The sequence below is a fragment of the Rhea americana genome, unplaced genomic scaffold (genome assembly GCF_003343005.1).
Source record: "Rhea americana isolate MKP2758 unplaced genomic scaffold, rheAme1 scaffold_100, whole genome shotgun sequence".
NCBI lineage: Eukaryota > Metazoa > Chordata > Aves > Rheiformes > Rheidae > Rhea > Rhea americana.
In genome coordinates, this window is record NW_028185040.1 from 1,751,570 (window position 1) to 1,811,855 (window position 60,286).

Genomic DNA, 60,286 nt, shown 5'->3' on the forward strand with positions numbered 1-60,286 from the left:
AGTATTTCCCACATGTGGAATGTGGGAAATTACACTGTGAGTGCAGTAACCTTGCTGGCTAGTTTAACGTTATACTTAAAATATAAACTTCTTGCACATCTTTCAATGAAGTCATGATTTAATTTACCTAAGGTAACAGTATCGTAACTAGTCCTCCAGCAAAACCTGGTCGTCCTGTCCTCCCTCCCCTAAAATAGATGGGACCTCTTATTAGTGTATGGTCGGGAAATTTCACATGGGTTCTTCATGCCTTTTGGAATTAGCAAGGTGGTGTTTGGGTTGCAGGTCTTTTGCTGTATTGAGGGAAGAAAYGGTGCTTTTTAGTGCTGGTTGCAGGTGGCATCACAGGATGTTTATTTACCTAAATAAATAAAACGTATCTGATGGGTCTTGCCTGGTGCCTCGGGTGTGCTACTTAGTATAGACGTTGTCCTGTYGACCGAGTCAATTTTTGCCCTTCAATAAGGGAGACAAAGCGGGATCTGTTCGTGATGTGCTTGCTGGGTCAAGAGAAGTCCTGCAAAGTATGTCAGTAACGTCCTGTTTTGTGTGTGCCTTCATCTGTTTAAAAACACCTGAGCGCATCATTTTCTCTGATGTGAAGCCGTTTGAGTGGTTGTTTTAGTAGTCGTGGTCTTGCAGGTCGTGTCACTCTTTGTTCCAGGCCTGCTGATAACTTGGGTAGTAGGAAACCCGCACATCCCCTTTTGGGGAATCGCTCTTGCTGGCTAGCACTAACATTTGTGAGATAAATGCAGCCTTCYGCGTTGTGAGGAGCAATTCTAACTGAGGCTTTAGAATTTGACTCTTCGCTGGTCTGTGACTTTGATCTGCTGTCTCTGAACATGCATGTAATTTTTTTCCCCTTTCCAGCTACCTGATTATCTGATTAGCTTTGTGTGAGGAACCAGATTTTGCTGGTTTAATTGTGACTTTTAATCAGCTGCAGTTGATGCCTGTTCCAACTCTTATTTTCTCCAGGTGCTTGCCATGTTCATTTTTATACCTATTTCGGAGTCAGTTTAATCTTTTTCTGCTATATTAATATACTTTTGTTTCAGGATTTTTCTGATGGTAGTCATTTTTAATGCAGTTTTGTATACATTGCATTGTTAAACGTATAACCCAAAAGACTAGAGAAAAAGAAAAGCCATAAAGATTAAAAAAAAAAAAAAAAGTGAATAAATGTTGTGTTTAACTAATTGTATATATTCATGTATTAAGTATATGGACTTTTATCTCAGCTATTTCCTCCTGGATTTAGTATGTATGCACATATTTAAATAATTTACAGTCTTAATTTTAAACATGTCATTTAAGACCCGAGAAAAAAAAAATTGAAAAAATATGTTCAAGTGGTAGATCAGCTTGGCTAAGGTTGATTAAAAAATAGAAGGAAAGCTGAGATATCAACAGCAAAGATGAGATTAGCATCTGAGCTCTATTTGACTATTTCAGATGCAGCAAACAAAACTTTTTTTTTTGTCCTCCTTTTCAAATGTGCCAAACCTGTGATGAAATTTTCAGTGGATTTGGGGGAAAGAAGAACTTTATAACATAGTACTTTGCTTTTGCTTTCATTTAGCATGGATGCCATGGAGCATGCACAGTTTATGAAACAAGCTGGGAATCAGGATTTTAAAAACGGAAATTACTCTTTGGCCATCAGAAAGTACGATCAAGCTTTACATACGCTCATTTGTTTGAGGCAATGGATCCCGTAAGTATTCTCTAATTACCAGGTATAAACCATTATGCAGTCTGAAATTTGTGCAGCGCTGCAGTTAACTCAGAACTGTATTTCCTGCTTTGACACCTGACTTTCCTGTATCTGTTGTCATCCTCTTTAGTGTACCAGGAATAGTAATTCCTGACATGTATGTGGGAGGTTAGGTACTATAATCTGGAAGTTTTTCTATAAGCATTAATTAAAAAAGTGTAATGAAAGCTTGAGAATCTGATCCCACTGCTGATTTGTTAAATGTGTTTCTGTCCTTAGCTGACATACTGTAGATTAATATTTCTGTGTTTCTGCCAGATACTAGTCCTATCTATGGCCTGTTTTGTATTGGCCATCAGATTGTTTTTAAAATGGTTCATACAAATTGCTTTGTTATGGTTATTTGGACATTCTTATTATTCTAAGATTTGGTCAAAAGTAATTTTTCAGAGGAAGAGTTCTCTGAGTACTACTTTTTCAAGTGTTAAATGCTTTTCATCCTCAACATCGGTTGCTAATGTTATTAATTGTTAAATAATTAAGTAGTAAATATTCATTGCTACTACATATTAGCACTGTTAACCTTATTTAATACTAAACATTCATTCATTTTGACTGTTTCTCTTTAGTATTTGCCATTTAGGCAAAGAATGGTAAAATGCTGTCTGGAGAGTATTTGGGAAGTGAAAGGAGGCAAGTGCAGTGACCAGCAGTCCGTTTTGGTCGGCTCTTCCATGTCTCCATTTGCCTTCCTGTAGGCAACGGCAGGATGCACGCACATAGAAAACACTACTCTGAACGCATTTAATGTAGCTGAAACAACTTTCTTGAGGGTAGGCTAGTAGGTAGGAGTATGATGGAGGATGCAATGCCATGCCATGTATAACTTGTCTGAGTGCAGGCAGAACAGGCTTTTCTGTTTCCTCAGTCCTCTGTGGACTGCAGCCCTGTAAGTTCTGTGCAGCTGTTTCCGAAAACTCTTTTGGATCCAGATGGCTCTACATTACCATATTTTGTTCTCTCAAATGCATATTTCTTCAGCTTGTGTAAATGTGGATAATTGTTGGCCTCATCAGCTGGTGATATAGTAAAATGTTTTCAGATTACCAAAATATTTCCACCTAGCTGCTTTCACTCATGTGTCTGTTTTTCCCTCCACCCATTGAATGTTTGTAGTGTTTCTAGMTGGTCTCTTAACCTCCTCTTAAATCCTCATACCATGATATTCTGGTAGGTTGACTTTAAGCTTTGGAAGTGTCCAGTAGATGTAGGGACAGGCAGGTCGTTTTGCGTTTTGACTGGCATAGCAGATATTCAGTATTATCCAGAGATTATGAAATGGACTATTTTCATAGTTTTTTTTTCAGTGTTAGTGTCTCAAACTTGTGTGAGAAGGGATGGGGTACAATCAGGTTTGCTTGATGAATCTTCATACTGATTTTTCATGAGTCATCTGTGTAACTTTACTATTCTTTTAGAGTAATCTTGCCTCAGTGTTTTCTGTAGCTATAACATCTCTTATTAACATACTGAGATTCCAGTTATCTTTACTTTCTGAAACTTATTTTCTTTTTTTTCCCCCCCTTCTAATTTTGTTAAATAGAATGATGGTATTTTTAACTAGTTATAAAGCACAATGTGTCTTTTCTTTTTTTTTTTCCCCACTAAATGGTTCTACTGTTAACTTTCATAGGTGTTCCAGAGACATAGCTGTGTTACACTGCAACAAATCAACTGCCTTATACAGTCTTGGTAAATGGAGAGAAGCAGCTTTTTCAGCCTATGAGAGCTTACGGTGGGATCCAGAGTATGTTAAGGTATTGAAAAGTTGAAGCTGACGATTTTTGCCTACTTCAAATTTTCAAACAAATGTCAATATTTGTTTCTTGTTGCTTTTATTTTTTTTTAAGATGTAATAAACAAATACAGAATAAAATGCCAGAATCTGTCTCTGAGTATGTAGGAATTACTTCTGTAATACACTAATAAAGTGGAACAGATCCCAGATACTCTAGTAGGAGGTACATGATTTTAAATCTGGTAGAGTTGCATGCAAACCTCAATTTAACTTACGCTGAATCATGGCATGCTGATTAGGTGTTTTGAACAAATTGATTCCACTGTAGCTCTGAGACATTAGTTCGGTGGTGAATTTGAATATATTCAAGAACCATTGATTCCACTGTAGCTCTGAGACATTAGTTCGGTGGTGAATTTGAATATATTCAAGAACCATTGATTCCACTGTAGCTCTGAGACATTAGTTCGGTGGTGAATTTGAATATATTCAAGAACCATTGACTGAATAATACAAGCATTATAATAAATACTGAAAAGTGCTGCAGAACAGTGAAATAAACTTGTATTCTGGACATTGTGATGAAGACCCTATCCTGTCCAGAGGAGTCAAAATATGGTTATTAGCATTATATGTTTGCATTCTTTGGATGTTTTCCAAATTTTGTATTCCAGGATTTATTGCTCTTTCACAGTATAATGACCTCAGTAACATATAATATACTAGAGTATCAATTTTGGGGGATATTGATTGCATGTTTTTTTTTTTTTTTTTTGAATGTGTGTGAGAAGCAATGAAAATAGTACTACTGGTCATGTTTTAGCATAATTAGTGAATTTAGGAGAAAATGCTATTTTGCTGTGTAGTATAGATCTCTGAATGTTTTCCCAATAAAAACATTGAATGTACCAGACCAGTGATTCTTTAGGGGGATAACAGATTCTTATCTTCTCACACCATCACCTGTTTTTGCTGTTAGGTTGGTACTTAAGAATTTCTCTCAGCTATTTCAGTGCTGATAACTTTAATGCAAAATCCCTGTGCGGACAGTTGCAGGGGGATTTCTCCAATGGGTCTTTTTATCTCCTAAATTGTTGGCAGCTCATGGTGGTTTTTGTTCTTTTTTTTCCCAGGCTTATTATAGAGCTGGCCACTCACTGATCATGTTGTCAAACTCTTTTGAGGCAGTTTCTGCATTTTATAAGGGTTTGAGTCTTCTGAATGCTTCTGCAGATCCATCTCAAGTTGCTGATTTTGTAGCGGGAATCTTCATAAGTGTCAATGGTAAACTCAAACTTTTTTTTCTAAAAGCCTTTCAGCCATGGGGACAACACATGTCCTTGGTAGGACATTACTACCACAAGTATATCTTGAATATATTTAGTGGTGCTTTTCTGCACCGTTGCATGCTTCTTTTTGATGAATCTCTACCTTCAGTCTGCCTGTTCTCTTAAACACTTCATGCTCTCCTCCCTGTCTTGCTTTTGGGTCTGAATTGCAAGCCTTGTGTAATGGGCTTGCAGGTGCTATGCACAGTTTCTGGCAGTTGCTTGCTTGCTACAAGCTTGTAGCCTTGTGCTAAGGACTTTCATTAATTTCATACCATCTATATGTGGATTCACCTACAGTAAGTGGAAAAAACAGMATAAAGTTCCAAATGTCATAGTCTAGAAGTTTTTTCTTTTTTTTTTTCCCCCCCGTTGGCAAGGATTAATGTTTTCGTATTTAATGAAGACAAACTACTGATAATAGGGCAGCTTTTCAGTTTAGTGGCCAGAAATACTTAGTATTAAGTCAGGTATATGCCCACATTTGATGTTCTCTTGGGTATTAATCAGTACTAAAGTTGCCACTRTACAATGAGGTAATTTATTTGGGAACCACAACTTCAAAAATGCTGCATGTGCTAAGTAATTCTCATAACTGCTTATTTTGGTAGATGAAAGAATCCTTCCACCGACTTATTTCCAGGCTCTTACTTATATTTTCAGTGCGAAGTTCGATGCACTGATTTGGCAAACGGTGATAGAAAAGTTGGCCCAGAAAGGAAAGTGGCGGGTAAGTTTGTTACTACATAAAGAAAACAAGTGTCCTATATTTCTGTGCAGAGCGGTGTATTTTTCTCTGTTCAGRGTAGGCTATCATTACCTTTAAAATCTGAAACAATGAATACTTACTGTTTTCCTTGTTGAAATATCCTGATTTTAGACTTTGAAAAATACTGAGTGGTAAATCTCTGAGATTCGGTTTACTTTCTCGGAGGAGTAAAAYTGACTAAAAATTCCATTTGTCTCATTATTTTCCTGTGATAATTACACTGCTATCTAGAATGATTATTGTTGAAAGATATGAGAGGAAAAAAAGTTTGTAGTCTCTTGCTCTTCCTTCTGTATGAGCAATTGGATTTTTGAAGTTGTCTGTGAAAGACCCACACGTAAGAGACATCTCAGTGGGAGTATGTAACCATTAACCAAAACCAAATTAGTTAATAAACTCAGAAGGTGTATCACCTGAAATTTTTAATTCTCTTTTTATAGTGACTGTATGGAAAATAGATCATCCTTATGATTATACCCTGCAAACTTTTTAAAGTAACATCTAGATGGATCAATACCTGTTCAGAAATACTCCCCCCTGCTCTTCCCTCCCTCAAAAATTAATTTTGTTTTTGGAACTTGGAGCTAAACAGACATTGCACAAAAACATTTCCAAGTACCTTAGTATAATAAACAATCTCCAGTTCCCTCAAGGAGCTGCTCCAGCTGATTTCTGTGAAGATAGGTAGGTTTTTCAAGGAGCAAGGCACAGTTTTTAGGGAAATAGACAAAACAGAAAAACAAACAGTTGATTCCTGCTAAGGATTTTAGCATAACTGGGGAGCCTCATGTTCCTGAATGTGAAGGTCCACCTCAAAGCAGAGGGTCCATTCCAAAGTGGATTTGAGACTTCTAGGACCTGACCTTTCCATATATGTGTTGTTTTGAAGAATTTTTCATCTGTCATAGTTTTTCAGTCTGCTGCAATCAAGTAAAAGTGTTTTTGCCATTTTTGTAATTCATTGYTTGGTAATTTAAGACCATCCTTCAGTAATTCCTTTCCTTGCTGGGCTGCAGTGCTGTCTGCTTTAGCCAGTGTGGTTAAATCAGTGGTTAATAAATAAATGGAAAGATGAGCTCTTGACACTAGCTGTGCTGTTCCAGGTGCATGATAGCACATGCCGTGGGACAGGGCAGCTTGTTTGCAAGGTAAAGGACACAGTGAGGGAACATGTTTAAGTTATTAATGGAAGGGAAGGTTCAGCTGATAGTGTTTGAAGACCTGTCAAGATCCTAAGAATCAGAAATGTTGTTAATACTCGCTTAGTTTTCCCAAAACATCTGCTGAGGTGGTGAAAGACAGACAAAAGTTCCTAAGTATGCTTACATGATCTCAAACACTTTCCTTTTCTTTAGTCTTGTCTGCTTCTGTTCTCTGAGAAGAGAGAATTGCCCACAAATCTCAGAGTCAAGCAGTTATCACTGAAGAATCTCTTTGAGGTAGTGTCCATTTCTTTATTTTATGCATATTTCTTCATGTCGTTTACTGAAAGATTTTCAATCTTGTGTACAATGCTGTAATAGATCAAAGAAAAATAAAATGGAAAATAACTTATACTTTATGTGGTTGTATTGAATCATCTATTTTGTTCTTTTTTATTTAGTCATTATAGAACAATTTATACAAATTAGAGTCCTAATTTAATACCTCTAATTTGATTAAAAGAAGATATTTTCTGTGCTTAAGAGGAACAAAATACATGTCAGACTTGGAAGYTGACATTTATATTAATGTAGAGAAATGTTTGACATCTGTTAAGTTGGRTATTTTCCAACCAGAATAATTTATGGTCTTCCTGGGATAGTGTATTGTTAAGCTTTGCCAACCAGTCTCCACACTGTTACTCCATGCTGAGCATGATTCAAGGGAGATGAGCTTGGATGATAACTTTTCCTTCCCTCTACACCCCAAAGTTTTGGTAGGCTGCTTTATACCTAGGCAGCAATTGCTAAACTTTCTCCCTGGAGGCTCCAGATATGTAGAGGATTTCATCAAGATGTAAACACAGAGCCACAGGCTGAGTAGCCGCAATGCCTAGTGCCTTTTACTGAGATGGTGGCATCTGCAACTAGTAGAATTTAATCTTTTTATTGCCTTTCTGAAGCTTGCTGTGTTTTTTTTTTTCTTGCAATTCCTCGTGTTCTGCAACACTTGGATGTCCAAAGCTATCTATACGGAGGAGGGGGGAAGCATTTTCCAGCTGTCAAATTTCCAGCTGTCAAATTGCCACAGTTATCCTGCATGGTTTGACAGCTACCAGCCCCATGCACATTGATATKTCCTGGGAGTCTGGTCACGTAATTGGGTGAACTGGGTGGCCTCGTGGGGCTCACTGTTGCTTCCTCCCTGCCCGCATGTGCAGGAATCCTGCCAGACTACCTAGGGCATGTGGAGGGTTGTGCAACCAGTGCTCCTGACCCATGAGGAGCTGGGATGTGCCTGGGGGGCTGGCTGTGCGGCAGGAGCTGCCCGGGGTTCACCAGCTCTGCAGCTTAGGAGCAGCCACTGTCTGCAGCAGGAACACGCGTGGCTTTTAAAGGCATCAGATAGTATGTCGGTCTGCTCTCATGCAACTGATGCCCAGCCTGTTTTAATTGCAGTTGAGGTAAAGCGTTCCTTTTGGCCGATTTAAACCAAAAAAAAAAAAAAAAAAAAAACTATGCTTTTTTCTTCTGTTTTTCCATCTGTATAACTCAGTTACAGTTCTGCTGTATGCAATGTGTTTTTAAAATATATGATTAAACCTTCATGGAGAAATTCTATTTGACTTTAACCTGAATTGTACTGTATTTCTTACACCACTGATTTTCCTAATGGAAGCTTTAGAAAATGTTAACTGCAGGCTACACAGTACCATTCCTTGGCATTTACTGGGTAGCAAATTAACAGTTTAGGGCATATTAATGGAATATATTGTAATTTGCCATTTAGCTGCTACAATGCCAGTGGTATTTCTGTCATAACAATTTCAAATTGGGCTTTTTCCATAAGTACGTTTCACTTAAGTGACTGACAGAGCGAACAGGAATAATTCTGAAAAAGAAGGGGAGGCAGCAAAGGAAATATATCAGCAGCTTATTAGTCAGCTTGCATGTAATGATAGCAGAAGAATTATCAGATGGGGGTGCACAGACATGCTTTAGCTGCTGTCCRGGGTGTATGCTGTGTTTGTGCCAGTTGAGTAGCCCCTGTGGGGCTTAACGCTACCCTTGGTCACCCTTTGCACGTTGGCTCCCCTTCTTTGGAGTGCACTCAAGGCCCTGAGAGCAGAGCTTGTCAATGCCATCAAGGACCTGTAAGGCATCTTAGCAAAAATCTTCCTTCCTAGGTAGGCAATCAAGGCACTTCAGTGAGAGAGCAGGATGACCATGAGTTGCCCTTGCAAAATAGGATGTCATTTCTTGTTTAATGGCTCTTCCAGTCTTTGCTCTTGAAATTTTTTCTAGCAGGTRTTTTGTATGTGCAGAAGATTGAAAGATTAGAGATGAAAAATCCCTAAGCACTGCTTTTCTTTTGTAAGAGTTAGAGGAAAATACGGCTTTCTGACAACTGGAACTTCCCCTGCTGCCACTACATGTTCACTGTGTGTGGTATTTTGAATTTGTAACTGCACAAACAGTAATTTTTGCCAGTCAAAATCTGGCAAGAGGCATTAGAGAGAGACTTAATTGTGGATGTTGGAAGCATGTTTGAAGGCTGATCCTTTAAAAAAGTGACAGACACAAATGGAAAAAGTATGGTTGGATATTGTTCCCAAGCACCCCCCCCYGCCATGGCCTGATCCTTTTGGCATATTGTCCCAACTTCCATCTCTGTTTCCTCTGTCCCCCTCCAGAGTTCCTCATATCGCTGTGCCCCTCTCTGGTAAGCTGTGCTTCATATTCATAAGTCATTACTAAAACATCCRTTTTTGGTTCAGCCTCCTTATGATCAGCTGTACACTTCCAGTCTTGGACTGTAAACTTTCCTGTAAAATTCATACTGTTACCACATCACCTTTTTTTGAAGCAATCTGRCCTAAAATCTGCCTTAACACCTTTTCTTTATGTGAGCAGGCGTATAATTATTGCTGTCCTAATAACTCCAAATGTTTGCTGAGCTGGCAGAGAGAGTGTAAGGCTTTGATCTGCTATCTGTCTGTGGGGTTTCAGAGCTATAAAAGGACYAGTTGACTGCACTCCCTTTATCTCTTTCCCCAAGTCACTAACTCCCTTTAACCARTTTCAAGTATTTTTTCCCCCTCTTTGCCATGGAGTAATTGGCTTGAAATAACTACCTCATTGAGTTTAAAGGTACAATATACAAAATGACGCATTTGTTATATATGTAATTGATATGGCTTGATTTGTTATTGTCCTACTGATTCTTGTCATTAAAATGTCTTTTTGCATATATTAAATAATGTTTCGCAACTACTTTCTTTTTATCAGACTTACGAGTTTTGTGGGCTTGATAACAGGATGCAGCAAGTCACAGAATTAGTCAAATGGCTAATTTCCATTGGGGCAAAAGTTGAAACCATTGGAACATGTCCACTTCATGCAGTTATCAGACTGTGTATCAAAGCAAGTGAGTTGACATCCCATGCTAAAATTAAATAAGGTGGCCTTTTCAGATRACTGATAGGTGGAGCTTTTTCTTTAATTAAAAGCAAAAACAAACAAAATCCTCAAGATCAGATCAAGCAGCTATGACCTTGCATATGTCAGTACAGTGCTATTWAAAGGAATGTTTTAAGTTCCCTTTTTTGATCATCTGTATCATTACTAATGATAYGAAGCTAGTATTTGGATTGTGTGTATGGGATGGGATACCTGTAATATGGTTTGAAGCCAAAGTGTGGTTGATGAGGGTCTATCAGAGCCTGAATGCATTGGCTTTGAGGAAAATAGAGGATTTCTTCCTGCCACCTCAGTTAGAGCAACAATTTCTGTATGTGCCACGGGTTTCTGGGTCAGTCTCAGAGCTGAGCATGCTGAGAACGAGGTGCCACRTCTCGCGTGGTGCAGCTGGCTCTTACCACGATTTAGTTTACGTTTTTCTTCCCCTCTCTTAGTCTCCTTGTTCAAGAAAAGATTTCTTAAGAGTGCATCTTTCTGCTCATTAGGCAAAAAATAACGTCTGTTTATGCCATACCTCTGTTTACCATTTCATGACGAGCRAATGTCTTTAATCATTTCAGAAAGGAACCATCTTTTCAGCTGGTTACTAGCGCAGAAGCCACACTTGAAAGATAAGATTAACCAGCAAGACAGAGATGGATGCACTGTCCTACATGTTGTGGCATCTAGTGAATATTCCCGGAAATGTAGTAAATACACATCTATCTTTATTTTTTTCTTCTTTTTTTTTCTGTTGCTGTGCGGTTTTATTTTCTCATGGGAGGGGAAAAAAGARTGGAAGAAGATTTCAGACACCACTGTTAATTATTTCCTGCTAAGRAAGAAAACTGAGACCTCCGGAATGTCTGGAGTTTTCTTCCTTGCTTTTAAAGTAGGTGAAGGCTTAAAACCTAACCATAAGTAGTAATGTACCTTGGTCATCCCCTGGTCTTCTGAGGGATTTCTCTTACATTAACTTAGCCTGCCTTTTTTTTTCCTTGTATTTTTTTACTATGTCCACTGGGTGGCAACAGGAAATAAGCATCAATTCCAAGGCGACAGTAGGATTTAGGTCATTAGATGTAATGACATTTTGGTCATTCTTTTTAATAATATGAATGAGATGCCCATAGCCTTTATGTAACTAAATCTGTTTTCTGTAGAGGAGTTGCACTTCTCAGAGCAGTTCCATCTGTTGCTAAATGGTTTCTGCATTTCCCAAACTGATTGTGTATGCACATATGTGTATATATATATATATATACACATATACAATGTATATGTATACATTTTATATGTGTAAAATATACAGGTATACATGCATGCATATAGATATATATATACTCATATTTTTATATATCTAAATAAAACACACACACACGCCAACCCCTCAGAACCAGCTGCAAACAAAAATAATCCCTGCAATAGCATGAATGGTAGGCAGACAAAGCAAGGAATCCRTGTAGCCATCTAGCACTGCTTTGCTAACCATGACTTGTTTTTCTCTTGTGTGGCGGATGGCGCCGCTCTCCTGTGCTCCTCTGGCTGTTTTTTGGGCATGGCATATTGCAAGCGTGCAGCTCTTGGAGGCYAGAGGAGTAGACAGCTGCTTGCAAGGCTATAGAAAGGCCTTGATAGGGGAAGGTGACTAATTAAGAAGGGAGCACATTTTTCACCCTGGATATTGCATAATGTGTGAAGGCTTTAAATCACTATTGTTTATTGTGTTTGTTTGATCTGTAGCACTTATTCTGAAATGCTACAGAGGACAGTAACTTCTGTGGAAAGAAGCAGTACCTACCATTAGTCAAATTAGAAATTTGAATAATCTTTGTTACAAGACTGCTTACCAAAAAAGTCATGTGTGTTATGCTCCTGGCTTAGGAAAGAAACTCGGTGTCTAGCTGCATGTATTCATTCCAGAATATGTGAAATACTCTCTTTTGTTGAGTCACCTTTTAAACAATAGTGAAAAGCCCATTTTTTTTTCCTTTTGTTCAGAGCAATTGGTTTAGAGAACAGAGAGTGGTGCTGGAGCGTCAGGGAAGAGGGCTCCACACTCTGCCTCTGGCCTCTTGGATGCTCCTGAGGCACCCAGACACTTTACAGATGAGAAAATGGGAGCACAGAAAGCAATAAAGAAGATTTCAGTTTTTCTGAATAGGYTTTCTTTTCAACAGGTTTCTGTTGAGAAGTAATACCTACCAGTATCTCATTCTTATAACACTGATAGAATTCAGATTATGTTGTTTTGAGCAAAATTACRTTAGAAATTGTGCSAGGAGCTTAAATCTGAAAAATGGGAATTTTGCTTCCTCTAACACTTACTCTTTTAATGCTTTAGATCAAACAGAAGATGTTGTCATGCTTCTGAATTTTGGGGTTGATCCCACCATTCCAGATGCACGGTCAAGATATGTCATAGATATCTTGAAAAAGAATAAAAACTTCAATGCTGTCAAAGCAGTCAGCATTCACATTGAGAAACATACTTCATCTGAGGAATTGTCAGGTATTGTATGGACTGTGTGGTTCCCCTGTTTTGAGATTTTAATTCTTTGGATATAAAATTGTTTTGTTTGTCATTAATAATAGTGTTTTTTTGTGAAAGTTTTCATACAAGTCATCACTCTGATTTCCCATCAGTCAATTTTAAACATTTTATTYGTGCCTGAAGGTGTCTGCTGTCTAATTACTGTTCTTAATATATCATGCAGTAAGTAACTCTAGGTTGCTCTAAATTACTGTAAAACATTATTTTTTCCTTAATGGAAAATGTGGTTCCTCCAATAAACTGCTGCTTCTTTTGATGCTTTTCCAGTTTTGACCTTTTACCTGAACCTTAGTTTTCAGAAAATGAAGCCTCTCGTAGAAGTATGGCTGGCRTATTTTAAAATACTAGTAAAATGCTTTTAATAAAGAAAAATGCTGGCAAGAAAAAGAAACTCTGAAATGATGAATGTATATGTGTGAAAAGAAGCTGACTGTTTATAAGAATAAATAATATTTTAATGAGAGCTTTATTCACAAAGTTTYAGCCGTCTGATCTGTGTGGATGATGTATATGTAGAACTTCTGTGTTTGTTTGAAAATCTTAACCTCTGCACATTGGAAGGGAAAAGAGCAGCGAAGCATGCTATTAGTCTAAAGCTAAGAGTCTCTTACAACCAAAACTGGGGAGCTAAAATTTACACTCTTGGGAAATCTTCAAGTGTGTTGTAAAGGCTTTGCATTGTTGATATTTCTAGGCAGTTTGCAAAAGACCCGTTGTCTTATAGAAAAACAACAACGTTAATTGTCCGGRGCTAACATGAAATTTCATAAGCTGAGGTGATGAATTGCTTTCTGGTCTGCTTCTTCATGATAACTTGTCAGATCCAGGGAGGATTCTGATTCATCTGTTGCTTGTAATTTTATGTGCTATAATGTAATTTTATCARGTGTGATAGTCCAAATAACTGGCATTTCTTCTTGCATACCAAAAAATGAGGATGAGAAAGCATACGAATTTTCTGATACTCCCCCAGGGTGGAAGTATCAAGATCAGCTATGCCTTATATGGTTCCTTTYTTATCTTGACGAATGGGATGACTTTGAGCTGCCTAGACTGTGGTATAGGTCAGAAATCCAGCTAGTCAGAAGATTGAAGCTGACTACCTGCAGGGCTGGAGGCTCTCTGTGGTATGTACTTTTCCAGGAGCATGGCACTGCAGCTTGGTTGCTACTTATATCCTATCTCTAAAAAATTCTATAGTGTGGCTACATATCTAGCAGGWCCAGTTCTAAGATGCCATTTGGACAAGCTTTTGTGAACCCACATGAGAACTGGCTGATCAGCTAATTAGGCAAGATGTTCCTGCRGGACTTTGAGATCCAGAAGCTGAGGAGGCAGATCCTACAGCTGGTCTTTTCAAGCCATGGCTTAGACCACCATTTAAAGTTAGAAGATGAGTAAGTCCTAGGCATACACTTTTTTTGTCTTTAACCCGTTTTTTTTCAGTACAGTCTTTCTGAGGTGATGTGTTGCCTGATTTGTCTGTTTTTCCAGGCACTAACCTACTCCAGCTTTAAGGTAACATATGTATTAGCAGTATTACCATATTAGCCCAAAGCATACCCTTTTCAAACCAGAGCTTGCTCATCTTGTGCAGATCTCAGAGCACAGATGGAGCAAAAGAGGCAGGTCAAACTCTGCAAAAAAACAAAGCTTTTAGGACTACATTTCTGATATCATGTGTACGTGGCATATGAAATTACTGGAARGCACTGGGTTCCGTTGCACTTGTGTCTTCTGGCTCCTGGCAAGCAGATTCCCACAGTGCTCCTTMTTTAGCATAGAGGTCTCCTGATATGTTCTAGAGAAGGCCTTAGCCCAGTGGCTTCTCAGTTAGGAAGTTAAAAACCAATCCCCTGTGGTGGTAGTTGCTTTGTTCGGTGTTCCAGGTAGYTTGGGATGCCTTTTGTGTTCAATTTTTCTCTGCAGTGCACGGCCTCCAAGTGTTTTCTAGGCTTGGTGCAAATAGGGAGGCTGGAGAACACGTTCTTGCATTACAGATAAGAATCTGGCATTAATCCTGAGTGCTAAAAAGACGACCAACCTCTTCTGTCTCTTTGATGTCCTAAAGGATAAAGTTGCTGTTTTATTTTGTTATAAAGTCAGGCTAAGTCTTTGAGTTTTCGTTTAAGGGTATTTGTTAGGACAGTATTTAATCTGCCATTGTTTGTTGTATAAGTATCTTAACTTGTAGGTATCACTTTGGTGTGTAGTTTGTTTTGGATTTTTTTTAGAGGAAAACTTTATGGCCATATTTCATAAATCCCAGTGAAGATTTAGACCAGCTCAGGGCATCTAATTAAAATTGTATGCTGAAAACGTTGTATTCTTAATTGTCTAGCCTAAAAATCCTGAGCAGCATTATCACTGCAAGGCAGGGGTGTCCTGTCTGCTGCCAGATCAGTTTGTGAACTACTACAATTTTCAGCCTAGTGTGTTAAGGTGAAGAGCATGTTTCATGAGTGTGTGAAATACCCTCTGTGATGTAAAGTCCATCCTGGGAATTGCTAAGGCAGTAAGAGTTTCAGCTGTCTGATTTTAATCTGCCACCACACATTTCTCAGAGCCCTGAGATATTATGTGTTACAGTCCTGCCCTGAAAACAGGCCAAAAAGGAACTGATTTATCAACTTCTGTGATGTTTTGCAGGGGGAGGTGAAAGCAGAGCTGTATCTGATGCAGAGTCTCTCCTGGATGCTCTTCAACAGTTCCTCCAATTCTGCAGGCCTGAAAATGGAGCACATCATAAAAATTTATTGAAGGAAGGCATGGTTCAGGGATTTCTGAAACGGCTCTCTACTGTGAAAGGTACAGCGAGTTCCTATTTCTCTTCTCTCCTTCACAGAACTTAATCAGTGTGAAAAATATTTGATGCTGACATACAGTTTCCACTCTCTTTCCCTTTCCTCACTTACCTCTTTCTGCAACTGAAATTACTGATGTAGTTTTACTTATTTTTACTGTTGTGTTTTTCCTTTTTTWWAAAAAAAAAMAAAATTCAGTATGATAAATCAAAGTGTTTAAACTTACTTGGCAGTTGGCATCAAGATAAAAGAATATAAGAGGAAAATGTTACTGTTCTTTCTTTTAATTTAATTTCTTCGGTTCATTATTCTGAAATTAGTTTACAGAGAGATGAATTTCATTATCTGTTTTGAAWGAATTATTTTTTCTTGGCTGTCTTGCAGAAATTCCTGAAGGGATGGTTTGTGACATCTCCCATGCCTGTGCTAACAACTTTATAAAACAGTTATTAGAGAAGCAAATGTGGCATGAAGTTTTGCTGTTGCTAACAGGGAAAACCACTGGGGAAAAGGCGTCAGGTGGAGGACTCTTCAAAGACTGCAGTCTTTCAGATGTTGACATTGGCAGCGTTATTCATCAGTGTGACAGACTGGATGAACCTGTGCACCTCATAAGATGCTTGATAGAAAGAGGAGGTGAAAAACTGAGCAATACTGATAWGTTATAAAGAACTTGATGTTTTGTGTTGCATGTTTAGAGCAGCATAGATTCAGAAGCACCAAAGYATGACTATTGCGGCTCTGTATAAGTGCAGCGGCTTATTGGGCTTTGAGTTCCTCAGCTGCATCCACAATGTGCAGCATGGGGAAGGAAGCTAATAGAGCTGCTTGGGAAGCACAGTGTTTTACAAATGAAATTGGGCTGGTAGAGTTGGGTTTTGAGGGAAATGGCCAAGGATTATTGCTGCTCTTTTTTTTGTGGGTTTTAGTTTCTCTATCTTCAGCCACAGTRTTATCTTGATAGATACTGTAAGCCCCAGATTTTGGGTCAGTATGTTGTTGTCTCACAAGTAATYGATTACTTGAGTGACTCACGTTTTTCAAAGGCATGACCAAATGTCTTTCAGTTAGAGTGGGCATCATAATTTTGGTTTTTTTTGCGTGAGGTTTGTTCCTGCACGTTTTCTTTTCATCTTATGATTTGATGTTTTTACATAAATTAGGGGTACACAGTAGCATTTTGAGCACTTGAGGTGTGAGGAAGCTTCTTTCTTTTTGGTCAGTGCTTGACTTTCTTGAAGAAAGTAAGTTCTGATTTTCCTATCTTCCTGTCTCAACAGCAGGACTGGTCGCTCAGTTTTGTGGGACACCAGAGGAAGCTCTGAAGATTTTCTTAGACTCTTGTTACAAGCTGACTGGAGGGGGAAAAAAAAAACTAAACCAAAGCCACCAAAGAATCCAGTCACCTGCTTAGCAGTCAAAATGTTCATCTTCCTCTTTAGCACTTTCTGTGTTTTGTCAACCTGGTGTATGAAATTTAACCCCTGATATTTTCATGTACTTCACACTAGCTTTGCCAGATGGGATTAGAACTGACTCTGAAATACCATTGCAAATATGCCTGAAAAAGAACCATTTTGAACTGGTGCATTTGCTGCTGAGCAAAGGTGCAGATCCTCGAAATGTCTCCATGGCACAAGGAGATACTCCCTTACATGCTGCAGTTTCCATCTGTTTAGATAAAAGAGGTAAGGCTTCTGCTGGTGCACYTGGGCCTAAGGGACACAACGGGCTGCAGCAGATGTGCACGTTCAGTTTTTGCAGCAACTGCTTAAAACATCACCATCTCTTATATGTCTGGCTCACTATACCTTTAGCTGATGTTTACCGGTGAGGTAGCAGAGGCCAGGATGTGGGGCCATGTCTTGGTTGCCGAAGTTTGCAGCCTAGAGGAGGCATGCAAATCTTCGAGGTGATAGGTTCTGTTTACAACTTAAAGAACTGAATCTTAATTTTTAAAGCAGACACATTTCATTTAAAAGCTTCAGAGAGATTAAAAGCATGGAAACTGCTAAAGGTAAACTTAAAATCAAAAGATTCAGAAATCAAATGACAGTATCTTCTTTTAAGTATTTTTTACTGTGAAAAATACAAGATGGAATTTTTTATAGTGACTTATGTAACAGTCTTTTACAATTAAGAAAGAAATGTTTCACGTAAATTATCCAGACTAAATTCAGAAAGAGTAGCTTCCCTCCCAGAAAGTATTAGATTTATTTTTTATTTTGTAGGAAGTTATTCTAGAGACTTCAGGTCTGGAAAAATAGGAGGATTCACCACAGATTATTTTAGTAACCAGAAGTTATCTGCACTAGATTCCATCTGGGTGGCCTATTAAAATGAACCAAATGACCCCAAAGCAATACGTAAAGCTGCAGTCTGTCCACATCACCAGAGTCACCAGACTATCTTTGTTAGTCATGGCTGATTTTGGAGGATTAACAAATCTGCCTGCACCCAGCAGTTAAAAAAGAATGAAAATGAAATACTGTAATTGAAATGCATTGAAGAATTAAATGCTACAGGAGCAGTTGCAGCACAAGGGATTTTAACGCTCTGCTGCCATTGTACTGATTTTTGGAATCCTAGAGAAGCTCAGTTTTGAGGCATCTCAAAACAGCCTACAAACACGAAATGTAAAATTTCTCTTTTGAAAGCCCATTGATTTTTATTTAATAGCTGTAAGGGGGAAAAAAAGTATAAAAATTGTTGACCTTCAAAGCAGCATTTTAAAGCAAGTGATTTTGTTGTTCTCTTCCTTTCAGACAGCACTGGTTTAGACATCCTGAACTATCTGCTTGATCTATTTGCTTCAAGACCCTCAGACTTTCCATATCTTAATCCAAACGTCCAAGATGAGAATGGAAATACAGTGATGCATATTATTTTTCAGAGAGGATTGTCAAAGCTGGCTAGGAGAATAATGGATTCATTAGCAAAATTTGATATTAACTTTAATATAAAAAACAAATTAGGAAGAGATGTGAGGCACAGAATTAAAAAAAGTGACCCACTACTACTTGCCTGGAATAATGCTGTATTGGAAAAGAAGAAGTATCGGCATGATACAGTAGGGCAGTCGGTTAAAACACCTAAGCCTGTTCCAGCTTGTAACACTTCACAGCCAAAGAACACAGGGCGTTCTTCAYCCGGGGCTTCATTAAAGGCACCATCTGGCAACTCAGCATGTAATGATGTAAAAATCCTGTGTTCTGTACAGACAGAAAATGATCAGTTGGCAGAGCAAGAAACAGAAAGAATAAATAGCCCGTTAACTCTGCATGAAAGTCTAGTGCAGGCAATCACAGCTTTAATTCAGCAACTGAAGTTGGGCGACACCCTGAGAAAAGATGATTCTCTAGTAAAAAAGCCTTCTTCAGCCCAGACTAACTTGGAAGGGGAAAAAAGTGAGTCCACACAACCTTGTGGAAGTGTAGCTTGTGCTGAAGGAAAAGAGGATGATCTTGAGAAAAAGAAGGGAGCAGGAGAGGGGCATGCTGAATTTAAAATGGATCTGCCTCATGGAGAGAAGGAAGAAACAGTGGAAGAGTATGAGAAGATTCAGGACATTGAGACATATGTGCAGGAGTTTGATAACATGACGTGGGAAATAGAGTGCACTCCGGAAACACTGAAGACTTTGCGCAGCAAAGCAGTACCTCATTATCTGAAAACTAAAACTATAATGACAATTAAGCATCTTGGCAATGGGGAATGGACCAGGGCCCTTCAAAARCCACTCAAACATTTGAAATCCGATATCCAACTGTATGAAGCGAAGTTGGGCAAAGGTGAAAGAATGCTGTGGGAACTTGCAATAGACTTTTCTCCTCGTTGCAGTGAGAGTGCAGAAAAGATCATGGAGACAGAACAGTCGAAAAGTCGTCCAGAAAAGTCTGGAAGAGTTTACACCGAAATAATCAGAATTTGGGCCATTGTTCTGGACCACTGCAAGCTGGACCGTGTCTTAGATAATATATGTATTTCCTACAACCGTGGTTTGTCCTGTGTCCTGAGGAAAAAGCTCAAGGGCATAAATGAAGGACATCAGACCTATAATGTGAAAACACAGAAGCGCGTTCCACGTTGTTATATTGAAGACWCAGAGGCAGAAAAAACAAAAGAACATACCATACCTGAGTATTTCCCACCAGCCAGTGCAGTGGAAATGGAATATAATATAATGAAGTTTCACAGCTTCAGTACTAACATGGCATATAACATTATAAATGATATACATTCTGCTGTTGAATACCCCTTCCGAGTTGGGGAGTTAGAATATGCAGTAATTGACCTCAATCCAAAGCCCATTGAACCAATCATTTTAATTGGGCGAAGTGGGACAGGGAAGACAACTTGCTGCTTGTACAGGCTGTGGAAGAAATTCCATTCATACTGGGAAAAATCCACCTTGGCAAAAGGTCCTCTACTGGAAAGGCAAACATGGCAGCAAAGGCAGTGCAGTGAAGTTGAAAAAGCTAAATTGGAGAAGGAAGAGAATGATGAAAAAGAAGAGAGTGATGATGCTAGTGAGGAGCAGGTCAGTGACGAGCAAGAACCGGACAGTGGAGATGAAGAGGTTCCTGCAGGCACAACTGGTGGAGAAACAAATCCTTCTGAGGACYGTGAAGAAGAGAAAGTGCAAAGCACAGAAGCATCAGACAGACTGGAACACTTGCACCAGATCTTTGTSACAAAAAATCCTGTCTTGTGTCAAGAAGTTCAGAAAAATTTCATTGAACTTAGCAAATCTTCTAGGGTAACCAGTCACTTCAAGCCTCTGGAGCCAAATATTCACARACTACAAGATGTTAAAGATGAAAATTTCCCACTGTTCATCACCTCCAAGCAGTTGTTGCTGTTACTGGATGCATCCATGCCTGACCCGTTTTTTCTGAGGAATGAGGATGGAACCCTTAAAAGAACCGTTGTTGGTTGGAGTCCCCAGGAAGACTTGGTTATACCAAATTGGCAAGAAGAGGATGAAGAAGGTAATGCTGAAGGAGAACATGGTGATGATGAAGGAGCTGCAGGTGTATACTCTAGGGAAAGAGATCCTCGGACTTTTGTTACTTATGATGTGTTTGCTAATGAAATATGGCCAAGAATGATAAAAGGTAAAAGCTTGTACAATCCTGCACTCGTGTGGAAAGAAATAAAATCATTTTTGAAAGGCTCTTTTGAGGCACTGAGCTGCCCTGGGGGTAAACTTACTGAGGAACAGTACAAAAAATTAGGCCGGAAAAGATCGCCAAACTTCACAGAAGACAGGAGTGAAATCTATCACCTCTTCTGTCTTTATCAGCAGATAAGATCACAGAGAGGTTACTTCGATGAAGAAGATCTACTGTATAATTTATCTCAAAGACTGTCAAAGTTCAAGGAGCTGCCGTGGTCCATTCATGAGTTTTATGGTGATGAGATTCAGGATTTCACTCAGGCTGAGCTAGCACTGTTAATGAAATGCGTCAATGACCCTAATGCCATGTTTCTGACTGGTGACACCGCCCAGAGCATAATGAAAGGCGTTGCTTTTCGTTTTAGTGATCTGCGGTCACTGTTTCATTTTGCGAGCAAGAGCTCTGTGGACAAGAAGCAGCGTATTAGAAAACCAAAAAGGATATATCAGCTCTACCAGAATTACAGATCTCATTCAGGTAGAGTGCCAAGTTTATCGTATGTGCTTCTGCTCTTTAAGTGTCTCAAGAGCTTTAAGTTTTCTAGTGACCCTCTCAAAACAACTTTAAAGAGCCTGATTTTTATTTTAAGAGCTCAGATGGTCAGCTCTTCCTGACATCTAGACTCTATATTTTGATGCCTCAACTAGAAAGCCAAGAATGAAGGCTTTTAAAATTGTCATTTTTGCAACACCTGTGCTTGCTGAATGTTTTGTTTGTATTTGACTGGAAGGAAAATTTAAATATATGTTTTCTTCCCTCACAATCCTCAATTACTAGGCTTTGCAAGATTGCTGATGTACTTAAGCTTTTCTTCTTACTTGTTTCTCATTTGTGACCTTCATTTTGTCATGGTTAAGTCTTTGTAATGTGCTTTCTGATCTATGCAGGTCCATTAGTCATATCTGGTCGAAGTAGCAGAAATATAAAATGGAGCTTACAGCTGCTTTTTTCTTTAAATAGGGTTTTTTGTTCTGATATTTCTTCAGTTCAAATTTTAACAAAATCCTTTAAAAGCATGTTTATGAGAAAGTATTAGACAGACTGAAAGTCTGTCTTTTGCTTATTAAAGGTATTCTCCGTCTTGCCTCTGGAGTGGTTGATTTGCTGCAGTACTATTTCCCAGAATCTTTTGATCGGCTTCCTAAGGACTGTGGTCTCTTCGACGGACCAAAGCCTACAGTCTTGGAGTCCTGCAGTGTTAGTGACCTGGCAATTCTACTGAGGGGCAACAAAAGGAAAACACAACCGATAGAATTTGGAGCACATCAGGTTTGCTTTTCTTAGGTATATGGCTTTTTGCGAATACTTCTGGGTTTGTTGCTAATTAAATCATCATTTTATATGAAATCTCTCTGCAACTTCTTTCTTTTTAGCCCCTGCAGCTCATTCATAAAGTGTACCTTTCAGACTCAGAAACCTTCTAATGCRTGTTTCAGTTTTTCTTTTCAATGTATTTCTGGCTTGCTTTTTCTACATTTTTGCATCAGATGTCTTCTATTTCTGTCTTGTTTCAAACTTTCTTTCATCAGTTCTATGACTTTCTTCTCGTAACATGTATTTGTCAGTGTTCTAGCAGCAGCTTAGCAGACTTCTTTGTGGAGTGTATGGAAGTATGTCCTGGTTGAATTTTGTCTGTTTTTGTGAGAGCTTTTGAAATATCATGACACATCTGTAAGCTTTCCCTATGTGACTATCACCTTTTTTGCTCCCTAATATGTTCTTTTTATTCATGTATTTTATGGTAGGTGGTATTAGTTGCAAATGAGATGGCCAAGGAGAAGATACCTGAGGAACTCAGTTTAGCACTTGTGCTGACAGTTTATGAAGCAAAAGGCTTGGAATTTGATGATGTCCTCCTCTACAATTTCTTCACAGACTCTGAGGTATTAAAGTCTTCCTTATTTTCTCTTTCAAGGCATTTTTTCTTAATATCTTGATTTTATATACAGTTTAGTTGGCTTTGCAGCTAAGGAAGTGTTCACAATTTCCTCTGAAAACAAGTGGTTTCATCAGAGAGTAGAAAACAGGGTTCATAGGTGTATGAAATGAGCCTGTGTTTCCATTAGAGAGTTTTGATTTCCTTTAAGCTGTGTGTTGCTATTTGAGAAAGAGCCTTGAGATTCATGTGCACACATACACGCACACATGCATGCCCACACATGCACACACATACACTCCTGCKGCGTTCCCGGAGTACTCTGGTAGCTGACAGTGTGTTCCTCTGGGCTACACCCTCTCCAGGTCAAAGCAGTTGGTGGACAGGTGCTTCACAACCCCCTAGTATAGCTTTATCTTGAACTGTGATGCTGGGCCCCAAGAAAGTGCCTTAGTCCATCTTAGGATCATCACTCTTTTGACAGATTATTTTGATTTGTCAGTCATGGACTTGAAATCATTGATTTTATTTTGTACAAAGTTGACAAAATGATTCAGTTGTATTAAAAAAATAAAAGCTTAATAGAACAACTATGATCAGAAGTAGATAGTGTCTGKGGATGGGGGGGGGAAGCATACCCTATAGCTATCCACAGTTTGGCTCCAGAAAACTCGCTGTGATCTAGATCAGGAGTTGGCAGGAAACTTGGGAAGTCCTTATGTTATACAGCCGAGACCGTCATCCCCAGAATGGCCTGCATTGAAGGTGTTTTTCTTTCCTGGTAATGTTGTTGTTTTTATGTACTCCCTTCATGGTTCTTCTGGAGCTTGGACCCTCCTCCTCAAAAGCTTTCTGCAAGTCCAGACCTGGTGAGGACTCAGCTCTTAATGCTCCTYGCAAATGGCTGTTGACTGCCACAGCCTTGCTGCTGTCATCAAGTCATTACACTACCAAGCCATCACCTGGCCAGGCAGTAGACAGTAACCTTACTGAATGTGGATGCAGATACTAATTAATGGCCTAGTGCTTAGTTTCTCTCCAGCGGATGTCCTCTGCTTTTGACCCTCAAAACAGTGTCTGAGATGTGGTTTTCAGCTGTTGAAAACTACAGATGTGTAAAGGAAAACTAACGGCAGSTTGCTGTTAGCCCTTCATAGAGTAAGACATTGTGGTGAGGGTGGAGGTAAACCRCCTTTAACCTGGCTTACTGAGATTGGGGAATGATGATGATACTGGCTACTACTACAAATTTCTCTTAGTTGATGTTTTCAGTGATRTGAGTTGTGCTCAGAAAAATAATGAACTAATAGCAGAATATAGAGATGAGTGTGTTGAAGATTTTAACTTGGCTCTACTAATGTATGTCAGGCCTGGAGAATTATTTACATACAATTCTTCCATTTTCTTTTGAATCAAGAGTAATTGAGTTGAATAAATAAGCAGGCAAGCTGGAAACTCACACTGCAGTTTTTAGTTTTGAGAAAATCAATCTCTGGACTGCTGCAAACATAGTAAATTGGCTGTGTGCTGTTTGTAAATTGTTGGGTTTGMTTTTTATAGAGATTTAAAATGAGATTTGAGATGTGTCTTGCTTTCATGAAGCAACGTTGAACGAAGAAGTTGAAAGGGGAGGGGACCAACTGCTCCTCCTCCTGAACCCATAGAATAAATTTATACTGCTATCTGGTTGTTACTTTTTAATACATAAAAGATTTAGGAATTTATTGATCATGATTTATTGCATTCAGAACTTCAAAGTACATTTGACAAGAGTTCTGCATTTTTTTCCATTAAGAAGACAGTTAATCTGTGTTAGTTTGTTCAAGGTTCTGACCTATAGAAACAAGAGTTCATGGTTGTTTATCAGCCTTAATATCAGCATTTTTCAGTTTGTGCCACAGACTTGGCATTATATAAAACATTTTTACTTAAATACCCCCAAAAAACTCCAAATCAACATAACAATTTACCTATGATTTTATGGATTAGTTTTGTGGAGAGAGGGAGGGGATCAGGAACCTGCAGAAAAATATGATTTGTTATATGTCATAAGTGCAGAGCGCAAATCCGCAGCAACACTTCACATATGTTTAAGCATGTTTGTACATACTTACAGARAGTTTTTACATGTACATATGACCATATGTTTTGTATATGTGGGCACTAGTGCTGCATGCAACTAACCTCACGCTGCTGACGTCTTAGGCTTACAAAGAATGGAAGATCATTTCTTCTTTTGCACCCAGTTCGGATGTGAAAGTAGAAAGCAAACTGCTAATTGAAACACCTTTAGAGGATGTTACTGCTACACCAAAGAGACCTGCTCCTTTTAATGTAGAAATGTACAAGGTGAGTTTTTCATAACACTGGGAATAGGAAGGCATACGCTTAAATCTGAAAAGATGGGACATTTCTTCAAGTAGCACTTTCATCCTATAGTTCACGTTTATTATTGTTGTTTTGTCTCTTTATTACTTGTTATTACCTGTATAATATAGACTATGTGAGAAGATAATTTTTGGTGAATATAATTTTGTGAGAGAGTAAAACTGTATTAAATAGATTTTTAGGTATATTTACAGAACAGTTGTGATTAAAACAAATAGCAAATTAGTCAGTATTTGTTATTACTTTAGGCTGGTTTCAAACCAATGTCATTTCCTTAAAATTAAGGAAGCTTTTTAGAGTCAAGCAAGGCAGATATTTTCAGAATGCTCCTGAAAAAAAACAAAGTCATTGGATGTGCAAGTGATTAGAAACAAAAGACAGTCCTATCTGCAGTTGCTATGTTTGCTCTAGTGGTATTTGTGTGCACATTGGCTGGACAGTTGCATATGGAATGGAAAATCACATCTTTAATATTTAGACTTACTTAAAGATACTTACTTCTGCATGTTTCACTCTGTGTTCATTGTTTTCCTCTTATTGCAAAGTGTGTCACTTTGTGACACTTTGGTTCATCCTGTATTTTATTTATTTTACTTTATTTTATTCTGCTTCAGATGCTGAATGGAGAACTRAAGCAACTGTATACTGCCATTACCAGAGCCAGGGTTAATCTTTGGATCTTCGATGAAAACAGAGATAAGCGGGCTCCAGCTTTTAAATATTTCATCAAAAGAGAATTTGTTCAGGTTGTCAAAACAGATGAAAATAAAGGTATTATTATACTAAAGCTCCTGTGAAACAGGACACTAAATGCTTTCTTGCTTTCAGGCTGCAAAGTATTTAATGATAAAATTCTTTGGTCCACAAACTGTGCACTGATAGTGCCTTTGCAAATTGCGTTAGATTTCAATGCATCTTATTTCTTTAGGCTCTAAAGATTAGCTGTATCTGTTGATACATAATCTCATTGATAATGCATTGATACAATTTTTTTTCTACACAGTAATGAAGGTGGTTCACAAAAAAATCACATGAAACAGATTTATCAAATGAGAAAACTTGGTTTCTGTGAGGACAGTGGATTTACTCAAGATCTTATCTGAAAAACAAGTGTGATTTTTAGAGGCCTTACAAAAACCAGACCCAACCTATTGATTTTCCATACAGTTCAAGAAGTGTAAAATGTATTTAACTCCTAGTTACCATTACTGATACGAGCACAAATCATAGGGAGCTTGGAGTACGGTGAGATGTCAATGCTTAGTGTTTCTATGTGGGTAATGGCTGTTTATTCATTCTAACATAAAATTATTACCCCTGTCCTTCTAGATTTGGATGACAGCATGTTTGTTAAAACCTCAACTCCAGAAGAATGGATTGCACGGGGAGACTACTTTGCTAAACATCAGTGCTGGGAGGTAGGACTATATGTTTGTCTGAAATAAGAATTTTTGCCTGTTCTGAAACCTTTTTGTTTTTGCATCTCTAAATTTACTTTTAAGCTTTTCAGTTGCTCTGTAGCGGTACTTTTTAACCTGTGGTCTGAAGTTCTGTAGGCATCCMCAGGCTACTTGTAAGCAATTTGCAAAAAGTAAGTTGGGAAGGTAAGCCTGTTGTCTGAAATTCACTGCCAAGAAATTTGCAGTCTGGTATGGGAGAAAATACTTTAATGTTCACAAATCAAAGATGGTTGAAAAAACAGTTATGCTTCAACAGTATGAGGTGATTGGCATTTGTAAATCTAAACCATGTCATTGCACATTAGTGTAGGCAAACAAAAACATATAATTGAAGTACATGGATCAGCGTGATGATCCCAGAGCCCTTCTGTGGTTTTGTAGAGAGTAAATAGGGATGTATACAAAAAATATTAGAGAACAACATGTAAGAACCAAGGAGTTTCACTGCAATAAGAAAACTGCATAAAGGATAGCAAAATGATGGTATCATTCCTTTACTGCTTAAAGAACAATGGAAGCAAAAATTAAATAATTAGCTGCCACTGTACAAACAGTTTTTCTCTCCCTTTGGGGGAAAAAAAAGCAATTTCTTAAATGAACAGAAAAGAGTTTTGGTAAAAAAAAAAAACACAGTTGTATCATCTTGAAAGTTGAAATTTATTAACTATATTATCTGCTGTTCTGTTTTCTTTATAACCCTAATCTTTGCTAATCATTGCTATATTAAGAAGAAATTATTTGAGGAATTTTGTAGTTTTAAGAGTGACTTGCAATGTTGAATTTTTGAACAGAAGACACTATTAAATTAATGGATAGAATAAACAGATATGATACTRCAAAATGAGTGAGGTGATAACTAAGCGAACCTTGCTAAGAGTTTTGTAGTTCCTGGTGTTTCTTTCTAGTCTGTCGTGGAAGTTACTTTGTATGATAAAAACATGAATATATCTTCTGTGCTCTTCATTTTAACTTTGCACTCCTTGGCTTTCCTAACTTGTATTAATAGAATTTGTGGCAGATGCCTGTTGACTTACCAATTAATGGTTTAGGCTGTCATTCCAATGTATTTTTCTTTCCTTATTCCAAGCACTCTGCCAGTCTTGCTATTTTCCATAACAATGACTGTAAAGTTAAGTGTCACATTTRTGTGATAAGCTATAAGTTGAATGCATATGTGTGACTGCTCTGTATTATCTCACCCCAGGTAGCAGCCAAATGTTACCAAAAGGGAGGAGCAGCAGAGAAGGAGAAGCTGGCCCTGGCACACGATGCTGTTCTTAAAGTGCGCTCCAAGAAATGCAGCCCCAAGTAAGCATAAAAACAAAAAAGTGGGCAGTTGTTCTGGGAAGCCAGACATTGTGGCTGAGAGCGTAGAGAGGCMCATGGTGGGACTAAATTGGAGACATCAGAGCAACGTGGGAAAGGTGTCTGTAATGGGAGCCAAGGGGTAGTCAGCTCTTAGCAAACACAGAAGCCCCTGTGAGGGGACGATGCTGTACATGACCGRTGAAAGAAAATAACAAATTGGGAAGTCAGGCACAGGTAGAACGGAATTGGGGTTCCTGCTCCCTGTGAGAAACAGCGAAAGCAGCAATGATGCTGCAGTATGCTGTAGGCYGTCAGAGCCAAATTTGGCCACTGAAAGAGCTCTGTGGTTATGTGAGAGAAAACAAGAGGATTTGCRTCACCTCAAGAGGCTTAAATATAGATAGGAGAGCCTATGTCATGAGTGGTGGCCAACTCCAGTTAAACCCACTGAGTATTCATTTCACCAAGAAGCAGAAGATGTTTCATGTTTTAGAAGAAGAGCTGCTAACAAAGTGAGTTTTGAGGTATAAACAGTGTTTGAGTCAATCTAAATTAAACGAGCAGAATGAGAGCTGAACCTAAAGCCATTTYTAAAGGGACTAATTTTGAGATGAATCTACTAGCTTGTGCTATTAGCTGGGCTGAAGAGCTCAAGAGTTTGACTGGGGAGAAAGTTTGCAGTTCCCTGGAGTCCAAAGGTTTGAGACTTGTGTCCCAACAAAGAGAGGAAAAAGCTTGTAGGGGAGGACTCTAAACCTAACTGAATTAATTGCTATTTATGCTGGGGAAACTGAGAACTAGCAGAGTGATAGCAGAGTGGGTAAGGGATGATGAGAATAGAGGAAGGTAGCTTTGAAGGGGGGAGGAGGAAGATATGAAGAAATTTTACTACTGGTGTTTCTCAAGGATTGATCTTATTTTTAAGACCCTTTTTATATTAGTGGTCCTAGCTAGGAATATGAGCATGCTGATAAAATTCACTGATCACATAAAATTTGTTTATGAGACTGAAGGTGGTGCTTGTCAACTGGATAAAATTTGAGATGAAGGAGTTGGGTATAAAAGTATATGGTAAGTTGACAGAATTTAGGTAAAAATGAATCTTTGAAAGTARAATTTTTTCATAGAAATATGAATGCTGTTCTACAAAGCATAATTAGAATTTCTGTATGTATAATATGTAATGTTCTGTAGTATTCTGATCCTCCATGTTCAAGAAAAATGAATTCAGAGAAGCTCTGGGAAGACAACAGTTATCCTGTGATGACCCCAGAAAGGCTGGACTTGTTTAGTGCTACAGAGCAAAAGCTGAGAAGGAACTGGGTCACAGTTTTTAATGGCCTTAGGGGGGAAATAGCAGAAAGGAAGAAGGAACAACTTAAGCTTGAGAAGAAAACTGGCACAAACCACATTGGCCTTTAGTATATTTAGTTTGAAAATTAAAAGAAGCTTTTTACTACGCAGAGCAGTGATATTCTGGAGCAGGCTTCTGATCAGAAGCAGTATGGGCCCAAAATCTAACTGGAGTAATGCCTCATTGGTTTATGAACAGCAGGCATGCTCTCAGTGTTGGTTGAATTCAGTGAGTGATCATGTGATCCTAAACTTGATTTGATCTCTGTGTAAGCAGTAGTTTCCTCTTTCTTACTTTTGGCAGGGAAAARCAGATGGAATATATGGCATTGGCAAAAACTTACTTGGAATGTGGAGAACCAAACCTATCGCTAAAATGCCTGTTTCAGTCAAAGGAATTCCGGCTTTGTGCAGAACTGTGTAAAAAATTAGGAAAGGTATTAAATTCTCTACCTTTATTTCTTTCCTTTTCTGAGAGCTTCCACCCATCCCACCCTTGACCCCCTTCCCGTTTGGCTTGCATTGTTTTAGAGAATTTGTAAAGGTGAACTTACTGCGAACACATGAAGTAATAAATATTTTTCTGCAACATGGTAGCAGCTAAACATAAAATACAGCTCTTTAAGCTGAGCCGTTGTTTAAGAGGATGCATTTGTCAYAGAATGGCTGTAAGATCACTGAAGAGGAGAATTATGTGATTGTGCACTGTAGATTTATTTCTTCAGCTTCTTTCAAATCTGATCATCAGTCGTTTCTGCTTTGTAGTTGAAAGTTATTTATTTATTGATTTCATAAAATATAAGCTTTACTTCACTRATACAATAATCAATGATACTGAAATTTCACTGAATAATGCAGTCCACTAAAAGGAGCTCTAGAACTTGAAAGGGTTAATTAACATCCTTAACAGTAAGGTAGCAGTGCACTAATGACTACAGTATTAGATTTAATTCTGAACAGCAGACAATTTTCTAAGTGTATAAGGACATTTAGCATTTCTTATTTGCAGTGTTTCCACTAACAGATCGTAATATAATTGTTCCTATATTAATTGAAGTTCAAAGTGTCAGGTTAGCGTTCCCATTCTGCATGCAGAACTGATTKAATTCTTTTGCTTCTTATGTCAGTGAGAAGATTTTTGCATTGTGTTTTGTTTTTTTGTTCTCCCCAGTTTTTCCAACATAAATATTTTGAAGGTTTTTAAAAATCAATTTAGCTTTAATGATGGTTACTTTAATACATTTTTTGTTATATTACTTTAATTACATTTTTTGAAGTGTGTTCCTGTATGAGACACCTACATGATGAAATTACTGAATTTATTCTGTTCCTGTAGTTTTGACTGTTTAAAAGATTTCAGTTTTATTACTGGCTTCTGTGTTGCAGATGAAAGATGCTGCAGTTTACTATCAGAAAAGCCAGTGCTACAAAGAAGCATCCAGATGTTATGAACAAATTGAGGAATTTGATCTAGCAATTAAGATGTATTGTCAGGAGGAGCTCTATGAGGAAGCAGCTAAGGCTGTTGAAAGGTATGTCTTCCAAGAGGGTGTTAGGAAAGAAAATAACCTTTCTCTTTAATCTCCAGCTTCAGCATAATACAGCAGACTCTCCACAAAATGTTCAAAAGAGTTTTTTTCTAGTGACTTTCTTTTGTATGGAGTTAGTCATTTACTTCATCAGAAATCTCACTTTAGTCATGGTAACAGGGCTCATGCTGCCTCTCTGACAGATTCTTTGTCCCAAACACTGCTGTTGAGCTTTTCCATACCATCTCCCCCAAAACTGACTGGGTGCGGTTAAGATCTGTCTCACCCTGTGCCAAACTGATTTTTATTACTGTCTTTCGACAGGATTTTCATCTTGTAATATCCTTGTGATCTTTTCTGCATGTTCTTGTTCAAACAGTTCATTTATTGGCTGCTGCTTTTATTACACCTGATTTGGCTGATGCATTAGCAAGGACTTTTTAAGACTGTGTGTACCAATTATACTTTCAGCAAGGCCTGCGGTTACAGTGAAATATAATGAAATCCTCTGTGATGCACCTTTAATAATTCTTATGCTATGAGAATTGCTTCTTAAAGGAACAAAAATTACTTAATGTGTAGAGATAGTTTGATCAAAAGGTGCAAGTATTAAAGTAACTTTACCATCTAATGTTTTGCTTTAAATCAGCCTCCCCAAATCATTTATGTAAATCTACCAGCAAAGGCACAAAACCTGCACTCCCACATTTGTCATGAAAAAGATAATAATGAAAGGCTAACGATAATTTACTTACCCATCAGAAAAAAAATTGCTCATTCTCAGCATGGGAGAATGCTTCTTCAAGACTGAAGTTTAGCTAATAATTTGACATCAGGCAATAACAATTAACAACTGAGTGTTTTAAAGTGAATATTTTGAAAACTGCAACCGTATACTCTGCTCAAGCACTTAGCAGTAAAGTGTATGTAGATGCATATGACAGGGCTGAAACAAATCTGTAAACTGACCAATTTGTGATATAAACTCTTACCCAATATTATCAAGATTGGCATGTGGAAAATTGATTGAAACTCTGATTTATTTAATTCTGATGACTGTTCACGTAAAGAACCACTGTATATTGAGGCTAACTTTAACAAGCAGAAGATGATCACTGGTAAAGTGTGATTAAATTAATTTGAAATGCAGTGATTTGACAGAATGAAGCAAGATTCATTAATGCAGTAAACCTTGTGATCTTGTTTATATTGGAAATTTTGGAGGTCTTGCTTCAGATAACCTTACGTTGCAATTAAATTTTTCTGTAGAACTTTTAAAATGATAYGATTGTTTTTCATATGACAGACGTAGCTTGAAATAATTGGCCTTTTAAGGAAGGGCTTCCTGGAGCAGCTGTGTGTTCAATGCTTTTTGGGCTTTTTTAAAATAAAATTAGTGGTTTTGTATCTAGGCTAGTCACCTGTGTTAGTAAATTGATGTGAATGTATCTTTTACTTTAGATATGAAGAGATATTAAGTACAAAAGGACAAATGGTTTCCAAACTCTCGTGCACAGCAAATCAGTTTTATTTGGAAGCAGCTGCAAGGTACCTGAATGCAAACAGAACTGAGGAAATGATGCAAGTCCTCTCAAAACTTGACGTAGAGGACCAGCTTGAGTTTTTGAAGTCTCGTAGATGCTTGCACCAAGCAGCAGGCCTATTGAAAAAAGAAGGTCGAGAGGAGGAGGCTGCAAAATTAATGAAGCAACACGGGTTTGCTCTGGAAGCAGCGAACCTCACATCTATAAAGGAGTTTCGTGCATCATGTTTGCTTGCTGCGGCTCGTGCTGGTGCAACTCCATCTTCAGAATCAGAACTTGCAGATAGAGACATCATCCTAAGAGAAGCCCTTGAACTTTATGAACAAACCAGACAAAAATGTGGCATTGCAGAAGCTCTGTTTTTGCAAGGAGCTCTGAAGGGAGACTTTGCAAAGCTGAAAAGTGCTTACTGTCAGTTCCTGTCTCTAAATCACTCTGCTGGGGCAGTGGAAGCCCTCTTTGTATTATCTCGTTGCAACGCACCAAGCCAGGACATCCTGTTTTTGGCAACGTGTGGCTTAATGGCTCTTCTAAGACTGGTTAGGGGGTTGAAGAAAGCAGCCACCAATGCAGAGAAAGATATGGTGAAGTCATGCTTTGCCTATTTTGGGATTGTGCCAACAGGTGACAGTTGTTGCCAGGTGTCTCAAAATGAAGCCAAACCTATTCTCAAGTTTCTGTCAGACAACCCACGTCTAAGAGAGAGGAAGACAAAAGATGACTTCTCAGTAAGAACAGAGGAGATTAAATCTGCTTTGAAGCAGCACTTGTTAAGCAGGTTGTATTCTATCACCCATGAGTTACTGAGCAAGCATTACCCTGATATTTGTTTGAAGTTCATTGCCGGGTTGAACTGTGAAGATAAAACCTGTAAGGATTTCCATAGACCTTTGTTGCGCCATGAAGCAAAGATCATATTGCAGTGTAAAATGCATCTGGCAGCAATAAACGGACTGGTGTTGGAAGCCACAAGGATTTTCCCTAAAGAGATACTGAATCAGTACAAAGTCTTTGATGACATTTTGACTGCTGACAAATATGCATCATGTAAAGCCCTTCTAGAAATGTTTTTTCCTAAACATTTCCATTTGAGAATACTGTCTGAAAACCCAAAGGCGTGCAAAGAAATACTGGAATTTAGTAACATTCTTTCCAAACCCTGTAGAGCAGTGTTAAAGGAGTACATCACATTTAAGTTTAAAAATGAAAATGCTAGAGCCAGAAGAGAATCAACTGACTTATGGCTAAGTGCCATGGAAGTTTTCATCTTATCTTCAGGATATCCTGATGAATTTGAGAAACTTCTTTTTAAGGAAGAGGAAGATTACAACAAAGACCTAAACTTTGCATTTTCAAAGGTGAAAAACTCCCCAAAGAGTGAATGCCAAAGAAGAAAGATCAAAGGAATAGATGGCAGACATGGTATGTTGCTACCTGACAAAAATGCTGAAAATGCAGGAAGAATGCACTTGTGCTTCATTCGACTTCTTGAAAATTCACTTGAGCAATTTTATGTTTATAAGAACCCAGAAGACTGCAAATGGTTGTTTTTCCGTTTTATGAATGTCCTGGTCAGGAAATGCACTAGATTCCTGATTCCAAGCATACACAACACAGTGATGCTGTTGGAATTCCAGTATATTCTCTCTTGTGCTGTCCTGATGCGTCTCTTCAAGAACATTACTCTGTGCCTTCCAAAGAGCTACATTGCTCTCATTCATTATTGGGACTTTTTGTTCAGAAACAGAGACCGTAATAAAGAACTTGGGGACACATTTTCCATTATACAGGARTACAGACCAAAGGACATATATGCAGCTGCACAGAATTTCAGATTTCATCTCTGTTATCTTGCAGAAGTTTTGTGTGGAGTTTATGGGAACTTCAATGTTATTCTGGATGCTTTTGAGGATCTCGACTGCATAACTTCAGGGGAGGCTGAGCGGACTGTAGTGTTGTGCTTAGTGATGTTACTGAATGCTGATCAGGTGCATATTTCAAAATGTAAATCTCTCTTATGCCAACACTTCCCTGAAATAAAGGCGATACTGAGATCAATGAGAAAAGATTCTCCCTCTAAAGTGCCTGAAAGGTTGCTAAAGATTGTGGAGCAAGTGAGTGATGCTACACACGTAAGAGACATCGCTGAAGGCCTGCAAGAGCTGCTGACAGAGCGAGATGCAGAGTACTTAGTTGACTGTCGATGGAAGTGGGACTCTGGGTATACTCAGGGACATCCACCCATACGGGGCATCCTCTATGAAACCGTAAACCTTGACAGGTTTGTGACTCCTTTGGATAACACAGAATATGCTGGTGAGATAGAAGAGGAACTTGAAAGGGATCGATGTCTAGCAGACAGAAAGGATCCCTTGGAAGTCATTGCACTCAGCAAGCAACAGAAGCAAGAGCAGAAAGCATCTGCACAACGGCAGGTGTGTCATGTCTTCCAATTTGTCTGTCTGTGCATGAAGTGGAAAAGGAAGACATGCTCCAAAATGGAGCCAGTTGCAATGGAAGGAGAGGAATTTTTATCAGAGATCTTCAAAAAAGCAGATATTGACCAAACCCAGTGTGACCTCTGTGGAGTCAGGTTTATTCAGAGCCCTGAGAACTATTTCAGCCGGACAGAAAACATGGAGGTAGATGCTTCTGAAGCTGTGACACCAACAGAGATAAGTGTGGAAGGAAAGTTGCATGTGGAAGACAATGCAATTTCTGTGGCCAGTGAGGCTTACAAAGAGCACAGGAACACAGATGAACACAGAAATAATACTGCTGCCTACAAATACTACGCTGACTTTTTCAGAAGAAAGGTAGACACGATAATATATGATGGACTGGAAGTAGTGAAGGCTATTAAAGAAAAGACTTACACCCAAGATCATCTGGCATATAAGGAAGGTTCCAAGTTGCACCAAAGAAAAATCAAAGAGAATATTAAGAAGATTTCAAATGCAGTAGAGGAAATCTATGAGAAAAAAGGCTGGGCTGAAGGTAAGATGTTACACTTTTATTTTAAACAATTGTAATGCACCATTTTTGCCAAACACCTAGGCCTGACAAAGCTTCATTACAAAATACTTATGTAGATAAGAGACAGACCATATATTTCAGGTAGCTGAGGGAGAGAGGAACTGAGACAGTATGTAAGAAAATATTAAGTATTCTCATATTTTCCAAAACAGCAGTAAGTACATCAGATAGTACAGGTAAAGCTGTGTAAAGTGCTGCATTTTAACAACGTGATCAGATGTGCTATGTTTTCTGAATTTATACAATCTTAAAACACCTAGTAAGGTAGCACTGGACCTGGTGATATTTACTAATTTTCGTACTGTTTCGTACTTATTTAATTCTGCCAGCCACAGCAATTTGGGTATGCAGGGGTAGAGTGGTGTATTCTTAAAGTTGATTTGCTGATTTTTTTGCATGAAAAATTGAATCAGTGATTGAATGACCTAGGAGCAAGATTGTTTGAGGTGTTTGCTCTGGGAAAGTGGTATCTGAAATCAAAACATTGTTACTGGCTTTAGTCGTAGAAATTCACAAGCCCTGTCAAGTTGTCACTTTGCTTGTGATGGCTGGCAGTAATGAAAAACTRTAAGGTTTGACTTGCTCATCAGTTCTGATCAGTGAAATATGTTAAATTTGTAACTAAATGCTGGGTTGTGCTCTTCACTTTAATGTGTTARCTTTATCTTTACTCCAAACGGAAAGCTTTTACATATGGATGAAGTTTGTAATGTTTGCTGCTTATATAGTTTGTTTTCTGCTCAGTGAACCATGGCAGTGATGGATATAATTAGTATAAATATTAATTAGTTAATACTTGATTTTGTTATGATAGTTGCTTGATGAATGTTACTTTGTTTCTCCACTTGGTGGAAATCTGTTTACAGAAGTCATTTGCCATTTGGATTACTTTTCCTGATGGAATTAAACAAGGGTCCCAGCATCTTGAGTCCATGTTGTACTTTGACTTGTAGAAGTCCAGGGGGATGCTGAAAGCCAGGAACTCTTTCTTTAATGTCCCCAAAAAAGATGAACCATAATGTTGCTGGGAGGTTCAGGTATACCTTAGAAGGGTCAGCACAAGGATGGACACATGAACTTCTCTTATTGTGCTAGTAATGTTTGACTAGCGTGGAGAATAATACAAGTAGCATCTCCATCCCCAGTAATGACGGAGTAACTTGGGACTTCTTGTTTTGCAGGATCATCATAGAGCATGATTCTCTGATACCTTGTTTTTTCGCTTGGCTTTTAGCCACTATCCATCTCTCAGCTACTGTTCTTGTAAACTGTTAATTCCACTCTCTTTTAGCTGAAGAAGTAATGACCCAACATGCCAACAAATTGTCTGCCACCGTTGATGAGGCTCATAAGTGGTTGAAGAAAATGGACTCATATAGGGTAAAGGAAGAAGGTATGTTTTCAAATTAAACACGTTTCTGTGTTCCCCAGAAGTCATTGTCAGTAATAGCCTCTAAACATAATTTCAATCTCAAAGTCAGCAGTTTTATGGATATTCACTTACCCTTAGGCACCAAGAGACAATTACCTCCTTGGTACTGGAAAACGTAAATTATCCAGTCTTCTTTCTTGGATCTTTGAAATAGAATACAAGTTTCAGAGCTGACTATGGGGTGACTCAAGTGGAGCAAACCTCCTCCCCTACCACTGTATGAATCCTAGCCTGCATATAGAGTATATGAGTACACACACATGCACATCTGCACACACATGTAGCTTTGGTTCCAGTGCAGCCTTCAGTATAGAAACATGGGGGGAAGAAAGGAAGAGAAGCCATATTCATCTGTACCCATAAGTTAGTGCTGTTCACTTCTTAACTGTGATGTAGCAGTATGTTTATAGGCAGTTAATGGTGTGGTCCCAAGTTGTTGGAAACTAGCTTCCTAATAAAACTAGTTCTTGCCTTGTTTGTAAGATTATTAGGAAGAAATACTATGTGCAATTGAATTTCTTTTGGTTTTACTTTCATTTCACTTTGCTTTACACCAAAAGTAACAYACACTGGTGCAGTCTATTGCATCACAGACCTTTGAACGCAAGTTKAATCATTGTGGCAATCTGTATGTTTAAGATTAAGCAAGTGATAGGACTGCAACAATTGTGTAAAAAGGAAGCAGTGAAGCAATGAGGCTCACAAATCACACTATATGTAAAGCATTAAAGCAGCTCTGTTTCAGAGAATTTTATCATAATAAAACTTTGTGTTACACCTTTCTATTCCAAGAAAGACATAGTTAATAAGCCTACATGGGAGTCCTCTCATAACCTTACAAGCAACATTATAGTCTGATTTGCACTCTTTTGAAGTCAGTAAGCAAATGTATTGTCTGCTGAAATTGCACCTTGATAGAAGAGATCATTCTTACTTGAAAAAGTCAAATGCTGTAACAGTAGAAGCAGATTTTCAACATAAAAATAAATTCTAGTGCAGCAATCAGCCTAGCAGTCTCTCCATCCTAGCAGAGCTCTTAACCACAAGTGTAACTCATATGAAAACCATTGCTGCTTAAACATAATTCTACACAGACAAAGATATTTGGCTGACATATAAAATAGCTATGGCATAGTTTTGTCATGCCATTACAAGAAGAAGATGTCAGATTTTTAGACTTTACATTAATTTCTCATTTTTAATATAGGCTTTGCCCACGATAGAGACTTGGAAAATGAAGTAGAAGATGAAAGCATGGCTTTTGAAGAACTTATGTATAAAAAATCCTTGAGAAGAAAAGGAAGATATAGGAAATGGTAACTAGAAATAAAATGTGGTGGTTATTCTATCCTCTAACAATATAATTTTACAATAGAATATTAAAAATATTAAAAAAAAATAAAAGAATGGGATCAGAAATGGGAAGAGTCTGAAGAAAAATAGCAACTTAAGAAATTGTTTTTTATTACTTGTATTCAGTCAGAATAATTACCTGTCACAATTGTTAAAACCTATGACAGGATAAATTTCCTTTCAAACAAGTGTGGTAACTTGAAAGTAATAAAAAGCCAAAGAGTAGATTTTTACTTAATCAAGTAGGAAAAAGTAATCATGTTTCTGCCTTATCTCAGGGGTATTTTTCTTTTTAGTGTTCTTTTTTTCGCCCTGTTAATTTACGTCGTCATTCTGAGCTGGAATACTCAGAAAAAGAAGATAAATTTCTCTAATTTCAAGAGGTTTTAATTGATGGTTTTATATAATCATTGTAAACCTACTGTCTTCTGAATCTGAGTTATGTCTGGAAGGTTTTGAGTCTTAAGGTAGGATACATAGAGTATTTCTCTTATTTTAATTTTATATACAAGAATGGTCATTTCTGAATACATTCATGTTTTTCAACAGTGTACATACTTCAAATTGGATAAGTATGAAAATTACATACTGAAATATAGATAATGTTTCTTTAAAGAATATTACACATTTCAAATATTTTATATCTTTTAATTGATAAAAAGCCTTTTTGTAATGTATGAYAATGTTTTATAAAACCTGTAAGATTCTTAAAATCATTTGGTCTTGTCTCATTTTTTTAAATGCTTTATGAATGCCCTATGTGAGTGACTACATGAGTGAGGGTTACAGGTTGAGCCCAAAGTACAGTATCAGTTCTTACTGACACTGTTTTACTTCTAGGATTTCAATGTTTTCAACATATACCTCCTCTAGAAAAGATTTCAAATTAATTCTTCTGTGTATTAAACATGCTTAGTTAGGRTATTGTTTAGTTGTTGAAATATTTTGCCTTGAAAAGGGAGTGGCTTTGTCTAAATAAAATAGTGTGTTTTAATAATTAAACTTTTGCAGAAAACTTAATAACAACTTGTTATTGTGCTGTCTTGGAAGTGGGACGCTTAATATGGGTAAAAATGAAATACTGCTGTAGAATGGAGCAATATGGGCAGCAGTAATAGTTGTCTATGGGTATATAGATTGCTTGTCTACCAGAAGACAGTACTTTACTAATTGTGTCTTTTTAAATCCTTGTTACTTAAGTGAGCAYGTAGTAGTTTGTAGAGAAGTAGTTTGAACACATACATTGAGAAAATAGAATGCCAGGCAATTGCACAGTACAGGAATTAAGAARTAAGAAAGTTAGATTGTTAATATGACTTCTTTGACTCTTTGCATATCTTTTGGTTGAAATTTCTGTTGGCTTGAGGTTTTAAAAAATACTTAACTTGCTTAGATATAAAAGGTTGGTCTTGTAATGATGTGTATTTTGCATTTAAGACTACTCCAAAAAATGTTTTTAGTTTCTTGACTTGAGTATTTAAATTTGTGGCATTAGATGTCATCGGAACATCTTAATGACAATTACCATTTAAAAATGCTTGCTATTCAGATTTTAAAGATATAGTGAACRTATTTTTGCTTTCTCTTTGTGGGGAGAAAGGAAGCTTTGAAAACATAGTTGTACAATACCAAGCAAAGAGAAAACAAAGGAGAAGAATCTAAGTTACATTACATTAAGAATTTCATTCAGGGTGTGTTTCCTTGGAGCCTATGATCCTTGGTTTCAATTAAAACTAATGTGCTGGGTCTGTTTTTGAACCAGCTATCCCAGGTCGAAATCATTTCAGTGGCATGCAGAATCACATTTCAGGGCTCACAATTTCAGAAGTATATTAGGCCAAAATTTTGGCTGTGCTTAAGTACTGTGGGAAATCTGGTTGGATTCCCAACCCAACCTCAAYGCTTAAAGACTTTTTTTCTTTCTCCCTATGATGGTATACATAAATAAGTGTAAACCTTTCTCTTCCATGGTAGTTTCTTAGACAATAATGATTTGTGTGCATTAATCCTATTTGAATGTGTAATTAACAAAAGRGATTTCATCCAGATCTGCTCTTGTTTTTTTGATTATTTAAAAATTCTTCTCAACCCTGGTAGGAAGCTGCAGTATTCTGGCATAGGTTATTACCTTTGACTCAAAGGGACTTAAAAGGTATGACAGGTACCTTGGTACATGCAAGATAYGTGTTGTACCAAAACCCTCAGAATTGAATAGTGGATGCCAGCTGTCAACCTGAGCCACCCACTTCTACCTGTCTAAACCATGTTAAGTTGAAAAGAATTTAGAAAATGGTTCAAAAGCATGGAAACCAGTGACTTAAAGTCTCTCTCGCCTTTGTAATACAAAAATGACATCTAAATGAAACAGAAGAAAGAATCATTTACAGTGGTTTGAGAGAAAGAGGTGTGGTCTAAAAATATGACAAATATTTCTCCAAATTCCAAGCTCCTCAAGAAGAAGAAGAAAAAAACTCATTTATCTGAACCTCATATATTAATATAATAATACAGCAAAGGGCTTAAGTGAAGAACATCTTCCAATATTTTTCTCCTGTATTCCTCTTAAAAACATCATTGTATAAATGCCCAAAGATATATTCCAAAGCATATTTCTAACAATAACTGGCTCTTATGAGCTCTGACTCAGCAAAAYATTTAAACACTATGCTTTAAGCATTTGCTTTCATTTGCAAAGGGAAGCCTTTTGCCTTTATGCTTGCTTTATGCTCCATGTGGGAGAGGAAATGTCACGAGAACCTTSTCTGATCTCAGTGTAAATAAAATGAAAGATCTTATTGCCAGCAATCCCTTTGATGTTATTTGCTCAAAACCAGTTATGAAGTGTGCTTTCTCATCTGGAAGGTGACTACAGCCAGTGCTGCTGGGCCTCTGCCTCTGGTCTYGGAGCATTCAGTTTTCACAAAAACCTTCACATCTGCACTACTAAAAGTAAGACTTTACGTCTTGATGTGTTACAGATTTGCAGCACCTCTATCATTCAGGCTTTCAGTTAGCATATAACTCAGAAATCTGTTAGCAAAATACTGTACAGCACCTGCACTCTTTACTTGTTCAGCTTGGTGTAGTAGATCTCTTAARTTTTGAGTGTCCTCCCTAACACCTATGAAATAAAAGTACAGGTGCTTATTTCTGGAAAAAAAAAACAGGTTTTAAGTTTAACTTCAGCAAGTACCACTGATGATTGGTTGTCTGTAAGGAGGTGAATTTAAAGTGCATCTTTTATAAAAGATAGTGTGCGYGTGTATGTGAAGAATTTCTGCTGGAAGCAATGTTGCTCTTTGAGAGGAGGTGCTTGCCTGGGTTTAATTATATTGGAATTAATTAACACCTCAGAAGGAGTGTAAGGTTTAGCAGTTGCTGAGTGTGTAAACTTGATAATAATGTCAGATCTGTTTATCCCAGTTTAGAACCCAATTAAGAACTAGGTGTTTTCTGGGTAGGCTGTTAGCATAGCTGAAATAAGGTGATTTGCTGTTAATGCAGACATTCAGCTCTCTCTAYGCTTACCCTGTAGCCTTTCTCAGGAATGATTTATAAGAGCTGGTCTGGTCAGGCAATGGAAGGGTTTGTGTTTTATTTTGTAGTTTTCATGACTATGTGCTTCAGACCAAGATTTCTGAGTGCAAGTACACTCAAGTGAAGTTATGTCAGACACCTAATGTCAGGTACCTAAAGTCAAACGCCAGTCAAAGCAGTCAAATTTTCAGATTAATAACCATTCCAAACAAATACTCTGTGTCTGCAAAAATTAGACCATTTATTTCAGGTCCTGACCTCTGGATTTGTGATACTGTTTTAGCCCATGCTCTGAGCATGTTATGTATATGTGCATAGGTAATGTGTATGTTTTGGGAGGTTTTTTTTTGGGGTCATCTTGATCCTGCCTTGGCTGCAGGAGGATGAATTAGTGTCTTCGAATTCTTATTTATGACCATTCTGTGCKGCTTTATCTGTGAAAGCAGTGTTTGTAACCGAACAGTTTTTTTTTTTAAACACAAGTCTAACAAATACCTACCTATGGTTCATATTAGGTTTAGTCTGCATGCAAAAWTTCATGGTTTAAATAAAGATTCAAYTGTTAAGAATTTAAGCGATTTCAGTATTCCAGACACTGGGCTTCTGATCAACTTAAACTAAAAGGAGTTGAAAATTACCTTACCAGTTTTCACTGACCAAGCAAAACTGGTTTCTAAATTGTCCTGTGTAGATCAGTGCTGAAATTCTAGCAYGCTAACAAATTTAGGTCATCTCTAAGATATTCTGCAGGAAAATAAATAATGGTGATGACAATGACTAGTTTTTATTGAATTTTCTAGCAGTAAATCCCTTTTGTGAAAGGCGAATAGGTCTTTACAGAAGCTGTGTCACGACGCTGTTTGCCTCTTTGGGAATTATTCATTATAATGTTTGCTTGTCCTGTGCTAGAAATGTTTTATGTAATTGTGGGAAGAGATTTTTTACCTTCAAGTAGTCAGAGATGGAACATTCAAGGCACCACACCAAGCTGTTTAGAAGTTGGCTGCTTCCATAAAAATAGAGAGGAAAAATAACATGAAAAAGATCAACAGGAAGTGAATACATATAGTACAACTTTTAGACTATTTCTGCTACTCAGCAAGTTTCTTCTCCTGTGTATAGACACTGAGGAGAGGTTAATCAACCCCCTTTTTCCTCCTATTGCAGTCCTTGTGAAGATGGTATTAAAAAACCTTACATTTTGTAKCTATCTCCAAGCATTGCCTTCTCTTACTTTTCTCTTTTTCCTCTCTTTTTTTAAGGTAGGTAGATGAATGCTTGCATCATTGGAGCAAAACATTATAAGGAGATCTACAGCTGATTTGCCTTGTCAGCCTAGGTAATTGCTGAATGTTAAATTATTCCAATATTATTAGTAATGTCCCAGTCAAGGCCAGTATTATTTGGGGCTCTCTGCATGCACTATGTAGCCTTTTTCCCAGGGAKTTTACATTTCTAGTAGTGATAGGCAGGGTCCCCAAAGAGAGAGGAGCCATCGAAGAGGGAGCTGCCTGAAAGGACTGTGAAGTGTTATGTGATGAGGTGCCCATTTCCCATGGAGAAAGCTGGTACCTCTCTGTGGGACGCAGAAGAGCGCAGAGCTGACACCTGAAATGGAATGTGTCAGCAAAAGACATGCAGAAAGGAAAACACTGAGGATAGAGGTGAGTCTCAGATTTATCTTTGGAGCTTAGACTGGGAAGCAGAAAAGTGTCAGAAGTGTGCAGCTGAGAAACTTCAATCGTCTCTCTTTTAAAGAACAAACYAGAGCTCTTGATTTTGCATTAGGACACAATCAGAAAAAGTTTGTGTAGARGAGGAAGTGATGATGGGCACTTACATAATAACCTAGTGGTTGGAGTACTTATCTAGGCTTCTGAGACGCATGGGCTTTAAACTGATCTCCCAGGAGGATGCCCTGACCTGAGGGCTGATTTGTGTAGAAGAACATTTACTACAATTGCTACTGAACCTTAGTTTATTAAGCTTTGGGGGGTTAGATGGAGGGTAGAAGAGGGACCCATTTAGTAAAGGACTTGTGTTGTAGTTACAGGTATCAATACTGATAGTCCTACGTTTAAAAACCAACCAACCTTTAGAAGGGGACCTGTAACTTCACTGTGAATTTCTTGCTGTGCGGTGGAAACAGCTTCMGGAAAAGTAGAAATGCCAGTAGCCTGGTAACCAGTTTACCCCATCTGGTACACTGCAGGAGATGTGGTGTTAAACGTGCATCTCCTGTTCCCTGGGAAATCACCCTTACTCAGAGGCTAGTCAGTAGTGAACCACCCAAGTTGTTAAGAGAAAAAACAACTGGTCACAAGATTCGGGATTAAAGCCCCAAATTTGGAAATAATGAGACATATGACTGAATTRGACTGTGGCAGGGAAAAGAGAAAGCAAAATATTATTTACTGTTGGATATCCTCTGTTCTTTTCATTCCCAAGAAATAGGGTGGATATGATCAGCAGTGAACATGTTGGGGTGGGGGGGTTAAAGCAGCTTTTTAGTCAGCACCTAATAGAATCATCTCTAGAATCCTCTTCTTACAGAGGATGTTAACTAAGAAGCAAAGTCATATTTCAAAATGAAGCACTTGGGCAGTGGGTGTGCGTGGAGGAGAGAGTAGGATCATACTGTAAAAAGTGCTCACATTTTTAGCCAGACAGCACTTTTGCAGCAAATAAAATCTCTGTCTCCGACAGATGGAGGAGAAGTGAGTGGGAGGCAAGTTTGGAAGGTGCATTTCRTAACTTCTGTTCGTTCACTGCTGCAAGTGCAAGGGAGGATGCATGAAATACCAGTCAATAAAAGGGGGAATTAAAAAGTCTCCGCATCAAGGAGATAGCTGCGATTCTCCGTAATTATGTAGCAGCTTTCATCTGGGACTATGTGCTTTGCCAGTGTTACTCAGTTGAGCTGTATGATATCCCAGTGGACATGTATCGATCATCCCCAGTTAGAGATGGAGAARTTCAGGAATGGAGAGCATGTGACAAGCTTGGGGGATGCAAAAGTGTTGACTTGTAGGTCTGTCCTACATGAGAGCTCCTCAAGCACCAAGTACAGGACCACACTCACCGTACGCGTTGCTCAGACTCAGGCTAGCTGCCTGTCGTTAACATGGACATTTCTTACGTGCCTGACTGAACTTTCCGCTGGAGCGCCCTGTCACTAAATTCTGATCAGGCTTAATATATTTGTCTCTTTCATTAGAACTGGTGACTTTAAAGCCATCCTGAAAATGAATTCTTACATCTGAAAATGGCAAGAGAATAGGCCTGCATTTCAGTGAGGGAATCACTAAGTGAGAGAGAATATCTGTGCTGTTACCACCTGCAGAATTGTAGTTCGTGACCATACAATTATTTCAAGTTTCCAATCTAACATGGAACTGAGTGGATGCACACCTAAAACTATGGATCTCATTTAACACTTGTGCTATTGGATTGGGGGGAAAAGTATATCTGAAAATGTTTTACAATATAAATTAAGCAATTTTCCACATTTCCTCTAGAAAGAGCTACTGTTTTAAAGACTCGGGGTCAAAATCATGGTTACAGGAAGATACTCATATTTGAGTAAAATAGATTTCTGTGGCGAGTAGTGTGYGTCTCCATGCATATAGTGATCTCTTAAGCTAAATTCCTGAATCTTTAAACTTTTGGGGTGTTTTTCTTTGTGAGGTGATTCTACTCCTGTCTCATAGGAGCCTGGTGTTCCGATTGCCTGAGTAGGCATCCAAAAATATGGACTTGGCTTCTGGGTTTATGCTTTTAACTGTGTCCTGTTTGTTCCTCCCTTGCTGAAATAAGGGAGCGAAATGCATTTTGCAAATGTCTATCTTTATCGCTTTACTGTTTTTATAATTGCAAACTATTTATGTCGTAAATGCTGATTCAAAAATCAAAATATTTCATTGAAGCTGAAAGGGAAATGACCCTGAAATTCTTCCAGCTTGATATGTCATTTCATTTTTTGTCCCTCTTTGGGGATCTTTGTCCTACTTTCTGTTTCACGTATTAGTCTTGGCTGATTGATATGAAAAGATGCAGAGCCTCAAGCAAAAACAGTTTTATAAACAATGATAGAAAATTATTTTTTTGCTTTATAAGAAAGAAAATTAAGCAGAATAAAAGAGCAATAACTGACCCATTTCTAGGCTAACTTAGGAGCAGATGAACACAGAAAATAAAATGCAAGTTTGATGGTTTATTTTTCTGCCTGKGTGAGAAAGATAAATCAAAATACTGATGGCTTCAGTAATGGCAGACATGCAACTGGGACCACTGTCAAGAGTATTTTGTGACAAAATGTATTTATGACTCATGACCTGAATATTGATATGACAACATATATTACAGAATAGATTTAATTTATGACATTCATGTAAATTGCACTTTAAAAAAAGAAGAAAAGCTATCTGTATATGTGCTGCCTGTCACAAAAGTTCAGTCAATGAAAGGTCGAATCACCTATAAGAATCTGCTGGAGTGATAAATTATATGTAGATAATCTTATTTTTTGCTGCATGTTAGATAAATTCAGTACGGTGATCACTGGAGTCTGACAAGTCAATTGGGAGTTGAAACTTGGAGGAAGAAAATAAATAACCTGATGACAAAATCTACAAGATGGGGAGTTTAATATCCGCCAACACTAGATATTTTGAAGGACATATGGCCCCAAAGAATTTGTTATTCAAATAGTTTTAACTTCAAAATACTTTTCAATAAATGTTTTGTTGTTATTTATTCATAATATTTCATATATTTATATTTAACTTATTATAACATACCATGTTTTTGCCTTTCACATATAATTCAGATTTCTATCCAAAGTAGCATAATACAAATCATGAATAAAAAGGAATCCCCTCAGAAATAAAAAGTACTATTTACCCTTTTCTAACAGAATAAAGTTTAAAAAATAAGATGCTTAATCATACATTCTTCCATTTACCAAAGGAAAAGTACCAAATTTAGTATAAACACCACATGTATTGCAAATTAGCATGTCTTAATAATTACTAAAAATGAGAATCAGTCTTTAGAAAAATAACTCTAAGTATAACAAATGCGAGTTAAGAATAAAGCCAGATTTTGAATTAGGATGTGTTCCTTGCTATACTAAATCATGTTAAAATTAGCTTTTTCAGCCTTATCCATATGTTACCTTTCTATTTGAGCCCTTGTAGGCTTTGTGCGCRTTTGATGATGGCTGTGTTGCTGAATTTAATTGTCAGGTTTCTTTCTGGTATCAGTTGAGTAACGAACAATTAATAGGTGACCACAAATGAATTTTGTGACCTCAGACATAGCTCTTTCTCTCTCAGTTTTCTGTTGAGTGAAGGCACAGTGCAGTGAACGTGTACTAAGCACTCAAGCAGCAGGTGCTTGGCCCCAGAAGGAAATCCCATATCCTCTGTTGGGATCTGCATGCAGTTCATGTTAAGAAGTTCTTCAGGATGTGATCTGGAGCAATCACTACACTGATTTATGATATGATAAAATCAACATGCAGCTGCTTCATGCTAGCCATGAAGAAACACCAAGCAGAAGGATGAACCTCTGTCTGAGGTGCCTTGATCTACACAGGAACCCTCTCTCTAAAGAATTGCCTGAAAATCCATCTTTTATATGAGTGCACAGAGGTTCAATTTTTTCCTTTAAAATGTGGCAAGAGGGAAGAGGCGATACTCTCCAAAACAACACTGAAACAGTGGGGCATTTGGACACTAAATAGGAGGGCAGTCAAATCTGTTCCTCACCCAGAACATTCAAACCAACACCTCCCCCTTTGAGACTTCAAGCCACGCTGGAGGTAAGGGTGGGAGACTCTACAGCAAACTTCCCCCACACCTCCAGGAGCTGGTCCTCTCCTGCAGAGTTGGTGGGARACGTCTTGGGTGAGAACGGGAGCGGGAGCAGGCACTGGGGCTGTGGAGCCTTGCGCTGGGGTCGCCTGCTCAGCAGTTCTGCAGTTCATGCTAGAGAGCCTCTGGGTAAAATGAAGGTGCTGAGAGCATTTGGAGGTGGCTAAGAGGAAGGAGAGAGACTCGAGAACATGATTTTGATTTGATGAAGCCTAGTTTCACTTTGTGACATTCAGTTCTAACTTTTGCTCATTCCTTTGAGAGTTCAGGAGCAAAAGGATCGGTGTTGCTTTATTTCTTAGCACATGGATATTAATTGTTTTCCTTTGGATTTATGCAATCCCATTTTAAAAGTATGCAGGAAGTAAACAAAGCCATTAAGTCATGCACAGTCAACCTCAGCCTGGGTTCTTAACAGCACCCATTCATGGCATTTATGAGAGAGGCTCAGCTTGCCTTTAAATTTGGACTTTAAAAAAATGGACATAGGAAAACCCAAGCTCAGGCAGGCTCTACTCTGAAAGAATTGCCCTGTTYTTACTGAAAACTTTCAACAGTTCACCACAATGATTGATTAAAAGTTGTCCTTCATCGGAGCACTCACTGGAAACTTGGAAAAACCGAAAAGAGCTAATCACCTCAGTGCTGTCTGCATCAATAGGCTATTAAAGAGTTAGAAGAGTTAAAGAGGTGGCTAAGACTGTAATCTTGTCTCTGGATATTTTCCATGCCTTTGCAATGTAGGTGCATAGTAATACCGTATGCAACCTAGAAATTTGATTATATGTTTAAAAAATATCTAAAAGAAATGAATCCTCCTTCCTCCCTTAATTTTTTTTTAACATTAAGCAGAAATTTGTTCTCCTAGTGCTGCTCTTTCCCTTGTCAACATACTGGACAGTCAATTTTTTGTTATAGTCTTAGTTGTCACATGCAGCTCACACTACAAAGCACGAAGTGCTCAAAAGAGTGAAATAATGGATACAGCCTCCTTAAATCTTCCAGTGRAAAGGGTCAAGGAACAGCTAACCTATGTTCTTTTCAAAACATAATGTTAAAGGCAGTTCTGTACACACTGGATTCACTTCCTCAGCTGTGACTCTCTGGAATTAGTTACGCAGTTTGCAGTGTGGATGTATGGCCAGTGAATGGGCACATGTATGACCAGTCTATTTGATACATTTGGTATTTAAAAGTATGTGAAACTCCAGATAGCCGTAATCAATTATTTGATAATTGTAAAAATTATACATGGAAGACCCATTATCTCTTCAGAGAGTAGTCTCCAGGTTTGTCCCCAAAATGAACAGAGTATAAAAATGCATGATGCATCTTATCTGGCTTCAGCAATTAAGCTAGCAATTTTTATATCTATCTTTAGCTGCAACTGACTAACTCTTTTATCTTTGATGAAAAAACTTTGATGAAAAAATACATTATTGTAACTACTCTTTGATACAAAGATGGTGTTTTGAAGCAAATAGTTAATTTCACACAAAGGTCTAAGACATGCTGCATTTCAGCACTAGCTTTGCATAAGGAAATGTATCCTTTGACTGTGTTTGATGGTCTTRCAGTTAGCTTCAGTACAAGCATGGGAGGATAAAGTACTGGCTAGCAACTACGTTCAATGATGTTTTCATTATAAACGTCTCTTCACTCCTTTCTCCTTCGGAGACTGTATTTGTATTTTGGTAAATAAATAAGAGACAAATAGCTGGTGAGATGCAGGATTTTTTATTCAGCTTAGTTCTCAGAGACTGTCCACAGGGCTTTACTGATGMTGTGGATAAGTTGCCTGGGCAGCAATATGTAGTCCCCAGGCTCCCAGGCTGCAAGCAAATATCCTACCACAGGTTCATTCCTAACAAGCGTAGAGGGATTAGAAATTGTTTGCTTAGTTTGGTAAACTCCTTCTCTTCTGCTTCTTTACTTGAGAGATATTTATGGACCGTTTAATGGAGGGGAAAAGTGTCGCTTTGTTGCAGGGGAAAGATTTGAAGTGAACTTGGATTTTTGGGTGACTTTCCATGTTTTCCAGTCAAATCGCAGCTTGACTAGACAAACCGACACAGGCAGCTTGCCCACACTGCTTTGTGGTGCCTTCACATAAAGTGAGGTGCCACGTGAGGTTTTGTGAAGTTATCTGCAGTGGATTTAAACTGGCTTTGAAGAGACTGATTTTTTTTAAGAGAGAAGGAAATTGCTAGCTTTTTATTTTCTCACCTTTTCACCACTGAAATGTCAAGTCTAGTTTTCCTTGGTTTAGACAGAGACTGTGAGGAACACTGGCAAATGAGAAAAATATAGATAAAAGGCTGTAGCTATAACTATTGTCTTAATACTTCATCCATTTCTTGTCTGAGGAGATTGAAAAAGTGCTTGTCAATGCATTATTCCTTACTATAAATAAATATAATCTCTTTTAGCAGAAGGAAACTTGGTCTAGTCTTAGGTGTCCTGTTCAAACTGGTTTTTAAAAGCTATGGTCAGGCTGTTTAGGTATGAAATTTGCGTGGAGGCCTGGTAGAAAGGTATCTTTATCTGAGGCAGAATGGCTAATTTATCCTTGTAATAGCTATCTCTGAGCTTCTGGTGAAAACAAGATCTTACGAATAGCATTGGATAGAGCACTGGACAATAAACTGGGGCCACAGATCTATGCCAGTGGAGGAATGACAGAAAATGCCTTATGCAGAGTATCTTGGGCCAAGTTCTGTTCCAAAAAGATGTTTCTGAGACAGAGGCAGCTCTGATCTGATTGAGCTGGGAAGGGGGACAGCGGATCATACCAATAATATTTGATGTGTAATGTGTGGGCAGGAGCAGGGAAGTGAGACTGCTTCCCTCTTAATTAATTTATTACTATGTGTGAAGGACACATGGCAGAGGAAAGGCCATTTAGGTGCTGTCCTCTTGGCTAAGTAGTTCTGTTGGGGGGAGTTCACTCAACTTCTCCATTTCTTTCATTGCACCACAAGGAGAAGGGCAAAACCAGAAAAACTTGGCATGCTGCTACATGGCTGTGTGCCAAAACATTCCATCTCTATCAAAAGTCTCATAAAGCATTCAGCTGCCTACTCTTCTCATTTATATCTTTCCCTTTGCTTGGGTACAGGTAACTTCACAACTATATAGAAACGCTTTCAGTACTTCAGTATCCCCTGTGTTGTCTGGGCTCAAGCAAAGCTCATTAGGGCCAGGGGAAAGCCACCCACGTCCCCACCACTTTTCAGCTTGTCCAGCTATGTGCATCTCTTGCACTCTTGTTTTGCAAGATAATAAAGAAAAGTAGTGAAGTTAACACAGGAAGAGTTCAAAACCTTGGAAATGAAGTCATACTGCATATTGACACAAGAAGCAAAGGAGAGTGCTGTCAGGGAAAAGGAAGTGGCAGATTTTTTTTAAAAAAATGCTTCTCTAAGGGGTCAATATTACTGCTGTGTGCATTTTACAATGTTTGTACTTCTAAAATTGGCAGACTGATTGTATCGTGGTGTGGCTCCTATCTTAAAGTCAGTGAGCTTTACACTAGTTGTCCTGTGAGCACTAGAACTAAGCAATCCCTTTTTCTTATGAATGCGTGTCCTTTGCCTCCAATCTTTTATCATTCCCACTTAAGTTTTCCTTCAGTCTGAATGATGTCAGCTCTCCATTGCATGCTGCTGATGCGGGAAAGAAAAATGGGCTAATGTGAAGCTACTTCTGTGTTTAATGGCCAATTGGTTGTCAATGAATGGCACATATGAAGAGCAGCTACTTTCTAGTTGCTTTTCCCTCACGAGGGAGAATGCTTTGGCTTGTTGTGCACCATGTTTTCACAAAATGTAAAGGAAGACATATGTGTAGGAATAGGAAGTACATATGTAGTTATATAGGAAGTTCAAATGTCTACCCTCTTTTCAAGTTTGATGGAAATTAGCCAGTGGTTTCAAAACTCCTGGGTGAGCAGATGGAAAAGATATTCTTTCTTAACCAGAAAGGCTGAGTGTGTTCTTTATTTGATAATAGAAATTCTCTGTAACTGTAGCTGAGGTTTCAAAAAGAAAAAAAGAAACATTATTAGATTGTGAGATTCATTAAAAAAAAAAAAAAAAAAGAATACTGGAAGAAATTCTCCTGTTTTGGAATACTCTCACTGATTAAATGGCTAGTCCATCAGATTCCAGTGTAAATAGCTGATTCTAACCAGGGCTTCAAAAGTTATGGAATGGCACCAGTCATTCTAAGCTTGTAGAAAAGCAACAGCTGGTAACTGTTTTTAGATGCCATCTTCCTCTAAATACTTGTGGGTGCTTGGTAATGTAATATTATTATTTATGCTTCAGAAATACAAAGAGGTCCTAACCGAAAGTGGAGCCTGATGGTACTATTTTTTGTATCTACACAAAACAGAAGTTAATCCTGTCCCCAGTTCCCCTCCATCCCTTTCCCCCAAAATATCATAACAAATAATTAGGCAAAAGTGGAAGAAGAATGACAGATGCCATGAAATGAGATGACTTGCGCCTCGTTCCACAGCAGATCAATGTCTGAGCTGAGAATGTAGCTCAGTCTCCTGACTCCCCATCGGAATCTTCTCTCTGGGCTCCCCTACAATTTAGCAAGTTCACAAATAAAAACATTGTGTTCTTAATATGCCATTAAAAAGCTCAGAATTTAAGGGAACATTATAAATACTTAACACTTGAAGTACACTGTACCTTGGGATGTGACTGAGTGGCATTCACACACTTTCATGCAAGGTTGTTAAAATCTTTATTGAGGCAAGAAAAAAAAAAGGAAAAACAAACAAAAATATAATTAAATTTCAAGGATTCTACTTCAACATGTGTGTTTCTCAAACACTCATAAATTGTTATACTGCTAYGATCTCTCATGAAAATTATGTTTTTGTTAAATATATTTGTGCTTACATTATCTTTAGCATAAATGCACGATCAGTCTATGTGTTCACTATGCATACTCTTGGCTTCTCTCTTGGCCTTGTCAAAGTGATACAAACCTTTTTCTACCACATTCTCCTCTTTAGTATGTGTTTCTCTCTTGTAGGACTCTACTTTATTTGTTGTTGACTTCAATCATAAATGGGSCATATCTATAAATCCATACATGATACAAATAAAAATATGTTAATTTCTCCTTGTGTAGGTTGTAGTCTATTAGAAATGTTCTCACTCTACGTGGTTTAACTTTGTCCTCTTTTCCTATCAGAACTGTCAAACCAAGACTAATTAAAGTGTAATTTGGGTCCCAGCTCATCGGACTGTTAGACTTGTTGGTAACAATGTATTTGTATAATTGCAGGTGCAAAGATGTGTCAGTCTAAATCATTGCCTCTCAGTGTAACTGCACTATTATGATAAGGGATTGAACAACTGTGATTGCAAAGCCAATTTTGGGGGGTTCAGGTATTACAACTAAAGGAAAATTAAGTGCCGTGAGCCCACCTCCCTGCTGGGTACAAAACACAACAGACTACCACTGGTTACCAAAGCTTAGTATTTCTGTGTAGAGTTCTGGCCAATCTCTGCTCTCATTTGGATACGGTAAGTGCAAGCTGATCCCTACAGCCTGTCTTCCCAGATGGCTTTCCTCGCCTGAAGTAATTGCCAAGAAGTCCTTTTGAGATCTGGGTTCATGGGAGCACCACCTGTATTCACTTATACTAAGAGTTGTCCTTGGGGAAGGGTGGCTAAGCATTGAACATCTCCATGCCTGAGCTCCTTTCATGTTGTTCGTGCTTGTTATGGACAGGCTGAGAAGGCCACCAAAAATCCTGTGTGGTCAGCTCTGCAAAAACACAGGGTAGCAGGAGATTGTCTCCTGAGAAAGAAAGCAAAGGAAAAGCATATTGCAAACAACCAGAAAGCAATGGAGATGGTGCTATATTTGCTCTATGTATTTTAGGTGCAGTGAATTTATTCAAGAACAAGGAGAAAAATATGGATCCATCTTTCCCAAGAATCTGAGCATTATTAATTAGGCTGAGCCTCCCACATATGACTGTTTTCAAATTTTCTTAATGAAGACCCACAAAATTGAGCTTAAGATGATGAGAAAGTACACATATTATTTGTATAGCTTTCTAAGATCAAATCTGCAGTTTTCATGTTCTTGCTTTTCCTACTAACCATAGGCTAGGACATAGTGACTACACAGTCAGTATTTTAAAAGATATGCTTTAATTTGAGCAAGAATGAATTCAGGAAAGACCTGCAACTGCAGTTGCAGTTGTAGGTTAATTCAGGAAAGACCTACAACACAGTAGGCAGACTGCTGTATCTTGGTGGGCCTCTCTGTCATGTATCTGTGAAAACATGTGAGGCTTTGGCTAAATTTAAAAGATGCAATTTGTTGAGTTTGGGCAGTTTGAGTCCAGCCCAGCTACTTTTTAAAACAGAAGTGTCTTCCTTGTTCCAGCTTTTGCATTCAATAGGGAAGGGAGGAAGTGAATTTCTTATCAATTTCAGCTGTTGAATGTGGGCAAGAAATGCGTATTGCCCATCAAGGCACCTGAAGAGATGCCCGGAAAATCAGTAATGTGTTCCCTCTCTGGTTTTGTCAGTAGCAGCTGCTTTGCTTTGGGGGCTCTCAGAAGTCAGACATCTTCATCAGTACTGATCTGCATTAGATTAAATGACCTTGAGGTGAAAGACTGTGTCATGTTGGCATTGTAATTTCTGGTTTACTGATCTATTTCTCCCATCCATCTCCTATTTTTCTGGTCATATTCCATTTCTGCAGTAAGAATATAGACATGATTAGTAACTGCAAGCTGGCTGCTTCCAAACACTCTAAATTGTGTCATTTTAAAATGTGTCTCTACAAACACTGTCTCATGCTATTTGCAGCTAAATTCTCTTCCGCCTGAGCCATTAGTGGCAATGAAAAACATTGTCTCCTATATGCAATTTTGTTAAGACTCTTCACTTTACATCAGGATATGAAATAAACAGATACATAGCAAGTAGTATAACAGGGTGAATGATTAAAATTTTTGAGTAAGTGAGCAAAACTTTAAAGCTACATTATTAATTAGGGAATTGGGCTTCTTAAAAATGCACAACGAGCCTACGTGTATACATAGATGTCTTAATACTTTTGAAAATCTAGGGTACCTTCAAGAAATGCATCCAGCATCAAATATTCTCAGTAATAATGATAAATATTGAGGGACAGACTGTCAGGTTTAGGTTCTGTTTCATTTCTGCCCGTGACTTGCTATGTGGCCCTCACTGAGTCTCTTTGTGCCTCAAATTTTTCACTTCTGATATTCATTTAAATATAGGTAAGATAATGTTTATGTATCTTAATTGCTTTTTTCTAGCTCTAGGCTTTGCTCAGGTCACACACACATTAATAAAGTTTCAACATGTCTTACATTATTGTATGAGATTTCACTGAATGTTTACGAGCGTTAAGAGCCTTGAATGAAACGCTTTATTAGTATATAAAATTTCTCCCTTGAGAGAAGTCTTCTTGAGGAACACTGAATTTTGTGAATTTTCTCAGAAGGCAAGAGTCATAACCCAGTGTGTGTCAGTTTAACACAGGTAAAGCATATAATGCAGCATGTCAGAGCATGTCAGGCAGTCACAATTTCTACTCACTTGATACCAGTGAGTCTCTCTTAAAATAATACATGAACTGTTTATAAAAACAAATTTAGAGAGAATGCTCCTGCCTTAACAAAGTGTTGCCATCTGTGATCAAGAGCCCCTTTCCATCACACTGAATTTGACACTGATTCTGTGATCTCAATGACTTAGAAACCAAAATAGGCAATCTGTTAGGGGAAGATAATATAACCTTTTTTTGATATGTACTTTCAAAAATATTTATTCTGAAAAGAAGTGTAGAATTACATCATTATCATTATTCCGTTTTAGGCAATAATAAGTTTCTTAAGCTTTTTTTTTTTTTTTTTTTTTTTTTTTTTTTTTTTTTTTTTTTTTTTTTTTTTTTTTTTTTTTTTTTTTTTTTTTTTCTTTGAATATCTTCTGGTTTGCTGACTGTGGCTTAGAATCTTGATTTCTTTTCTTGATTGTGTGGATATGTTCAGCACTGTTGTTTAAATGACTAATATCACTGTTCTGGCAAAATGATACATTTTCTTGCTTCCATTTAGGCATTACCCCTTGATTTCTATCAGGAATTATTATTTTCATTACATTTATCCTATATATATCTAAGAGGTAGCATGTATGTAAATTCTTTCATTTTGAGGAGAGGGGAGGATAAAATCTACATTGTTCACATCTAGTTTGGCATTTGTTCATTGTGATTTGAGTACTATCCATCATTTTCATCATTTTACTGAGAATGTTTGATTTCCTATTGAAGAAACCTGAAAAATCAACCCCTGGATTTCTAACAGCAGCTGTTAGCTATAATCACTGATCATTTAGATTAATTCCTTCATCTTCTACGCAGTATAGTTCATATGCGCAAGCCATAGCACATGAGGTAAAAATGTGTCTCTCTAGTCTCTCTAGAGACTAGACGCGTCTCTCTAGTTTAGAGAGAACTCAAATAAGATCTGTTTTAGTCTTATTTTTAGTCCTCAGTTTTTTGTCTTTATTTTTATATTAAATGCATTGGGGTTCTTTTTTTAGGCAATGCCATATTAACTGTTGTCTTATTTACAATATAGATATTTTTGCAAATATGAGTTCATCCCTGTTAGTTCTGCCAGTAACAGTGCTTTCAGGATGCCTGTTACACATGTCTCTATTTCCAGCCCTGTGTTGGTTAAAGCTGCTGTAAGCTATCTGACGTGACAAAGTTTAAAATGCCCACAGCAGCCATTGGCTACTTGGCATTTTGAATATCCCTGTCGCAGTGGTGCTGAGCTTCGTCTGAAAAGGATAAGCAAATTTTCCTTTATAGACAAAGGACAGGTTATGTTGTAGTGCTGGGTTTCAAAACATCCAACATAATTTGCCTCTTCGGGGGCTGTTAGCAAGCTGAAAAAACACTGACAGATGATTTTCACATACAAACTACAAGCCAAAAATTTTATTACTGAAGCCATGTCATGGAACTGCTACTTCTGTGCAGATTTGTTCAATATTCTGGATTAGATTTCTGGACATGAGGAAGACAGCTCTCATCAGACATTATGAATAAACAGATTAACCTTAAAGAAGCACTTTTCTTTATTCACAGGTAGTTGTAATGTATTTTAAACAAACTACATAAAACAAGTAGTAGTAAATATATATATATATCATTTGTTCCTCTACTCTTGCTACTTTTTCATGATCTAAGTGTGTACAAATGATTTATCATTTTCAAAACAACATATTGTAATATCAGAAAGAATGATCATATTTAGGGCACAACTTAATAGGTACACTGTGAAAAAATGTAGGTTTTATTTTCATAAAATTGTCCTAGAAATGTGATAAGAGAAGCCCACAAAACGCAATATCTACGCACAGTCATCAAGAGAGAATAACTCATCAAGAAGATAAACAAGACTTTTTGTTTTACACATCTCCTTTAATTTAAACGCAGCCCTTAAAACAGAGCAGGTGCCAGCAAAAGACTGTCTCAGGCAAAGGAAGAGAGAGGGAAAAAATAGGTGATATCTAAGAAGGAAGGAGATTGTTGAGTTTGGGATAAGATTGAAAGAAAGCAGAATTTCTTCCTAAAAGAGACTGACCATCAATTTCTGAGGGACTATTGCATTTACTTTAAAACTCCCATTGCCAGGCATAAGTAAATACTGCGTATAACCTGGTTCTGCAACAAAGATATAGAGATATTGTATTTGACAGCTTTCTGCTATTAGTCATTAGCTAATAATTTCAGTCCATGCACAAAAATGTTAACCATTCTCAAGGGTTAAAAGGCTTTTGTTGAGAAGTAAATCCTATGGGCCTGTTGATGCTAATTAGGAAATGGTAAGGAAGTTGCAGACGTTTAGTAGAGGAATGGAATGGTTCGGATCACTGGCTAGTTGAAAGAAAATTAAAAGAAAATGAGCATCACTGACTGTTGAAGAGAGAAATAACAAAATTTCAGAGGGAAGTAGGATATCACAGAATGTGATGCCTTCACAAGGCTATGTTAATTCTATATCTGTTTTTCATTCTACCCTAAGAAATATGAGTACTACCAAAGTGTGTTGACTTTTGAATGTATGAATATTACATGGGAAACAAACGGCAGGAAGTAATACCAAATAATTAGGGCTGACACTTAGCTCTTCTAAAGATTTTGCATCTAGAGAGAGCAAATCCTCTAGGATTGCTGGTATTATTGTCTACATTTTACAGGTGCAAAAGGTCTCACACAGAAATGTGAAATAGCTTGACAAAATATTCCCAGAGCCAGGAATAGAACACAGCCCCGGAAATCTTAGGCCAGTGTTGTACTCTGGCCTCTGCTTTTCTGGAAGTAAGTACACTTTTAATAAGGTATGACTAATTAAAAAAAAGACTGATAATCACCTTTTAAATGTATTTCTATGTTGACCATTAGATTTTGTTTGTAGAGGTGAAAAGATGGAATTCTGATTAATTTTTTAATACCAAGGAAATAATTTTGATGCTGTGATCATCATTAAAATACAATAGTGATGGTAATATAGGATTTCCAGCAGCTTTCCGGCATCTTCACACCTGCTTCATCCAGAAGCGTCCAAGTTAGTTATTGAGATGCTAAGAATGACAGAAATCAGTGAGTTATAACATTGTTTAAAGAACCACCTAAAAGATGGAGAAATGCTGTTTCAGCAGAAAAAAACCTTGTGGAGTCAAGATTTCACAGCAACATTGAGTCTGATAGAACTTTTATAGTGCCTAAGCTGTGCATATAAAAATGACTTAAAACCTGCACTTGAGTTATGCTCTTCCAGGCAGTTCTAATCTTGAAGATGCCTTATTTGAAAATAACTTGGGCTTGTTTGAGAAACAAAAAAAAAAAAAAATGATGACTATAGATTGAGCAAGGTCTAGATTAGGGATAAGGGGAAAACAGGAAAAAAATGGCGGCATTAGTATTTGAGGTTTTAAACAATCTGGAAGATTACAAACAGAAATGGAATTATGCTACTACAATTTGCTAACTTGCTATTATAATGAGTTATTGGTTTTGACAACCTAGGTTTTGATTAGCTTATGTGACAGGTTTTGTCTATGCTTTTATTTTGCAAGGTTTTATTTACCAGATAGTCTAGCAAAACAGAAATGTTCTACGGAAATAAATCCAGAGAGCAAATTTAGGCTTTCTATCCATGTCTTTACACTCAGCTCTTAAAAAGCACACTGGAAGACTTTTCAGGAAAAATATTGATCAAAATCTACATTTACAAAGGTGTTTGTGTCAGACTGTATTGCTCCAAAACAGTGAAATACTGTGGAAGTAAAGTCATAGCAGACAAGATAGTAAAATTGGGCAGCAGGATACAACTTTCAGTAAATGAAAAAAAAAGTAGAGTGTAAGGGATATGTGTTTAAACGTTCTGATTGGTTCTGTTCACCGATTTTAAGGCCAGGAAGATGCAGCACTAAGTTGTTTAGTCTGACCTGCTATGTATCTCTAGCCATCGCATTTTATCTAGTTATCTCTGGGTAAGCCCAATAAATTGTATTGGAGTAAAGTGTATTTTCCATATCTTGTTTTATTTGAAGCTTTCAGGAGATGAAGGAACCAGAGCTTCCCTTTGTAATTTGTGCAGTGATTATTCACTCCCCTTGATAACATTTCCATTTTGAATTTGTCTGACTTCAGCTTCCAGACATTGATTCTCTTTATTCTCTTCCTCTGCAAGATTAAAGGGACTTTTAGTTCTTGGTATTTTGCCCTATGGAGACACGTACATGCTGCTATCAAATTGCTTCTCCTTCTTCGTAAGATAAACGGACTGAGTTCTTCTCATGTGAGCAGTTTTGTGGCTCTTTACTTCACTGCCAGCGATTTTTCAAACATGCCTTTACAAATGCGCGCATCGGATGTGTAGATGGCGTTACAGCCCGGACGCAGAGATGAAATCACATCCTCGCCGCGGCTCGCTCTCCGCCGCGTTATCTCCCGATCCCGCTGCTCTCGTCGGGGAGCTAGCTCTGAGCTGCCTGTTTTCCAGAGCGCTCGCCCGTCTTTCCTGAGCCTTTACTTTTCCGAGGAGCGTACAGGACTGTACGGGTCCCTTGTTCTTCGGTGTGTGTTTCTGCATTTGCCCGCAGCCAAAGGTGTTGCGGGTGAGCGAGCCCMGGGTGCCAAGTGACCGCCCCGTACGGAGGCCTTGCCTCCACTGTCTGTCATGCTGCTGTTTCCATCAACCACCAAGGTGCCAGCAACCACAGTAATTCGCTTCTTAGTCACGGACAGAAACTGAATAGCGCCATACCTGAGATGAGTCTCTTCGCAACTTCATTAAACACGGAAACAACAGGTCTGAAATTTTATGAGGTCTGCTGGGCAACCAGCTGTTCATGCACTTGATATATACTTTATTTACACTGTTTAGTACTTGTTTTTACATCCAAACCAGGTTAATGACTCACTAGGCCTACTCTGTCCATGAGTTGGCATTTAAGTGGACATTCAAAAAAAAGGGGGGGGGGTAAACTGATTAGTGTGCTAATGCTTGCTGTGTCCTCAATCCTTCCACCTGAAGAATAACATCGTGCCTGCCCGAAATCACGTGGGAAACCTTCGCATCACCCTTTGATAAAGCTCTAGTGGCAAACTGGAGAGTTGGCTGCGCAAAGGGGGGGGGGGCAAAAAACAAAACAAAAAAACAAGTTTTGGGAGAGCCACGCTCATGCTGCGGGCAGGTCGCCGACACGAGGGGAGGCCCGGGGCGTTGCGAGCAAAGGGCTGTAGCGG

At 38.0% G+C, this 60,286-nt stretch overlaps 2 protein-coding genes across 3 annotated transcripts in view; both read left to right on the plus strand.

Moving 5' to 3' along the window:
* Window positions 1-1,580: 1,580 nt before the first annotated feature.
* TRANK1 (tetratricopeptide repeat and ankyrin repeat containing 1) lies at window positions 1,581-38,746 on the plus strand. Of its 2 annotated transcripts, XM_085304144.1 has the most exons (23): window positions 1,581-1,720; window positions 3,414-3,537; window positions 4,652-4,802; window positions 5,458-5,576; window positions 6,971-7,054; window positions 10,046-10,184; window positions 10,798-10,926; window positions 12,561-12,728; window positions 15,420-15,578; window positions 15,959-16,210; window positions 17,086-17,262; window positions 18,340-21,231; window positions 21,824-22,023; window positions 22,500-22,637; window positions 24,836-24,979; window positions 25,633-25,789; window positions 26,348-26,436; window positions 27,683-27,786; window positions 29,444-29,576; window positions 30,526-30,671; window positions 32,130-35,209; window positions 36,540-36,641; window positions 37,888-38,746. In XM_085304144.1, exons 1-23 carry the CDS (start codon window positions 1,587-1,589, stop codon window positions 37,998-38,000), a joined length of 8,934 nt encoding a protein of 2,977 aa, XP_085160270.1. In that variant the 5' UTR covers window positions 1,581-1,586; the 3' UTR covers window positions 38,001-38,746. The 2 variants fall into 2 exon arrangements, with proteins under 2 accessions (XP_085160270.1, XP_085160263.1); XM_085304137.1 differs by lacking the exon at window positions 24,836-24,979 and having other exon boundaries at window positions 1,587-1,720.
* Window positions 38,747-59,417: 20,671 nt separating this feature from the next.
* The window catches only part of DCLK3 (doublecortin like kinase 3), a 27,258-nt gene continuing 26,389 nt past the window's right edge, over window positions 59,418-60,286 (plus strand). Inside the window, exon 1 of the mRNA XM_085304355.1 lies at window positions 59,418-59,655. Within this exon, the coding sequence (XP_085160481.1) occupies window positions 59,418-59,655 (238 nt within the window). The remainder of the gene's footprint in view (window positions 59,656-60,286) is intronic.